This window comes from Stegodyphus dumicola, chromosome 8 (genome assembly GCF_044657685.1).
Source record: "Stegodyphus dumicola isolate Sdum_Otavi_A_Nest chromosome 8, ASM4465768v1".
Taxonomy (NCBI): Eukaryota; Metazoa; Arthropoda; class Arachnida; order Araneae; family Eresidae; genus Stegodyphus; species Stegodyphus dumicola.
This window is the reverse complement of record NC_140775.1, coordinates 152,151,669-152,212,616: the sequence shown is the minus strand read 5'-3', so window position 1 is coordinate 152,212,616 and position 60,948 is coordinate 152,151,669. Positions and strand designations below refer to the sequence as shown.

At 30.9% G+C, this 60,948-nt stretch overlaps 2 protein-coding genes across 7 annotated transcripts; one reads left to right on the top strand and one right to left on the bottom strand.

The window, feature by feature from the left end:
• Window positions 1-330: 330 nt before the first annotated feature.
• LOC118182034 (ras-related protein Rab-22A-like) lies at window positions 331-30,202 on the bottom strand. Of its 5 annotated transcripts, none has more exons than XM_085822590.1 (7): window positions 29,936-30,202; window positions 29,751-29,830; window positions 29,505-29,586; window positions 26,522-26,593; window positions 18,774-18,897; window positions 15,905-15,997; window positions 331-2,058 (listed from the first exon to the last, which is right to left on the bottom strand). In XM_085822590.1, exons 1-7 carry the CDS (start codon window positions 29,966-29,968, stop codon window positions 2,036-2,038), a joined length of 507 nt encoding a protein of 168 aa, XP_085678716.1. In that variant the 5' UTR covers window positions 29,969-30,202; the 3' UTR covers window positions 331-2,035. The 5 variants fall into 5 exon arrangements, with proteins under 5 accessions (XP_085678716.1, XP_035207194.2, XP_085678718.1 ...); XM_035351303.2 differs by lacking the exon at window positions 331-2,058 and adding an exon at window positions 9,667-10,025 and having other exon boundaries at window positions 29,936-30,200; XM_085822592.1 differs by lacking the exon at window positions 331-2,058 and adding an exon at window positions 9,667-10,025 and having other exon boundaries at window positions 26,522-26,588; window positions 29,936-30,200.
• Window positions 30,203-30,456: 254 nt separating this feature from the next.
• LOC146996001 (triple QxxK/R motif-containing protein-like) lies at window positions 30,457-43,200 on the top strand. 2 transcript variants are annotated; one of them, XM_085822594.1, is made up of 4 exons: window positions 30,457-30,602; window positions 30,890-30,967; window positions 36,194-36,282; window positions 41,417-43,200. In XM_085822594.1, exons 2-4 carry the CDS (start codon window positions 30,907-30,909, stop codon window positions 41,525-41,527), a joined length of 261 nt encoding a protein of 86 aa, XP_085678720.1. In that variant the 5' UTR covers window positions 30,457-30,602; window positions 30,890-30,906; the 3' UTR covers window positions 41,528-43,200. The 2 variants fall into 2 exon arrangements, with proteins under 2 accessions (XP_085678720.1, XP_085678721.1); XM_085822595.1 differs by having other exon boundaries at window positions 30,475-30,602; window positions 30,851-30,967.
• The last annotated feature ends 17,748 nt before the right edge of the window (window positions 43,201-60,948 follow it).

Below are 60,948 nucleotides of genomic sequence, written 5' to 3'. Positions count from 1 at the left end.
AAATTAAGCAAAAAGCAACCTTGGTTTAATACAGATGTTTTCAAGAATTTTTTTCTTCTCAGGAGCGGGAGAAAAAAAAAATCTGCACAAATGATTTTGCTGCTGAAGAAGAGGAAAGTATGTCTGATCACTTTCAAAATCGATAAAATTATTTAAAATCTGTGGCAAAGTTTTTTTTTTTTTTTTTTTTGTGTCTAGTTTAGAATAGTTAACTAAAATCGATAAAAAGCCGTTTGGCTACTAAATGTAATATTCCGTGACATTTCTCCGTCACTTCGCAATTTTTAAAATCTACTTTGAACTGTTTTGGCTACTTTATCACATGCTTCAATTAAAAACAATATTCTATAATACTTTGAAAATATAAGCCCAATTGTTGATTACAATGAGCGATGTGATTTCCATATCTTCGTATACAAACAGGAGGGACTTCGGCAATTGGGTAACAATATATGAATAATAACATTAACCGCGATTATATCAAGTGGCCTCACCTACACAGTTATTCCAGGTAAACACTGTATAGCTCTCAGTATTACTCATACGCATTAACAGTTATTCTATCGACTACAGCAAGGACGGCACTATTGACAGTTAGTGCACACTGCCCTCCAAAAATTAAGGAATAGCATGCTTTTTATGTCCAGTTTGAGAATTAAGCAACATAAAAACAAGAAATTTGCAGGACATGTTCACTAAACAGTTCTTTAACCTTTTACATGCCAAACTATGGTGCGAAAGTAAAATAAACGTTTTGTTGCGAAAAATCGATTTAAAACTCAAATATAAGAATTATGAAAAAAGAAAACAAGAATTAAAATTTATTTTTTAATGATTTATAACATGTTCCATAAATGGAACATTGGTGGGAAACAGTTTTTTTACATGATTTTTTTAAAACATGATTATCGACATTTAAATTCGAAGCTTCATTTTTGTCTGCATTTTTTCAGCATTAGTAAGTGAATTTGTCAACATTATTTGGAAGTAACATAGATTAAGCAGAAAAATAGGAAGACTACATCTTTATAACCACAAAACTACTCCACCAAAATTTCTTAGGAGAAGATATGAAGCTTCTACAGAAAAAAGCTTTCGTAATAAATTAAAACAAAAATTACATAGTTGATAAGCAATAAATATATAAAAGAATTTTACTTTAATTGTTAGCACTTTATACTGAAACAAGGAAAAGAGTTGTAGAAATAAGTAACAAATAATCTCCATACAAAAATTCACACTGGAGGAATGGAATCCACCGAACTATTGAAAGTTTTTTTCCAGTTCTTCATAAAAAGGAGAAACTTTTCCTACTTTATCTCCTAATGCCAACTTGGTATTATCTATAATATGAAAATATTTTTTTTTGGTTTTCGAAGTCTATTTCTTGGTATTACAGAAGAAACTGCTGGGACAGATAAATCTTCTTGAGTGCTCCAGTATAAATCTTCGCCGGGTACTCGATGATACCCGCTAAACAACAGTAATCCAAAAAAACTGTCCAATATGGTTTTCATCTGCAGCCGAAACTTCTTTCTGCATTGCGTAAAGACCTGTCATATTTGCTACATGCAGCAAATATTCTCTAGTTAGGAACTTGTGAAAAATCTCAACTGGAGATAAAGTAACTAGTTCAGGAAACACTTCGCAAATATTTTCAATGCTGCCAGTTTTTAGAATTTTGTTGAAATTTTAATTTTTCCTCCACCGATGTTCAATGTTTTTCTCTTTTGCATTTAGTTTTCGCTTCAAATTCCTCCTTCCCTTTGAAGATGAAGGTTCTTGAGGATCGAATAAAATTTCTTGAGATATTTCATTATCATCTATTTTATTAGAAATTTCAATTTTTCCTCATACATCCGTTGGCAGAACAGGCTCAAAAATATCTTCATTTACATCTTCCTCATCTGTCAAACATCCAGTTTCTTCTGGAGGCAGTTGACAAATATCAATACACTCTTCATCATCTGATAATGTATATAAATATTCCAATGCTTCTTCAATAGTCTGAAACGGTTTTGAATGAGCCATCTTATCAGCGTACCATATCTTCACTAACTGAAAAAAAAAGATGCAAACAATGGGTAAATAATGAAATCCACACTCCAAAATATACACCATTTTCACTGAGTCGTAAACAATCTCTAGCGTCTAGCCTATCAATAAACGCCCCGTGCTTTTCTCTGGCACCTATGAATAACTCACTTCAAACCCTTATGGGAATGTGTGAAGGGAGAGGAGGGGGATATATGGGAGTTGAAAACAGATTAACAGTCATAAACATCTGTTTTCCACACTTACTGGAACTTTTCACATTTGGAAAATCTTTCTCCGTGCCTCTATTCATGGCAATCAAAGTAATTTCATCATGTTAAAAAATATACCTTTACATGCCAATGTTCCCTTTCTGAAACATCCTCATTTCTTACCTCATAGTAAAAAATAATCATCATCTTTCTACGATATCTTACTGTCTATGCATAAAATTATCCTTTTTTAATATTCTCATTGAGTTTTAAAAACATTTGTTGAATTTTTAATTTTATATGAATTTCTGAATTTTGCTCTTAGAAAAGAAGGAAAAAAGGTGAAATAATGAATTTTTTTATCAAGATAATTTTTCTTTTAGAAGAATTATATTGCTACTAAAACATCAATCCATATTTACTCTCCATGTAATAATTTATACAAAGCAATATTAATAAAATTGTGTTTTTTATGAAATTTTATGATTCGATGTTTCATTTATAGAACATTGGCGTGTAAAAGGTTAATGAATGCGACATAGGTTTCTAAAGTTCAACACAAACATGAATTACAACAAAAATTGCACTCTTGGCAGAGAAAATCGAGTCTTGAAGAAGCAGTGTATCACAGCTTTTTGAGAAAAAATGGGATGGTAACATTACAAAAATGGGTTCTAATAAGGAATGTGTCCACCCCTAGCTGCAATACATTGGCGACAGCGACATTCCATGCTGTCAGTCAGTGAAATGGGAAGCTACGACCAGAAATGGAGTAATCCTCGTTCACGCTCATCTAATGACCTTCGAGAAGGACTTAAAGCAGCAATCCGTCTCCCAAGGTAGTCCCAAAGATGCTCTATCGGATTTAAGTCTGGGGATTGAGCTGGCCATTCCACCCGCTCCATACTGTGACCCTCAATATATTCTTCAGCAACCCGAGCTCGGTACAGTTACGCATTGTCGTCAATCAGAAGAAATCCAGGACCGATAGCAGCGGCATATAGGGAGACATATTGATCAAGGATCTCGTCTTGATATCTCACACCGGTCAAAGTTCCTTCATGGAACACATGCAGGTCAGCGTGGCCACCGAGAGAAGTCCCAGCCCAAACTATTATTCCACCACCTTTGTAATTGTGTCTTTCTACAACATGGGATTTGTTGTATTTGGTGAGTTGTTCTCACCAGATCAGCTGACGACCTGAATCAATCTGCAATGTGAAACTGGACTCGTCTGTGAAGAGAACAGATGCCCATTATTGACAGGTCCAGGAGATGTGTTCTCTTGCCCTACATAAACGGGCATCTCTGTGTCCTCGGTCAAGACAGAAACAACTGGTCATCTTGCATACAGATGACAGGCGCCTGCGCACTATAGTAGCTGAGATTCTTGTTCCTATTGCTACTAAACGATCTGCCATGAGTTGAGGCACAGTAATGTTACTCCTCCTTTGGGCCGAAAGAGTTAAATAACGGTCTCCCGCAGATGTATTAACTCTAGGTCTGCCTGAAACATGTCTTCCCGACACAGAATTCTTGGATTCAAACTGTCCATAGTCGGTGGACCACACTACGAGAGATATTGAGACGTCTAGCAATATCAACTTGTAACATCCCCATTTCCATCCATCCGATTGCCCGCCACCTCAATGAACGAGGCAAACGACTTCTCCTGGATATTGCCCAGGAAACTGTAACAACTGAAGATCAACACTCGCAAACAAAAATTACAATTTTTGCATTTTTTCTCCAATTCCTATATAAGTAGTCATTTCTATAAAATAAAAGTGATAGGTATTGTTTTCGGATATATATTCTTAAACTTTGTTATTGTCATGCATATGTGAACTTAGAAGTTACTGACATTTTTGTAATGGGGAGCTCTGAAAAACATGCTGTCCCTTAACTTTTGGAGGGCAGAGTATGTGGAATTGTGAAATTGAATTTTAATTGTGAAAATTAGTGTCAGTCATTAAAAATTATTGTCAAAGCATCTAAAAAGAAATTACGAATCCTCCTGAGAAGAAAAAACTGCAACTTTGAACTACTGAAGCAAATGGTTACGCTGAAATTGGATTGGATTATTTAATTACACAAAAGCCTAAGCTCTATCCAAGTCTTTTCACGTTAGACTTCAAAGATCTCATACCTCTTTCTCCTCCTTCTAAGATCTTGTATTTTGACCAACTTTAGTCTCAACAACTTTGTTACAAAGGTCCATATTTCATTCGGCATTTGAATCTAAACTAAGATATGGCTAGTCTTTCCTAACCATCATTTTGCTCAGGGCAGCAGAATGACTCAATTACTGATTACAAGGCACAGCTAATCTTAATAGATATGCTTTCTTGAAAGATTTTTCTAAAAGCTGTGTTTGTGGTTGCATTAGACAGTGATGGTGGGGTGGAATTTTTATGCAATGATCTGGTTCTTTGAAATTTCGACTAATTCTCATATTTTAATAGTAATTGGAAATTCTGTAATATACAGGGTGATCTGTTTTAAAGCGACAGTGTTTGGAACGCCCTGTAGTGCGATCTAATAGCCAAAATGGCACCAAACTTGGTATTTAGACTAATCAAAACATGGGAAAAAGGGTTCCGTGGAAAAAAATTTAGTTCTAAAAATTGCTGCTAGGGAATTTTGTGGCTTTGCTGTAGCTTACAACAACGAGAATCACGTTACCGAAACATGCGTTACTGGTGAAGCTGAATTACATGAATCAATGTAACGCATCCGCAGTTCTTCGGGAATTTCAAACCAGAAAAAAAATTTATTGAAACTTAAGTTTTAACTACTAGAATATATGCCCATAGAGTAAAATACTTTTTATACAGATAAACTGCAATTAGCAACTTTTGATTTTCCACATTAACAATACCCAGTATTAAAAAAAAATTTTTTTTTCAAAATATTTAACTCTTGAAAAACTAAATTCTTCAGTTTGAGTAAATTACCACAACTGCCAATATGTTTTTCTTACAATGCTATTTTAGTACCTGGATAATTAAGCATATTCTGAAGCAAAATAAAGTCAAAACATTATGACAGACTTTTTAAACAAATTTAATATTTCTTGCATTTATTGCAATAACTACACTCAACGACTTTTATTCGACTATCTTAAAATTTCTGTTCAAGAGGAATCATATACAGAGGGTGTTCACACATTTTTGTAATGATTTTGAAAAGATTCATATATAAACAAACCTTAGAATTTTATTTTCTAATACATTCAGTCTGATTTCTTTGTTGAATTTCTTTCGTATTCTATCGTATTACATCTTGATTTCCAAGATAAAAGCCCTTTTTTTGAAACATCAAGGTTGATTTTATTCCACTCCTCCTTCACAATCTTCCAGAGTCCATCCAATGTTTTGGGATGCCGCTTATAAAGAGCTTGTTTTAAAACTCCAAATCCATAAGAGACACATAAGCCCCGTTCACAAGAGCAGATTCGACCGGTAGTGAAAACCGGTTCTTCCAAAGTGTTCCGTTCACATGGGACAAGCGGGCCCACCAGCGGCCGAGCGGTAAAGTCGCTGAACACTGGTAGTTCGGTCCGAGGTTCGAATCTCGAGAACGGGCTGGCTGCATGGCCGTTTTCGTGGTTTTCCCCATGTGTAACGTGTATATGAGCCAGTTTCCCTTAGAAAGTCCTCCACGAAGGCATCCCTCCTCTTAGGCAGATAGCCCTCGAGGCTTTGCCATAATCACACACACACACATGGGACAAGCATTAACTGCCTCGCCGAATTGGAGATAGAACTTGGTTGAATGTTCCTTACCTCTCGGGAGCAGGGCAAATGAGGTGATTTCCCGTACTATACTGCGAGGTTCACTTAATTTTAGTTACTGCTCGCTGGACTGTCAGCGAAACAATTGCATCTGGGGATGTGATAGCATCCCCCCAAAAATTAGATAGAACTGTACAAGATACGGAAATTATAGATAAATACAGACAAGGTTATCTGATGCTAGGTATTCCATAAATATCGTTCAAATTAAAACTAAAGTTAAGACAAGTGCATATCGGCTTCAAGGTGAAAAGGGTCTCGGTACCTTTTGAATGATTAAAAAAAAAGAAAAAAAATTAAGCATTTTCATCTAATTTTTATGAATATTATTAAATGGTTTTGTGAGACAAAATAATTTTAAGCTGAAAAAAAGTTTTTGCTAGCATTTTTTTAAATTAAAATTTTTGAATAAAAATTTTACAATTAAAATGCCTTTCCTCTCCTACAATTTTCAATGTCTTCCCCCAGTTTTTTTATTGTATTTATTAGAGTGTTCTTAATAACTTAAAGGAATGATTTTGCAACTAATGAATTAGTTTCTGAGGAAAAAAAAATACACTTTTATCTAAAATCTTTAAAACAAATATGATCTCAGTTACATTTTCATTTCAAATAATTTTTTCCTTTCAGTATTTTACAAAATTCATTCTTGTTTCTATAAAGTATATAATTTTATATAAGCAGTAAAAATAATAAAAAATTTAGTCCATACCTGTATATGTTTTAGGACTTTAAGTAAAAGGATTTATTGAAAAAAGTGCAAAAGGTTTCTCAATTTGCACTTGCAGTTTAAAGAATACAAACTGTCTAAATAGACATTTAATCATTTCAAATCTTTAAAATTTTATTACTGAATTTCAGTATACACATATGTAGATAAATCAAACCTAGTGCTACTTATTTAATTGGTAAATATAAACATAAATTACAAACCATTTTTTAAAACCTTATGTGGCCAGAAAAATTGCAAAAACTCAGAAAACGCATGCAGAATTTTTCTTTACCTGTTTTTGTTTTGTAAAACACATTCAAAACAATTTTAATACATTAATTAATTATAATATTGCTGCGTGCGTACGGGTTTGTAATAGATTGATAATAGTTCGTAAATGATTGTCATTGCACTCAAATCCAATGATAGCTTAATTAAATTTATTTTATCAACATAAACACTTCAAAGTTCTGGAATTTTCCACAGAAATACTCGTACAAGTGTTTAGCATATCACTAAGTATAATCAGTAGTTATGCTTCAATCTAATAAGAACGTTAAACACAACAGAATGCAAAACGCATCTTAAGAGAAAGTTAACCCACAAATATCTCCAATCTCACGCTGAACTAACAACTGGTAACAATAACAACTTATATAGCATAAATAATGTCATAAAAATAGTGTGGTATAATGACATTATTACTTTGAAACCGATGTTTCGAATTGATGCCCAAGAAGAACCAATATTTCCCATTCTGCTTCATTGCATATCTTTCAAAAAAGTAAAAAAAATCATCCATTTAATTTCCTTTATCATTTTTTTTTAAATGCGAAAAGTTTGTTTTATAAGCTGTGAAAATGTCGGAAGTTTGTAACCGATATATTTTTAGATATGAAATTTTAAAATTAATAGGCGTCAAAAAGTCTAAAAATATGAACGATTTTCAAATATTCTCACAAAATATTTTTCAAAAAAATTATGCTAAAAATTTCATTTAATTTGTTTTCTTTCACAGTGTGTTATCGTGTAAACTTTTTTAATTTTGAGATTCTCGGTTTAGTTGTTAATATTTGCAAAAAGCCGTTTCAACTTTAAATTTGAAAAAAATCTAATCCTCTAAAAATCAAAAGCGTGACACCACATCCACACGCAGTGTATGTACAAAGTTTGAGTTCTATATCTTATCGGGAAGCTGTTTAAAAATCCATTACCATCTTTTAACCATAGCGACAAGCACCAAGAATGAACTAAATAACAGCTTATAAAATAATAATAATAATTAAAAAGCATATATTTTTCAGGAACCATTACGAAAATTCAGGTACCAGTTGCGAAAGTACAGATAACAAAATTAACAACAGTAAACCGTGTTAAAAATGTGTAAACAGTATTAGAAATCTGCCAATTCGGAGACGTGATTGTTCACAGAGGCTTTAAGTGTAAAGGGGAAGGAAGACGGTGGTCTTCTAAATGGGTCCTAAAGACGAAACTCTTTCATGTCTCCTTTTTCTCCCCTTGCTAACAGCAGCTGTGTGAAGGAGCGCTGCATGTGAACTGGCCTATAAGGGAACTTATGTGGGATGCATTTAAGGAGAATACCTTCAATTCCGGTTTCATTTCTCATTTTTTTTCAAAAAAATAGAGCAGTAGATTTAGAGTTATGACTAGGAGCTTTATCCTTAAATGTAACTTAACACAATGAAGACTGTTTGGATACAGAGATGGAATTTCTTCTTTAAAAATAGGTGTTAAAACATATTTCTGATAGTAATCCAAATTAATTTTGAGACATTTTTCCACTTTCCTTACTTTATAAGAAAATCCAGTAATAACCACAAAACCTTCAGAAAAGCTTTCCGTGTTTTCTCTGAACCAACATATTAAGACTTTTTCTCTTCTTTCTCGGTAGTAAATCGATCTTTTTCTACTGCAGTCAGATAAGTATATCCAAGCCTCATCAATTGTAACTATATTAATTTCTATTTTTCACCTGCCAATAATTTTCATACACCAATCTGCACACAATCTTAAGCTGAGAAACATGTTTCGGCATCAGGTGATGACCACCATGTTTTTTTTTTTTTTTTTTTTTTGTTTTGATAGCTTTAAATCAGATTTTATAATTTTGTTAAAAGTTCCTACAGAGATATTTAAAGAATTTTTAATAGCTCTCTGGGGGCTGGATTTTCCTTTAAAACATGAGATGAGACTTTAGATTTAATAACAGTTGTAGGTACCTTTGTTTGAGTATGCATTTTTTTGCCTTATTCCCAGTCAGATGTAACTTCAATGTTTCCTTCCTTTCATACTAATTATGTGACTTATTTTACGCATAGAAATATCAAAACCATGCTTTTCACATCTTTTTTTTTAAATAACTGAATAAAAGTATTTCTCTTCAGACAGCGCAAAAATATAGCCTTCGATCGATTGTTTATTTTTCAGTGATATTTTAAAGAAAATAAAGTTTTTAATGCTGTAGATGATAATTAAACCTTATTCCAATTTGATGCCAGTCACATTTGTATTTTATAATTAATATTTAACTTCATGGAGAAAATCAAAATCGTTACAAAAAGGTGTGAACACATTGTGTACTTTATATACAAGCGTTTATCCTTTTGTAATTAAATAAAATAATTCTTGCACCTTTTGCTAATACTGAATTTTCTAAATTATATTTTGAATTTTACATGAGACAAAAATTGAAATATTCTTGAACACTTTCCTATACTCAAAGTTCTAACAAATGTAAGAATAATTAATAGATTACTTCTAATAACTTTAGTCATTGACAACAATTTAAAATTTATCTAGGAAGTATTTAATGTAAAAGATTTATAAAGCATCACTTTTTTTCCGAAAAATAAAAAATGTCTGTAGAAAGTATAAAATAATAAAAACAAAGAACAAGAAAATAAAATATATTGCATTAATAAATTACAGTAAAATTATAACAAAATTGTAAAATTTCCAGTATAAATTACAAAGAGTATTTTAAATATAACAAACTACTCTACAGTAAATTACAAACATCAACATTTCACATTGTAATATAAATTACATTCAATAAATTAATCATGGAAATAAAAGCATAAAATGCCTTCATACAAAAATCAGAAATGAGTTTAGAATACTGTTCAAATGAGTTGAGAAATGAACAAAAAAATTATATCGATGAACAACATTTTTTCTTTTTCCCAGAATCAGTAAGACGAATTTCATGGTTTGGTTGTTCTGCTGGCAATTTTCTTGGCAGTCTAAGAGCTAGAGAGAACACACTCAAAACATTTACTTCTCATATCAGACCATGAGAAAGAACATGAAAAATTTAATTAAAAAATTACAGGCAATTGCAAATGCTATTTATTAAGAATAAATTTCATAGCAATGAAAAAAAAAATCAAATCTTTCGAAACTAACAAAAGATAATTTTAATGCTTGGCTATTTGGAAAAATCGTATGCAATGAAGTACCAAATTCTAATAAAAGAAGCTTATACTCTGAAAATTCAAAAAGTTTTATTAAAAACTGAACAAATAAAAGGTTATTTATTTTCTCTATAATTTTTTTTTAAGTTTGTAAATTACAATTTCTTAGAACCTCTTTTTTAAACATAGCTCGTTACAGAAACTGACAAAAAGTGTTATATTAATCAGACATTATAATACCTCATTTATCAAATTATTATTCTCATTTTCAACTATATTTAGTATGGATCCATATTTTTTTTTAATACCAGTAACCACATATATACTAGCATCCTAAGAACATTGTTCTGCATGTTGCATGACTCAAGTTTGCCCATTTAATAACTTTATGAAACACAATTGTGTTTAACACCATATTTAAAGAACATGCCTAAGCTGATTATACAAGTTTATTCAATAAAATTCTACTTTTAATTAGAAAAAAGAGGAGACCTCTAGAGAATAAAAAAAGGGTAAATTTAGGATATATATGATGAATTAATTAATATTTAGGCTGTAATTATTTTCTTACAAATAAAGTACAATGCAAAATTACTTCTTTTCATTGTTTTCAGTACATTTTCAAATATAAGAAATAGGAATTCATGATTGACAATTTGGCCAGTGAGCTATTTCAAACTGGCCACAGTCTGTGCTTCTACATACATTTAATGAAATCATTGTATAATTCTGCACAAATCTTGTCTGTAAAAAACTAGTATAGAGAAAATTAATCGTTCAAAAGCCATGAAAAAATGCTAAAAAGAAAACAAAGTCCATCGGAATTCGCCACATCAAAGCAGAGGACAATAAATCTAATTCTCCCCCCCAGGAGAAACAGTAACTTAACACACCAAAGAAAACAAATGCTGTTATCTGTTTATATGCAAAAACAGTATAATGGATAATTCTGCAGAAAGCTTTAAAACTGTGCCTTTTTACAATTTCTTGAAAAAAGTAAATGCTGATGAAATAGCAACAAGCTAATTTGGGTAGACATCCGATGAATTAAATATGATAATCTTTTTTTTCTTTTCTTTTCATCTTTAAATATAGTTGCAGTAAATGAAATGATAACTTCCTTAGCTACAAAACTACCATTTATTCAATTTAGAAACAGGCAATTTTCTAAAGATATAACATAACCTTTTAAATGAGTATAAAAATCAGATGTAACAACTCATTCAATTTAAAAGCAGATTGTCCACTGATGTTTAGTTTTTTAAACAGACTATTAAAATATTTAATAAAAAAAACTTATGAAAAGATGTGCAAAATGTTAAAATAACGAAAATAGGAAAGACGTGATATGTTTAAAAATATACAGTCGAATCTGATTAATTGGACCAGCCGCCTTTTTCAGACCAAATCCTAAAGAACCGAAACAAATCCTATGTACATAAGACTAATATTATTCGCTTATTTGGACCAAAATTACGTTTAATCAGACCAAAAAACGTGAGAGCAAATAAGAAACAGAAGCCACAAGTCGGCCGCAAACAGCAGATGTACAGGTGGTCTGCAACATATGGGAGGATCTCTAGTTGCAGCTCCCCAGGAAAATGCTTTATCAATTCCAGGAATTCCTTAAAATGCATGACAAAAGCAAAACCGGTGGGAGGTGAACATGCGCACCATTTTCTTTGACCAGCGCCTCCGAGTTTCGAGGAAATGAACAATAGAGTGTCCGGCTGCACCTGAAAGGAATTCCCACCTGTTAATCATGATTAAAGTTTACACAAGAAAGCTATCATTTCATCACCTTTTTGGGATGATTTTAGCGCCAAAGCTTTGAATGGTGAGCATTTTATCTCTCTCTTGACCTCAACATCTTGAACCCAAAACACCAAGGTTTCTTCAGACTATTTTAGTCAGTGAACTGTGTGCATGTCTTGTCTTTCCTGCCAAAATTCCATGATGGGATTTGACGTGAGCCGAAAATTTGGTTTTCTGGATAAGATCAAGGAACAACCACGAAACACTAGGCTTAAATCCTTAATGAATAGTTTGCCATCGTTGCTGGACGATCTGTGCAAGTAAGAGGCCCAATGTTAAAATGCAAGGCAGAAGAACTTGCTAAAAGGCTGGCCAACAATGACTTTAAAGCTACAGATGGTTGGTTGTCTCGATGAAAATCTAGACATGACATAAAATTGAAGAAAGCACATGGCGAGAAAGAAAATGCTGATAGTGCAAATGCTGAAGAATGGAAGTCAACAAAACTGCCCAAGCTTCTTGAAAATTTTTCAGCAGATGACCTCTACAATGCTGATGAGACTGGGCTGTATTATCGTGCTACACCGGATGGCTCATTAAGTTACAAACATGTTGTTATTTCTGGCTCCAAAAATGCGATGGATCGCGTAACTGTTTTGTGCTCCTCAAACATGTCAAGAATGGACAAGAGGAAGCTGTTGGTTATAGGAAAAAGCACTAAGCCTCACTGCTTTAAAGGACTTAGGATGGAGAGTTTACCAGTTGTGTATCGTGCGAACAGAAATGCCTGGATGACCTCTGAACTTTTTAAAGAATGACTGAAGGATTGGGGCAGAGAGCTACAATGCCAGTTGAGAAAAGTGCTGCTTCTTCTTGACAATTATGCAGCACATCCTCATTTAAATTGCTTGATGAACGTCCAACTGGAATTTCTACTTCCCAGGACCACAGCTTTGGTCCAGCCAATGGACATGGGCATCATAAAAAATTCGAAGACCCTTTATCCTGCAAGGTTGGTTAATTACATCCTTGAAGCAATTGAAGAAAGTTTGCTGACCTCATCGTCAAAAGCCAGCAAAGGTCAACATCTTACATCAGTTACATTTGTGACCGACAGCTGCCAAAAAGTGAGCAGTGAGACAATTCAGAACTGTTTTTCTCACTGTGGCTTTAAGCACTTGGTTTTGGAGATAGATGTGGACATGCTCATTGAAAGTGAAAATGATGATTTACATGTGGAACTTCAACAGGTACAAAATTGCGAAGAATTTTTATCCATTGACAACGAGCTTCAGTGCTATCATGAAAATGAAGATTACAATGCTGCAATCGTTGCTCGAGTTGCAGCAAAACACACGACAGCATCGGAAGACCAAGAAAGTGTTGATGATGATGATGATGCCACTAATAAGTTGGTGCGAGTGACAGCACAGGATGCGAGGAAATGCACTGAAACTTTGTGTCAGTATTTCATGCAGGAGGGAAATGAAGGCAGTCCCATTGCTGCGTTAGATGTTTGTAGCGATTTCATTCCCATGCAATCCATCAAGAGAACGTGTCAGATCACATTGAATAAGTTCTTCAAATGTTGACTGGAACTTCATAAGAAATCGTTTTTATTGTGTTTCACATGTTGAGTATCATAGAGATTGTTTCATAGAATTTGTTTCTAAATTAATTTTCTCAATGAAAAAAACTTCAACTGTATATTTTGTTCGTACATGTATGTTCGCCATACGTGTGTACCGCACCATAAAGTTCAAAATTACATTTTATTACATTATTTACATGTACATTTACTGTTTGCTACATACAGCATGTCAAATCTCACAACATAGGACATGTTCGTGTAATCAGACCAGCCGGTTATTAGGACCAAAACGATCACTTCCCGATGTGGTCCGATTAACCGGAATCGACTGTATTTCCTGCATCTGACTTCTGTATATACACAATAAGCGAAGTAAATATTCATTACAATAAATTAATGTAAGCTATTTAAAAATACATAAATTTGTAATTTTAATTTATGGATAATTTATAAATATTTAACGTTTTTGGATATGAGATACTTTCACGGGTTAGTAAAATTTTAGTTTATAAAAGTGGACATAATCTTTAACCTTTACATTTAATCAGACATAATCTTTAACCTTTTCAGGATGGGATGGCCATTACATTGGACTTAGTATTCTTTGTTTGAAAGGATGAATAAAGGATGGAATGAAGTGTCGAGTTTGAAGTCCTTACAGTCTTAACCACTTATCGCTTTCCAGGGTCTTTGTGTTAGGATCTGGTTTTCCCTATCATTCTCTTTTCATTCTTGCAGCTTCAGAGTTTGATGATAGCCTCGTTTGTAGATCATAGACGGAGCCTTGCACTTCTCTGAAATATTCCCTATCCAAAGGAGATTTCTTGAAGTTATTTTGCTTAATTTTGTAGCGATATGTCAAAACAGAAAAGAGGGTTAACCGAATATGAAATACGTAAGCTTCCTACAAGAGTTTGTGAAATGTTAAATTATTTAACATCATAAAATACAGAATCATAATATTAGGAACTGAAGATAGCAACTAACTATTTTGTAACTTTTTCCCATTCATTCAAAAACTATATATACCACTCAGTTTTCCGCTTCTTATTTAAAAGCTTTTTTGCTACAAAAAATTTACGACACGAAATATATGAACAATAAATTAATGTAAGCTATTTAAAAATACATAAATAGTATAGTGCAAGTCATACTTGAACTAAACACTGCTTATTTATATTCTTGTCAGTTTTCATTTTTAAGCATTATGTTTTTATGCAAATTTTTAACATTTATTTAGACTTAAAATTTTAACTTTTCAGTGATTTAAATTTTAGCATTTCCATATAGTTTATATTTTTAATCATTTATGTAACATCAATTTCTTTTTTATTTTTTAGACATTTCTTAAACTGAAAAAAATAAAAGATACAGCAAAACCACTTTAACATTATCAGAAAATATGACTAAAATTTTTTTCTGTTTACTGCAACATTTGCATGATTTTTTTTGTTTACGATGTCATGAATGTTTCTAAATTTAAGAAAATTAGTTCATGAAATCTATAAAAAATTTCAGATGCATTAAAAAATGAGATAGAGACCAGATAAATAAATAAAAAAAACTAAAAATGAAGTAACAAATCTGGGGGAATTTTTTAACATTGCTTTAAAAAAATATATAATTAATTTTTGCTACTATTTTATAAAGGCACTTAATTTGGTAAGATAAATTAAAATAATTTTAAAATCTCAGATTCTTTCTTTTTAAAAAAGAAACGTATATTCTACAATATGGAGAAATAGAATACCATTTTCTATGATGGAAATAAACACCATCTTCTACGTACCACTGAATAACCTGATTCGAAATCAACTGCACCTTTAAATTTTCCCTCCATAAGAAAAACAGTCTAGCAGTTCATACAATAATCCCTATATTTCTCTTCCTTTTTGTAAAGGAAACAAACCTCTTTCAAGATGAATCTAACTACCTAAAAGGGCCATTGTTGCAAACAGCAAGAGATTCATTGAAAGCATAAGGTATGGAAACTCCCATCTTTTTACAGATCTTACAGGAATCAAATGATCTCAAAAGGTTAATGAGTCTGAAACTCAAGTATTATTTATAAAATACTGGATGGCTGAATTTAAACATGAAAAATGGACATGAGAGAATATTTTTTTTACAGGAATTTTTTTAAGAAAAGAATAGTGTATAAAAGATCAAAAAGTGAAATTCTTTTCCTCCTCCTTTTAAGAGAAAAATAGTTATCTGCTCATATTATTATATTCATTGATTAAAAAAATTAGATTTGTCATAACTTTAAAACATAAAACTGGTGAGATAAAGTAGCACTACGTAAAAATAAACAAGTCTAACTTCAGTTTAAAAACTTATTAATGCTGAACTGTAAAAAGTCAACATACCAATTTCTCTGAAAAGTTCATGGATATTCACAGCAGTCAAAGCACTTGTTTCAACAAATGCAGCATTCACAGAATTTGCATATTCTTTGGCTTCTAGAATACAGAACAGAATAAAAATATTTTAAATTTAAAAGCATGTTTTAGGGTTTGAATAACAGTAAATAGAACAAATTTGGTGTTAAAGGTAAACAAAAAAAAAAAAAAAAGGCAAAATCCAAAAGTATGCTTTAATAAATAAAAATTTATGCCTAATATGTAAAGGGACAAAAACATTAAAATTAATATTGTGATGCAACTCAAAATGCGAAATTCATATTTGTATGTGAAATGATTGAGGGCCATAAGATGCCTTCTTACATGATATGACATATTTGTACAACTTAAAAAGAATATACAAATAATGCTAGGTCACAGTCAGACAGTATGAAACTGATTATTCTGTACTGATATGGATAATATATGATGTTAGAAACATCTTTTTTTAATTACAATAATGATGCAAATGTTTATATGAATTAAAAGTTGTGCATATGACAAAATCACATGAATTAGATGCATTATAAATTACACCAGTTACAGATAGTAATAAAAATTATATCAGAAGAATCTAATTAAGAAATACATATTTTTTTTAAAAACATGCTATTAGTAATGCAACACAATGTTTGGGTTTATTTTAATTATGGCAAAGCATTTGAAGACTAACTGTCAATGGGGAGGGATGTCTTTGCAAAGAATTTTTTAAGGTAAAAAGGCTCGTATACACGTTACAAGGTAAAACTGCAAAAACACCCGTGGAAATGCAATGTTTTAATTTGGAAGCTAAAGATCATATATCAATTCCAACACCACTGAAAAGGGGCAATTCACCAGGTTGTTTGCATGACAAATTAAAGACCTTATGCCTCAAGGAATAGAAACACTTGCTAGGACTAATATATGATAGCGTATCTGATAGTATAACTTGATTTATTGGTGATTAAAGTGAGAAAACCAAGCTACAAGCATTTATATTATAAAAATATTTTAAAATTGTATTATACTAATTATAAGATTATTATAATATACAACAGTCAGTTACTCTCACTGCATCTATTTAACTTGCTGAAATACTCAGTATTGCTGGGCTTTACACAAAATAAAGATGCTTCATTTCAGGGAAGGTAATTTTTTTTTTAAATCTCTGGTAGACAGTAATTTTCTTCTTATTTAGGTTTAAGGCAAACTGTGCAAATATTTACCAAGCTCTAATAAATCTGTAGAATAGCGTAGATCTAACACAACACCATGTAATGGCTCTAGTTAAAAAGCTGGTACTTGCTTTGTTATTGGTTATGTATTTTTTCAGAAAATTGGGATCCACTTTGGCTGATTTCTTCACTATTTTCGAATTATTCACAAAAACCTGATAGCAAGAGCAAGCACACTTTAATTCTGTTTTAAAGATTCTACACTAGAAGTTCCCATTTTTCTGGCCAACCACCCTTTTCAAAAGAAAACAAAATTTCAATGCCCCCTTCTATAGCAGTTAATTTTACCAAATATTAATTTTTTTTTGCATATTATCTATATTTATTTTATTTGGTTATCTGTCTGTTAAGAATCAAAATGTAGAAGTTAATTAGTACAAACATCAAATGCAGTAAAAAAAGTTTTAATAAACACAAAATAAAAATAAAAGTAAATTAATGAGATGGTTTAGGGGAGTGGAATTTTAACAATTCTACTTTACAATTAATCCTATTGATCACTCAAAATCTTTTACATTAATTTAACTTAAATTTACTAGCAATGAGTAAGAGGGAAGCTTTGTGGAAGGCTACTTACTATGATTGCTTGAAGTGGTCATAAAATAGTGCAGTCAAAAATGAGTTCTATCCTGTTTAAAAGGCAAAACAATCTCAGGGACTGATAGTAGGCATTCACAACCTCTTAAAATCAGGCAAAAGATTTTATCACACCTTTACTAACTTACTTTATACTTATCTCAAATAACATAATACAAGAATACCATTTGCTCACTTCTGAAATTTTTAATTCCAGTTTTTCTTCAAGCCATTATTATGAAAAGAAACTTAAAGATAATGCTGATAAAATAAATTAAGACTTGTGCAGAAAGAAGATGTATATGGTGTCTTGGGGTAAAAGTCACTAAATATTTGAAATACATTATAGAGCTGAAGTTAAACAAAAAAATTCTTATGCAAACAGGAAATGTGCCATTTATCAGTTAGGGAACATTGAAGATCAATATTAAGATAATGCAGACAAGCATTGAGTATCTTGCAATGAATATTAAGATCTGTTTATGAATTCCAGCAGCATATTGAAGGTACAGTCCAATGTATTGCCAACAGTCCACATTAGGTAAGCAGCTAATCTTCGTGTATATTTATCATTGATGTTTTATGCATTATAATCCATTTTCCAGTCTATGTTCACGGAACAGATTTTGTTTATTTTCAGCCACACTTATACACAGCCCACATTAGATACTTTTATTTTAAAACATGTTATATATTAAGTTACCCTACACATTTATTTGTCATTGATGGTCATTGGCATCTCGTAACTCATAAAATATGAAAGTATGCATTTCTCACTATATATTCACAGAAAAATTTTCTTATCTTCAACCACAGAATACATAACCACTAATGCATGTTTTTAAAGTTACATTTTCCTCCCCCAGCTGGTTGGCAACAGCTTGAAAGACTGCTGCATATGAAAACAGTTTAAGACATTAAAATTTAAAAAAAAAATCTATTTTATGATATTTTGTGTTTATTGATTTTTAAATTAATTTGATCGTCATTTTAGCAACTGTTTTTCAGACACTTTTAAAATGCATGCACATTATTATAGTTACCTTTGTATGTTACTTCTCGTCTGCCTTCTAGATCAGATTTATTCCCAGCTATAGCCATTATAACATTTGAAGAACCATGCAACTGCAGCTCCCTAATCCAGCCTTTTACTGATGTAAATGTATTCTGAAAAACAAATTTTAATTAATAAAATGAAAAAATCTGACATTTACGTATAGATATAAAAAATGATACACTTTCATCTACAGCATAAATATTTCAATAGCCAAAGTTTAATTTTACAGATAGACTAATTATCCAAATACTAATAAACCAGACTAAATTAACCAGAATGTAGCTAAAAACAAATTTTTTATGAGTACCCTCATTATAAGTAGTCAGTTTCAGTATGACACACAAAATTATTAGTAGTGAATTTGTTTTAACCAATTACTAAATAAAAAGTACAATATAATTTTAATCAATGTATTAAATAGAAATAAAGTAATTTTGAAATTTTAATCTTGTTATAGAAAGGGTGTTATCATCACAATATTAAATGTTAGAAGAAAGATGTTAAACTGCATGTTCCTAATAAACAAATATTGTTGTTGTCTCATATATGGAAAAGATGCTAAATGGAGCCAAAAGTCTGTAGGACAAGCCCTGCCAGATCTAGAGCACGAGGATTACAAAGGATATCTTGTGGTGGTGAGCCAAGTTGGTAAAGTGCAGCAATGATAAGCCTGGCAGTTGAAGATATGCTTTGGGAATAAACTATTTTTAGATAGAAATATATATACTGCATTGAGTTGATGCAATTACCTAAAATTAAAAATGATGAGAATCTTTCTTAACTGATAGCTAGAAAAGATAATAACTATATTTACTCTTTATACCATATAGTGCTAATTAGAAAAATAACTACATTTCACATTTTCATTTCTTTATTTTCTAGTAGCTACTTATAATGATTCTACTTATAATAATGCTAATTGCGGCTTTGCATCTATGAATAGGAACTCAGGGCTCAGAGCACAATGAAAAACATGTAAAGTAAAAGAATTTTGGTACAGTAGGTGGTTGAACCTCCTTAAAAGATGTAGAATTTCAATCTCCACCAAGCATTAGCCTGCCTTTTGCCATGTTAGTCACACTTTGATCTTTCTCCAACTTCTCAATGATTCAATCTTGAGTACAATAATACAGATGTTTTTAACAAGATTGTTGGATAATACACTATTCAATAGCAATTGTGGTGATGGCGATAAGGAGCGCGCCTTGCGCCCTCCGATAAGTGTGGCAACCCTAGAGGAGAAGTTTCTTACGAGTAGCGAGCAGAGCGAGACAGGCAGGCTGTCGGGCAGTGTGCGCGAAGTTCCTAAATAAAGCTTAATTTTTATTGTGCACTATGTCTCGTTAATATTTATATCAATGCAGTAGGAACATAATCTGTGATATGGAATTCGAGGATCGGTGGTAAAAACATAACAGGAAATTTCCATAATGGTAACCTGGACTGTGTTAAATCGTATGAACAGTTCTCAAGCACTTTCGGTTTTGACTACAAGCCATCACTCAAGATCTCCAAACCAGAAGTAATGGATTACATTGGTTTTCATCCTCCGAATCACAGATGAGTAGTAATTATAGATCATTTTATAATTCTGTTTTCTACTTATCATTTAATTTCATTTCTTTAGTTAAATTTTTGCTTTTATTTTGGCTTAAAAACCTTGCACAATGTCTGATGTTCATGCCGTCCAAATTCCGGTTTATAACCGATCAGACCTATCTTTATGGTTTATTATGTGTGAAAGTACTTTTGCTCTTGCCAACCCCAAACCTATCACAGAATCCATTACTAAATATAATTATGTAGTTTCTCATCTTCCTCCAGATATCGCATCACTAGTACGGGATTTACTTATGAAACCAGACCCTATTGATCCATATGCAAAGCTTAAAACTGAGCTAATAAATCGTTCAGGAGAATCTTCTCAGCAAGAAATTCGCCAATTATTATCTGGAGAAGAATTAGGTTCTCGAAAACCTTCCGATTTGCTTAGAAATATGAAACGTCGAGCAGAATCTTTAAATGTTCCTGATAACTTAATGTTAGAATTATTCCTTCAACGTTTGCCTTCGACTGTTCAGTCTATTTTGGCAGCGGTTTCCAATTTAACTGTAGATAAAGCTGCAGAAATTGCCGACAGAATTTTAGAAGTAAATCCAACCCCAGGGACTTGTGCCGTTTCTCGCACAGTCGATCAGTCTCTTGAGGATAAATTATTTAAACAAATAGAAAAATTAAACAAACGTATTGATCGCATTTCTCTTTCTCGTGGTCGCTCACCAAATCGCGGAGATAGCAATAAGGAAAGAAGCAATTCCAAAAGGAGAGATTATTCTGTTTGCTGGTATCATAGACGTTTTGGGAAAAAGTGTAGAGATGACAAATGTACAAAACCTTGTTCATGGCAGGGAAACGAAACCAGCAAAGAATAGAGGCGACTTATTCTTTGCCTCAAGTTTCACGTCGCGTGTTCGTTCGTGACCGTAGAACAAACCTTTCATTCTTGGTCGATACCGGCTCTGACGTGTCCTTACTTCCAGCAAATAATTCTCAAAAACGGAATTTGTCCCAACAAACACTTTTCGCTGCCAATTCTTCTACTATTCATGTTTATGGTCAAAAAACACTTTCTTTGGATTTCAAATTAAGACGACAGTTTACATGGACTTTTCTTATAGCAAATGTTAGTACACCCATTCTTGGAGCAGATTTTCTCCATTTCTTTGAATTGGTGCCTGATCTCAGAAACAAATGTCTCAAAGATTTAAAAACGCATTTTAAAACCGTCAGTTGCGTGAAAAATGCAAGCATTTATTCAGTAAAAACTGTATTTAGTGATACACCATATCACAAAATTTTAAAAGAATTTCCTTCAGTTACTAGATTACCAGATCCTAACCAACCTGTTAAACACAACACCGTTCATTATATCATAACTAAAGGTCCACCTGTGGTTGCAAAACCTCGTCGGTTAGCTCCAGATCGCTTAAAAATAGCAAAACAAGAATTTCAAACTATGATGCAATTGGGGCATTTGAGACCTTCGAGCAGCAATTATGCATCCCCACTTCACATGGTTCCAAAAAAGGGAAGTCTGGAATGGAGACCTGTAGGAGATTATCGAGCATTGAACGCTCAAACAATAAAAGACAAATACCCTATTCCATGTTTAGCCGATTTTACTGCTGCATTGCACGGTACTAAAATTTTTAGTCATGTCGACCTGATTAAGGCATACCATCAAATACCAATTAACCCAGCCGACATCCACAAAACCGCCATATGCACACCATTCGGTTTATTCGAAAGTATCCGTATGCAATTCGGCTTATGCAATGCATCTGCGACTTTTCAACGTTTTATAGATGAAGTCACACGGGATTTAGAAGGCATTTACGTTTTTGTCGATGACTTGCTCATAGCCTCTAAAGATTCTGAGGAACATTGCAGGCATTTGAAAGCTTTATTTTCCAAACTTCAGCAATATGGACTTTGCATAAATGTTTCAAAATGCACCTTTGGTCAAACATCTATTGATTTCTTAGGTTTTCACCTTAGTGAAAACGGAATTGAACCTCTTCCTGACAAAGTCAAATGTATTTTAGATTTTCCTCAACCTACCACTCTCACTCAGCTTCACCGATTTTTAGGCATGTTTAACTTTTACAGATGTTTCATACCTAAAGCAGCACATATTCTTTCTCCTTTAATAAAATTGTTAGAAAGCTATATTAATAAAAAGAAATCTCGTTCTCGTGTTCAGGATTCATCCCCACAATTAAATTGGAACGAGAATGCTGAACAAGCCTTTGTTGCTGCCAAAAATGCCATTGCTCAGGCTACCCTTTTGAGACACCCTATTCCCGGAGCCCAGCTAAGCATCTGGGTAGATGCCTCAGACGTCGCAATCGGCGGCACACTTATGCAGTTGTCTCAACAAACATGGGAACCTATAGCATTTTTCTCTATGAAACTCAGTAAAAGTCAACAGAAATGGTCCGCGTACGATAGGGAATTATTTTCTATTTATTCTGCAATTAAGAAATTCCGACACATGTTAGAGGGCAGAAATTTTATAATTTATACGGATCAAAAACCGTTAATATACGCTTTTAAACAGAACCCTCATAAATGTTCACCTCGACAATTGCGACATTTAGATTTTATTTCTCAGTACTCTACTGATATTAGGCATGTGCAAGGTTCAAAAAACGTCGTTGCTGACGCTCTTTCAAGAATCGAAATTGATTCCATAACAAAATCTCCATTTTTGGATTTTAAAAAATTTTCGGAAGCTCAACGGCATGATCCGGAGGTACAAGACCTTCTCAAAAACAACACATCATCTTTGAAACTGGAATTTAAACCGTGCCAATATTCTGATGGTAATATTCTTTGTGACATATCAACGGACATTCCTCGTCCATTTGTTCCGAATTCCTTTCGCAGACTCATCTTTAATCATCTGCATAATCTGTCACATCCAGGAATTGCAGCTACTACGAAGCTTATTTGTTCTCGTTATGTATGGCCCGATATGAAACGTCATATCAAAAATTGGGTGAAATCCTGTGAATCTTGCCAAAAATCGAAAATTACTAGGCATACTAAAGCACCACTGGGCACATTCTCTCTTCCTGATGCACGTTTTTCAGAAATCCATATGGATATCGTCGGACCGTTACCTCCATCAGAAGGCAATGTGTACCTTTTGACTCTAATAGATAGATTCTCCAGATGGCCTGAAGCCATTCCCATCCCGGATATGAAAACGGAAACCATTTGCAGAGCCATCTTCAACTGTTGGATATCTCGTTTTGGCTGCCCATCGATCATAACAACAGACCAAGGTTCTCAAATGAGATCCGCACTTTTTGCAGAATTCACGCGCATTTTGGGTACGAACAGAATCACAACAACAGCCTATCATCCAATGTCCAACGGCATTGTTGAACGATTTCATCGACATTTAAAATCTTCTCTCAAGGCTCACGAGACCAATAACTGGACTGAAACACTACCAGTTGTTATGCTTGGTATTCGGACAGCCGTAAAGGAAGATCTACAGTCATCTTGTGCTGAACTGGTGTACGGCACAACTCTCAAGCTGCCTAGTGATATGATAACGTCATCTAAGATATCTCCGTATGACACACAATTTATCACGAATCTTAGGCATAGAATGCAACAGTTGAATCCAATAGCAACATCTGCACATAGCCAAGAAAAATGTTACGTAAGTGCTACCTTAAAGTCGTGTACGCATGTATACTTACGTGTCGATCGAGTCAAGCCACCTCTGTGCCAACCATATACAGGTCCGCATAAAGTTCTTTCTAGAACGGACAAAACTTTCACAATTGATATTAACGGTCTGAAATCTACTGTGTCTATAGACCATGTGAAACCAGCCTATTTGCTTTCGGACTCTAATTTGCCTGAACTGAAAACAAATAAAGACTTAAAGACAGTTCAGCAGAATAAATCTGCAAACGAACTCTCTAAGACACAAACTGTCACCAGATCGGGAAGACATGTTCACTTCCCTAAGAAACTTGCTTCTTACATAACAATTTAAAACATTTTTTTTTAAATTCATATCTTAACATATTTCTTGTTATTTCATGTTTATTATATGTGTCAATACCTTGTTATATATTGAATTTCATTTTGATCTATTCTAATTTTGTAATCATGTAAAAATACCCGACAGTACGGATACTCTGAGATAATTTCATAACCTATGTCGTTCCTTTGAATAGCCATTAAAGGAACTGGGGGGAAACTCTGTGGTGATGGCGATAAGGAGCGCGCCTTGCACCCTCCGATAAGTGTGGCAACCCTAGAGGAGAAGTTTCTTACGAGTAGCGAGCAGAGCGAGACAGGCAGGCTGTCGGGCAGTGTGCGCGAAGTTCCTAAATAAAGCTTAATTTTTATTGTGCACTATGTCTCGTTAATATTTATATCAATGCAGTAGGAACATAATCTGTGATATGGAATTCGAGGATCGGTGGTAAAAACATAACAGGAAATTTCCATACAATAAGGCATAATTCATGAAATGTACTATGCAATATCTTCCACTGAAATGCTAACTATACCCTCTCTGCTTTTATAGTCTACCCATATGCAGCATACACTAGGCATGCATGAGCATGTTCTATCACACTGAATCCTCGATGCTCTCTTGATTGGATTTTTGGCCATTCTGTTTACACACTACTGTGCATATCTTTTTTGAAGAATCAGATTATACATCCAATTCCTCTTGAAAATCATAAAATTTGAATGGTGAATTGATTTATAAAGTAAAAATAATGTTTCAGAATAAATTATTCACGAATTACAGTATGTTTAAGATTTATTAACTTATTATTATCAAGAACAAAATAACGAATAAATTTTGCATGTTCAGTATTTTGTTCTTTGAATATTCTTTAACCCATACATTTTTATCAGCTTGAATATCCAACATTTAATTTTGCATACATTCCTTTTTAGCTGCAACAGCTTGAATTTTGAGAAACTTATATATACTTATATATACACTTAAAACAAAACTACCTAAAAACTATGTAAACAAACTAAAAAACTATATAAACTTAAAATACTTCAAACTAAACAATTATATAAATTAAAAACATTTCAAACTACATAATTCAAACTGTATAAAGACCTGAATTTGTTGTATTACAGTACATAGTTTTCACTAAATTAATTTTTTAAAACTTTAATAACTTTTAATAATTTTAAGTATTTTTTTACAACAAAGTTACGTGGAACACTTCAGTGTTTTTATAATATATAAAACAGAGAAAAAAGAAACACTATAATAATTTAGGTAATGAAAAGAGAATTTAAAGCTGATTACCTTTCAAATATTGTTATTCCTTAGTATGCATGGAAGGAAAAATACATTACACCATGATTTCATAAATATTATGAGCTATTATAAATAGTTAGGTTATTAACGTGATTAATCTAAAGTTCAATGTTTCCTTACATACATACTGTTCTCATGAAATATACAATATAAAAAACAATTTGAATACATATTTTTAATTTTTCAAGTATACACATTATGCAGTCGAAGTTTTACCAAGCAATAGAGCTAGAGAAGATACAACATATAATCTAAAAAAATGAAAAACATGCAGAATAATGTTATAAAGCAGTTAAAAATAATAAAAGTTATTCTTAAATAACTAAGGCATTTTTGACTATATGAAAGCATTTTAATTGCCGGGGGGAGAAAAAAAAAGTTTCTGATATCAAAATTATGATTATCTTTTTACAGTTTTGACAATTTTGAAACACTTTACTTGAACTAAATGTATTTGAAATGAAATAAAAAAAATTAAAGATTTTGAAATATGTGATAAGTGTAAACAAAATTTAAATTGTATGTTTCTTGCATTTTTTATTTTGTCATTTCATTACTATTTATATAATTCTTAATGCACCACGGTTTTGATTATGGCTTTTGTCATGTTTTAGATTGGCAAAAATTAGTCACCAAAGAAATATTACTTTATGCAGAGGAAAATGCAGGCGATCAGAAAGTACAAAATTTCTAAACATACATTTAAAATTTGAATTTGTCATTTAAAACCAACTGAAAATATTACACAGAAATATACATTTTAGATTGATAATTATTTTGGAAAGATAATTATGAATAGAAAACAATATTTGTGGCAGAAAGATTTCATAAAATGATAAATGAATTCTTACATGACTTGTAACATCATAAACAATCACTGCTGCTCCAGCATTTCTGTAATACATTGGAGCTAGGGATCTATACTAAAAGAAAACTAAATTTAGAAAAAAAAAAAGAAAAGAAATTCTGTTTTAGCATATGACGTTGACTAAGTAAAATTATGAAACATTTAAAATTATAATAAAGAAAGAAAGATTTTTTTCGCACCTAAAAACACAGATGATAATTAAATGAAAAGGCATTTAAAAACATAGTGTTTCTTAAAAAACATGCTAAAAAATTTAAGGCTAATCTTTGGAATATGATAACAGGTTGTTTGGCGACATTTTGGTAAGGCGATAAAGGTTACTAGCTAGGACTTTAGCAGTGTACGTAGATAAAGTCAAGAGTGTGCGCAATGCCATTTTTGTGCAATTCTGGGATGTTTTTTTTTAAGTGAAAATAGGTCGACGTGTACATGGATACCGTGTATGTGCAATTCTTAAAAACGCGGCAAGCAGTTTGCGATTCTGCACTTTCTCTCAATTTCGCACCTAATCTTCGTCATGATTAAGCACTTTTGTTCCATAAAAGTTCTAGCATAAGCGTAATTCGGCTAGCAGATTGTTGAAAAAAAATGTGAAGTAAAAAAAAACCAAAAAAAAAAAAAAAAAAAAAAAAAAAACATGCCTTTACTTTGTGAAAACAAAATGACGTCCAAACAAAAATGCACAGGTTGCTGTAGCAGGGTTGGTCACCAAATTTTCGCCAAATCGCCAAGTTACCATAATCCAAAGATTAACCAAATTTAAAAATAAGCACTGTATCTTTCAGTTTACTTTATTTTAGCCAATGACAGCATTTGGCAGTTCTACCATTTGGTGATGGGCTTCCCAGCATTGGCTGGATGCGACTATGCTGAGAGGTCAGTGTATTTGAAAGCCTGAAAATCAGCTCTCCCATTTCTTTACCCCACATTTTTTTTTTTTGCTTTTAACCGAGGCATCAGAGATGTGTTTGGTCGATGTTAGGGAGGTTAGTATGTCCAGTTAAGGCAGGGTTGCTCTTCTTAACTAACTCAATAGTCAATTCATTCTTATGGATACCAACATGATTTGGAATCTATAGGTGGATGATTCAACCATCAGTGATAAGTCTGGCTAGAATTTCACATCTGTTGTGTGTCTTAATGCAGTGGGTGCATGTGTCACTTGCAAAAGCAGTAATGGCTGTTTGCAAATCAGTAAGGAACACTACATGCCAAACACTAATTTGGTCGTGCTATTTTCTTATTTTACTATGAACTTGTACACAAAGCACTGTTGTAAAGTTTAAGTGAGCAAGCGCCTGTGACTCAGGAATGAATTAATTAAATTTACATTAATTCCTTTGAGGAAATTATTTTGGTTTACGAACATTTCGGTAGACTAATGGTCTTCAAGAATGAATTAACTTCATGAACTGAGGTTTCACTGTATATCAAATAAAAATTTCCGTTTGAGTTTTTTTTTATCATTTATATGAAGTTTAAAAAATTCAAACATAAAAGAAGTTACTTTCCTCTTCCCACAATTATTGGAAAAAGACTTAGAGTAACTGAATGAGTGAATAAAGTTTACAAGTTTACATGATAATCACAGAAGTTTTATAATTAAAAAAGTTATTAAAGTAGCAATTGCAATTAGTTTTCTACAACTCCGATAGATGCCCTAATTTCACCAAATGTGGCGATATGTGTTCTGCGATGGTTTTTGGCGCAATTGCATGTTGTGCGGCAACCCTGCTGATGTTGAAAAATCTTACGCTGGAGTTCGTTGGTTTGGGTCTTGCTCTGTGTCTGAGAAGATAGGGGAAAAGATAAAATGGTGGAAGTTGTTGAATTGAAGTTCGGCAAAAGGAAATATCATCGTGGCCATCCTGTTGAGAGGCAGTGGGTATTTGGAAGTGTGGATAGAGTGTCTGGGAAATTATTTTTAGTGGCTGAGCATGATAAAAGTAGGGATTTGTGATTATTTGTGAACCATAGTATGAATTTTCTGGATAGTGTGTCTGGCTGTCATATAAATACGATAGTGATTATGTGGCAGCATGTTAAAGGCAGTATGAAATTGGTATTTCTGCTGTTTGAAAAAGCATTAATTCATGGTAAGTGCATTTTATTTTATTCTTGTTCTGATTTTGTAGAATATTATGTTCATTGTTTTTTTAGTATGAATTTCTGTTGTTGTTATTGTTTTTTTGAATTGTTTGAAATTTTAGTTTATTTTGTTGATTAGTGCGTACTGTCTAGATTGTGCAATTTGCAGATGTTTCTTAAAGTTGAAACAGGATGCTGTGTACGTGGTGTTCTTTGAAATTTATTGTTGTTATGTTAATTTATTAAAGCGAGGTGTGCGTAGTTCATAGATTCGTTAGTTTGTGCCATTCATAGATTTTTTATATGTTAAAACATATCGCTGTGTACATAGATTCTTGTCAAATATTTTTGGTTAACAACTTTATGTTTTTGCTATCTAAATTTTTTGTTTTGTTTCGGATTTTTAACTTAAATTTTGTGTTTAAAACGTGGTTTTTTCATGTACGAAAACTGCATTTTTAGAGACATTTTAGACTTAAAGTTCGAAATGTAGACAAAAAATTTAGATAGTAATATGGCAGCATGGAGTTTCTCACCAAAAATTTTTGCCGAGACTTGAGGGCGCATATTAGAGTAGTTCCTTAGTTTTATTAGATATTTGACAAATTTAACTGCCAAATTCATAACATGCACCTTCTAGATATTACAAAAGTTGAAGCAATAGCTGCTTAAATAAGAAAGTATCATTAAGGTTTATTAAAATAAAAATAAATTAATAAGTAAAAGTTCTGTGCATAAATTTAGATATGATATCTATTTTTATCAAATTATGTGCATAACACAATAAACACACATTAATTATCATTATTAAAACAACCATCACTGTTACATTAAAACGAAAATGGTTATTACTTTTGGGAAAAAGGAGTTATTCTTACCCGTTCTTGACCAGCTGTATCCCATATGTTGAATTTATATGTGCAGTCATCAACAAGCATACATTTTGTCATGAAAGATGCTCTAAAAAATTAATCAGCTATGTATTTTATAGACCATACAAAAGGACAAATTTCTATTTTAAGAAATAAAAATGACGAAAGGAAAAGCAATTCTAAGGAAGTTTATGAAACTATGAAGTTTATAAGTTTATACTATTAAAACAATAGACAATAGTTCACACATACCCAATTGTACTTTCGACGGATGGGTTAAAAGTATTATGTACAAAACGTTGAACAATACTCGATTTTCCCACACCGGAATCCTAAATAAATAAATAAATCACCAACTTTAAATTACGGTCTAAAAACTTTGAAATTTTTGCTGTCGTAAAATTTAATTTATAAAAACACGTTTTTGAAGAACTAACCCCCAAAACGCATAGCTTTACTTCTTGATGCATTTCGGAAATTATGTGTACAAATACAGACGTGAAAGAATGATTACAAATAAAAAAAAGCTTTATAAAGCAGTCCAAAATATAATTATACTTAAAAAATTGGGAAAATACAACAAAAATAAAAATTTTTACAACTGCTTAATGTTTCTAATCCAATCCATGCCCTAGTTTCCTGGTCTGTTGTTTGTAACAGAGAGGAGTTAATCAACCGATCATAATTCCCACAGCTGTAAACAAATGAACGCCTCTTCAAGAGGTTGTTGCCAATTTCGCATATCTTTCTTTATTTCTTACAGATGAAAAAGTCACACGCATGTATTTCCTTTTAATATTTCTTCATTAAAAATATGAACTGCGTAAGATATTTATTATCGTATTATTTATATCTTTATAATATATGTTTCTTTAAAAAGAAAGTCCGATTTTCATAATATGCCGTTCACTTATTTCAGTTCACTCATTTGTCAATCATTCCTTATTTTGTAGCTAGATACCTCTCGACTCATACTGATATGTTCCTATGACAGCTGTGTAAACATGTTTGGGTTTGAATTGTTTATGTATGTTTCCCAGCTATATCATATCGATCAGATTCTTGCTTAATAAGCAGAAAAGTAGCGCACATATGATAATATTTGTAAGAAATTTTCCTTTGTACGAAAATAAATATCAAGCGAGTTTATATTGAAATATGACAACAAATAAAATGTGCTTATACAAGTGATTTATTACATGAAAAATGTATATTATCACAAATTTATATTTTGTTTCTCACTTTATGTTATAATTCATTTCATATCTTCCTTTATAATAACTGATTATGTATTTAAACTTTGTATACTTAGTATATATGCCAAGAGTTTCGAGAATTTAAAATTATTTCAGGATGGAAAGTTTTAAGCTATCTGATATTTTACATTCTAGTAAACTATTGCCATAGAATGGGTAGGAACAAAGATACGCAAAATGCTTTGCCTGTTGATCAGTACAGAAAACAAATTGGTAAGTTATTAAAATTTTTACTGATCATATATTGCTGTATATAAAAATATTTTTATAATGCATAAAAATATTTGGTTACAATACATAAAGACATTACAATGTATAAAAATATTAAATAATAAAATGCAATGCATAAAATCCTCATTACGATGCATAAAAAATATTTGGTTCTTTTTAAAGGCCAACTGCTTTTTAACTTGAAAGTATTTACCCAAGATTAAAATTGGAAGAAATTTATGCAAAAATTTTTTGAGGATGGCATTCTGAGCATTCTATGTTCTTTGCTGTGGGTACCACAATCAACTTATGATTTATTGCTGTGATACCAGGGATGACATCCATGGTCAGTCTAAGATCCAGGAAAAAGAAATGGTGCTCTTCTGTTACCAGGATCGGCTTCAGAAATGTATGGATGAATGTGTTCATGTGTGCATGCATATGTGTTCATATGTATCTGTGTGTATGAACCCATATATAAATATATATGCACATACATAGGCACATGCATGTATACATATATTTCTGAATTTGGTCCCGATAACAGAATAGTACCAAAGAAATAACCTATGTTATAAATAGAATAATACTATTAAGACATATAATTTCAAGAGTTTAATTAACAGAATAGGTTAAATTGTATTATAAACAAATAATAAGTTACTCTATTATACTCTAAATACTAAGTTAATCAGTATTATAAACAAATATAATTTGTGTGTAATAGTAGAACAGAAAAATAAACATCATTAGAAATGATGAAGCTAAGTTATAAATGGAATTAAAGAACCATATTTATAAGAGAAATCGACCAATATTATTGAGTTTAAAGTTTCATAAAAAAGTTTGCTAGAACTTTTAGTACAGGGATGTATAGACCCTTTTAAAAGAATAGTTTCATTCATTTGTCCCCTTACTTTTTTTTAATAATATACAGCATAAAATATAAGCATAACACAAATAATTGCACATAAGGCAACAATTAGACTGAGAATATGAATGAAAATTTTGAAATTATTGTTTTATTAAATTTGTATTTTATTATTTTTTACATTTTGTTTTTAATTATATGTTCATGTGTTTGTATAATTTGTGGTTTATTATTTTTCACATTATTATTATTATATTTAATTTTACAAATATAAACATTTTCTCAGAAATAATATCACAAATTCTACTTGCACAAAAGTTGGATTTTAATTAATATAGTGGTTGTGCTTGTAATTTTTTTATCATTTGACAGAAATTGCTTAATTTAATTCTTAAATCATCTTGTCCAAAAATATTCAACCTGTTTCATGTTTTCTGTAGTAAACTATTAAAAGTCTGCTTCCACTAGTTAAGAAGAGCGAAAATTCAATATAGTTGGTCAGGTAACTAACTAATTTTATAATGGGATATTTTTCTCGGATGATTTTTAAATTACAAAGCTTAACATACCTATGTGTTTTTGTAATCAGTGTGATCTTAATTATGCTTATCACTGGCCAGTGCATACTCAGCTTTTCAACTGCAATTGACCCTTTGTATCAATGACTTCCTCTAAAGTTTTATTGATTCCTGGGGGGAGGGGACAATACCAACCACATTGGAAATCCTTGTTTAGTACTTTCTAATTACTGCACCTCACCTTGGTTTTCAAATCTTAGTTGAATTCCTATGTTTTTAGCATATTTTTGAGAATTCACTTGACAATATTCAACACATGCATATTTGAGTGCATGTGTTTAACAAACATTATATTTAATTAGCTAAAAAAATACATTTATTTATTATAAAAATGTTAATATCTACCATACACATTTGTGTTTTTCCTCATTTTTTAAATTACTTTTTTATTATTTATGAATATAAAAAGCATTATTTATGAACTTATGAGCCATTAAGATAGCCAAACAAACATATATCACCTATTCACAAAGACATGAGTTGGTGACTTTTCAGAGGGCGGGGGCAGATAATCAAACATTTTATGTTCTTGTTTATATACAATTAAATTACATACTGTTATGAATAAAAACAGCTCCTGGTATTACCTGACTATTTGATTGCCTCTAAAAAGTTGCAAACTATTTACTGACTTTGGAAACAAATGTTTGTTTGGGTATCTTTACGTCTGTTGCGTTTTTTTCTTTTTCTTCTGACATCAGTTGCTACGTTATTTTCTTCCTTTACGTATGTACGGGGTTCGTAGATTTGGAGTGAATAACGACGACATTTGTTGAAGTATCGAAATACACTTTATTTACCAGTTTTTGTCAGGACAGCTCCAAAACACGTTTTACAGTCGTCGATGAACTACTATAAACACGCTGACACTATCAGCGACACAGCCTTCAGGTTATCAAGCTATCACGGTGGAGAGAGCTTTACCGCAAAGCATCAGAGTACAGCTTGGTCGTTCTCGGAACTCCACGTACTCTCGAGACTCTCCACGCTGCAACTTGCGATGCACTCGACGATACACAAGAGTATAGCTCTCGACTCAGCACAGTCTAAGACAAAATTCGACGATGTACTATCTCACGATACACTAAAAGACTCTCTTGATGCACTCGACGACCAACTCGGCACTAGACTTCAAGACACTCGCTCAATGACTGACTATCAGCTCGTTAGACGAGGCACACACACTCTATGAGAGACATACCCTAACTGACTGTGCACCAGCAGGGTTTATATAGCTTTTAGCTTGTGTACGAGAACATTCTGGGCTAAACCGGTAAGAATTCGTTCCAGAAGGTTCTCCATCCGTTCATGGCATATCGCCAAATGTCACCAAAAGGACGATTTCTCTCACAAATGTGGCAACCCTGCCTTCCCTTGCCATTTTATAGCAACCCTGAAACTGCTTTGCGGGGAGCCATCTCACCGCGCCTGTACATTTCGCTTACTTGTCTATTTCAATGATGTACTTAGTGCCATTTTTTTTTTTTAACCTTTCCTTTTTCAACACATGATATGCACTGCAATGTGTATTTTTCTCAAGGAATGTGGAGACAGGAAGAGAACTTTTGGGGGGGTATACCTGACTTGGCTTCACCTGTAGAGAAGGGACAGAGAACCCTATTCTTGCCTCTGCTGGAAGGGGGCAAAATTTTCTCCAGTCGTAGGTGGGAGTAAAAAGAGGAGACTGAAATGGAAAGAAAAAGAAATGGATGCACGGTTTTGCTCCCTCCATTGTAGAGAAAATGTATTTTAAAGTTTTTTTAGATGTAATCTGTACATAAATATAAAAGTAAGTTCATTTAGCCTACAACATCTCTTGATTATTTGACTATGTTACAGCATACTTCTCACTTTTTTCACTGTTGTTCTTTCCATGTGCACAGCAATCTTTTCTTCACTTAAAAATATTAGAGAATTACAAAAATTTGCCATTGCACACAACTTCAACATCAAAATCCTAAAAGGAGATGTAAAAAAGAGACATGATATGATGCCTTTAAGCAAACCACATTACACTCTATGTATGCAGGAAACTTAGTCTGAGATTTTGCTGAAGACAGTAAAAGCTGCTGCATGGAGTCCACATCTGTGGTACAGTGTGGAAATTTCCATAAAAGGGATCTAATTTGCAGTTACACTGGTGAACTGTTTGGAAAAGTGGAGAATTGTTGGGGGATATACTACATATATATTTACGTACCCACGCTTGGTGCAATTTCATTATCAGGACCATAAAAAACTGCCAAGCTATTCTTGATGCCAATGTTTATTATAGTAACTGTCATGCAAAGAAGGAAGCATAATGGTAATATTTATCAGGATATTATTTTAATTCAGATGAAAGGTTAATTTCATGTATTGCACTTTTTTATTACAATCCATAAGAATGACTAAACATAATTGAAATTAAAATGGAGGCATGTAATTTTTTTTCTTTCAACACTGCAAAGGAAATATAAGTTTTTTATTGTAAATGTCTGCACATAAATTTGGACAAATAAGAATCAGGATGCTGTCAAGCAGTGCTCAGATTATGGGCACTGCTTGACAATGGTTTATTACACCATTTAGCTCTGCCTAATAGCTTTTGTATTATTCATGTATGATACCCACTTTCAGGATCCATAAAATGACATTTGCGGTTAATGGTAAAATCTTCAAAGCTGGCATTTTGCAATTTATCCAACTTATATGCTTTCCAAGAACTACTGTATCAATATAATTTATTTCAAATTCTTACATATATCACAAAACCTTTTCATAAACACAAACTGAAATATTAATTTTGCTTATAAGAATCCTGAGGGAAAAAATTAGAATTATGATAAATAAATAAAAATTTAAATTATGCCGTTATGGTTATGGTTATGGTTATATACGTTAGGGTACGTGCCGTTACGGTTATATACGTTACGGTGAAACACCGAAATCTGGAGAATGTCGACTTTCACCGGTGAATGTCAACATTCACATAGTCGCTTGGTGCATGTCTGAAATATTTTCCAAATACTCTTATTTCTGGCTTACACTGGTAAATGTCGACATTCACCATGCGCTAATGGTGAATGGTGAACATATAAGAATATTATATTTTCTTCTCCGTAATTCAGTCTCGAAAAAACGCACTTGAGACTTAAAATGAGAACTTAAGAATATAAGAACTTAAAACACACAGTACATTCAAAATGAGAAAGGAAACTAATAGAAGTTAAAAATTTACTGCAACAACTTAAACTATTAGGACACTTTGAATTGCACAAGAGGTCCTTGCTTTTACAACGGAATTTATTTGTGGAACACTTCCTTTTGCAATGACAGCACGTACATATACTCCTCTCTTTTCGACCTACACCAGAGCATATCTGTGATTGTCAACATACACCGGTGAGGGTCCGAATGTATAAGAATGTAATGCAATATTCAATCTTTCACCAACGCATTTGGTGAATGTTGACATTCTCTGGTGAAAGTCGACATTCTCCAATTTCGGTCTTTCACGGTAACATATATATATTAATGTTTTTATACATTATAATATTAATTTTTGTAAATGATAAAGTTTACTATTTATTCTGTTACTTTTTTCATTCAATCATGTTTGATACTGTTTTTAGAAATATGTAATATGCAAGTTGATGCAGATTTTGTAGTGACACACTCTGTCATTGCCATAATTTCATCCTAATAAAATAGGTTCCACTCTTAATTCTGTTTCAAAATGTTCATTTTTATGTATAATTCATCTCTTACTTCTTGTTATTTATTCAATTTTTGATTTAGGCAAACAAGATTATAAGAAATCAAAAGCGGATTTGAAAGAGGCAAAGTCGAAAGCTCAAGCCAAGCAAAATATTAGTAACACATATAAAGTAGTTCTTATTTCTAATTTTTCTATAAATATTCTTTGAATTAAGTATTTAAGCTTATGAAAATTTATCCTCTGTAATCATAACAAACAAATAATTAAAAACTGACCATTATTATATTGGTATAAAAGTGCCTTTACCTTTTCCTCCTTTAATGGAGAAGTTCTCTAATACTTTTTAAATTATGTTATTTTGTGATGTAACTGTTCATCCTTTGCTTTAAGTTAATTTTAATTATAAAAGTGCACTCTGATATAGGTAATCTTTGTTTATATGTTGCAAAAAAAGTACCTATATTTAAATTGTTATATTCTAATTATATACTCATTCTTTGCAAAAGTAAAAAAGAGAAAATTTTTTCATACAAAACAAAAAGTTTTAGGAGAAAAATCATAGAAATACCAAGGATAAAAATTTTAAGACTGATAAGTAATTAAATATATAAAAAATTCATAACATGTTCTGCTAGGAATGAATACAGTAAAATGTAATTTTGTAGTATTATTATAGTATAATAATATAGTGTTATTATTATTAATTTTATAGTTATTATTATTAATTTGTAGCTGTATTCTTGATCATACATGACAAAAAATAAAATTGTGGGCCTGAAATTAATGATGAATTTTAAAACAAAATTCTAACAATGGAACTAAGCCAAATAATTTAGATTAATGTCTCTTGCCAAACTGCTGCTTTTTGAAATACATAGCAGCTTGTTATGCATCCTTGTGATTTAAAAAAAATGAATAAACCTCAGTATACTCAAAATTCTTGTTTATCCTGTTAATATCAGTATAAAATGAAATGAAAATTTTAATGTTATTTTACAGTGCTTGTGTAGTAATTTTTTCTGTTTTTCTGTTTTCATTACAACTTAAAATGCACACATTAAAGTGCCAAAAAATAGCATGTCAGATTTTGTAATTAATAGTTCTGAGTGTAAATTTATCCTGTTTTTAAGAATTGAATGGTACTTTCTAAGAAACTGCTACAAAAAATACAAACAATAAGAAATAAGATTCATAAAATGAATCACAAATGAACTGAAATACAATATCTAGTTTTAAAAAAAATGATATAGTAATAATAATAATGATATTAAAAAAGTCAATTTTTAGATTAAATACATAGAACAAAATACATAAATTTATAGAATGGAAAACTTATAAATAACATGATAGATTTTGTTGTAAATAATTTTAAATACTGTAATCAGTTCTTGAATTAAGTACATATACTAAATTAGAAGTAAAATTATAACTTTTAAAGAAAGGAAAAGGGAAAGATATTAATGCAAAAAAATTAACACTAAATGTATAATCTATCCTTTGTAAAAAATATTGCACGTAATAGCAAAATTAAGAAAATGGACTATTAAAATGAAATAGTAATAATAAATGAATACTGTATGAGAAATACATGCAAAAAAAAGTAACCTTTTTTTATGTTAGATATCATTCTTAGTACATACATCACTGTTACCTGACCTAGAAAACTGCAGTTAATATTGCATATCTGTATCACAACAAAAATTGTAATTAATAACAAATTATTACTAATTAAGAAATGCATATAGAAGAAAGAAAACTTTACATATAGCATGTATCATTCCTTTTATGTATGCTGTTACCACAGAATATCACTTGTAGTTTCCAAGCAGAGAATTTTTTTGCATTGACTCCTTTCAAAGGTGTGGTGTTCTTCATTTACTCTATAATATACAGTATACAATATAATCATAATACAAATAACTGCATGTAAATAATTTATGTGTGTGTGATTATGGCAAAGCCTCGAGGGCTATCTGCCTAAGGGGAGGGAAGCCTTCGTGGAGGACTTTCTAAGGGAAACTGGCTCGTATATACGTTACACATGGGGAAAACCACGAAAACGCCCATGCAGCCAGCCCGTTCGCGGGATTCGAACCTCGGACCGAACTACCAGTGTTCAGCGACTTTACCGCTTGGCCGCTGGTGGGCTGTAAATAATTTAAAATTAACAATTAGATTAAATGTATGAACAAAATTTTTGAAAAATTGTTTATTAGATTTATGTCTAAATATTTTTTGTATTATTATTATTTTAATTTTTTTTAATTCTAATTTTTTAAATTAATAACAGATATAAACATGTTTTCAGAAACAAAATCACAGATTCTAATTGCACAAAAGTTAAATTTTAATTAATGTGGTGACTGCACATGATGTATTGCTGCATTTTTTCTTTTTTAATAGTTGGCATAAAATTCCTTAATTTCAATTTGAAATCACATGCTAAAAAATACTTAACTTATTTCTAGTTTTCCATTTTTCATAATTTTTTATTGCATTTTACCTTTTTATATTGCACTTATTGCATAAAAAGTTTATAAGAAAATATTATTGATTTTTAAAATGCATTAAATAAATTTGGTATATTTTTCCTCTTGTATTTATTTTCTGTGATTTCTTTCTAATTACATGATGTAGTATAAACAGTTAGTTATAAATTTTATTAATAATTTTTTTAGTAATCAATGGAGTCTTGATATGCCAATCAATTTGCTGGTGCATATTTGGCTATCCACTCCTAGATCATCATTAACCCCCTCTAAAATTTTATCAACCCTGGGGAGAGAAATTATAATGCTGCACATTAAAAATAAAATTTCTATCATTCTTGTTTTAGAAGTCAAAGAGTTTATTTTGTGATCTGTGAAAATTCCAGGGTTATATCAAATACACGTTTTTGATTGTTGAAATTTCAAAATAACAAACATGCTATTTGAACATATAGGGGCAATACAACTTGTGTAATCTACTCCAGTTTTGAAGGAGAGTGCTCTGGGGGGGGGTGGATCTGAGAGTCTCTTACCTCTCTTCCCTTATCACCCAACCACTTGACTTTTAACTCTCCATAAAATTTTAATGGAAAAATATCAGAGAACTGCATAAACTAGGTATTGTGCACAATCTTGGCATTGTACACATTAAACATTATACCTAGTATATAATTCTTTACTGTTGTTCTAATATTTCACAATGTAGAAATATCTCTCAATCCTATTAATCCCAGCTATCCAAAAATAAATAAATTAAATTAAAATAAAAAGTTTGTCGAAACAAAATCATTTTTAAATCAATGGAAAAGTAAGATTCCTAGAACAAAATCATTATCTAACATGGAAATCATCACATCAAAATCATAAAAACAACCTTGTATTTAGCGTAAGTATATTGAAACACTCAATCGATTTCGAGGGCAGCTACTTAAGCTAAATACAAGGTTGTTTTTACGATTTTGATTGTCACATTAGTGTGTTTCTCTTCTAGTCTAAATCATCACATGTTCTTATTCTTCACTTTAGTCAAATTAAAGTTCAGTAGTTTCATAATTCGATAATAATAACTGCATAAAAAATCAATAGCTTCCATATTCAAATGATTAAATGACAACAATAAATAAATAAAAGCAGTAGATCACATATTACATGATTATCAATACATTTATATATAAACATTAATAAATGGTGATAAAATAATATACATATATCTATATATATGTTTCTGTTCTCAAGCTTTTATTTTCACGAGAAATACAAATTTAATCCATTAACAAAGATATTTCATCTAAAAGGTACAAAATATAATATGTTATAGAGTGAAATTAAATTAAGCTGTCCTTTAACAGGTAAACCATTAACCATTTAATTTCTATTACCATAAGTAAAATTGGATGTGATTATGTTTTTTGTTATTCCTTAAATTTTTGTTTGATTTCTGAATGTTTTTACAATATAAAATCTTTCATCTTTCTATTTGTTTAACGTGTGTAATTATTAAATACAAATACTTTATTCTGCTAAAATTTGGATTAAAAATTTTCATAGCCTAAATAAAATGACTTAAAAATCACAGTCTATGTGCATGGAATTTTTCAATTTGTCTGAAAAATATAGGGAGCATGTCTGTGGAAATATTGTTAAGTTGGAGTTAGGAACTTGTAATAATTATATTTAAAACTACATACAGCAGATTATCTAAAAAATGTTAAAATCTTTTTTATTGTAATCATAAATGTCTGTTGGAGTTTCAGTTTCTGCATAACATGATTTGGTATTTAAATCTTGTAATTTCTGTACATAAAGGTCTGTCATACACAGTTTTATTTGAAGAAAAAATGTGCTATTTGAACATAATATTATTTAAAATTTGATTTGGGAAGGTTAAATATTTCTTATATTTTAACCCCCTGAAATTTTATTAAGATAAGAATTATTTGCAGCAACATAGCAAAACTGCATGTTGATTATTCAATGTTATTTCATCAGCATTTTATAATAAAAATATAATCAACATCAGTATAGTTTCCACCTTTTTTGATAATTTCCAAATTATGACATTGCAGTGATATTTCAATTATCTGTTAAGCTTGTGCAACTAGATAAAATTTTAGTTGGTCATTGTTGGTATTTTGTATTATGTTTTAATGGTTTGTATATATATGCCTCTAGAAATCTGCTCTGCTTTTTTAAGCATTTTTTTTGCTATTGCTTGTAGACGAACACTGGAAAGTAGAATTTTCTTCGTTATCTAGATTTAGTGATATTCTTAAAATGTTGTTTTCTTTTCTGTTGTTTCTACTGGTAGAATTAGACTAATCAAAGACTGTAACTAAACCAGTCATATATATCAAAATATATTAATCAGTATTTAAACCTCAGTGGCTCCATGTTTTTTGTTATCATTTTTCACACATTCACTTATTATGCTACATTTTATTGCGCTAAATAGCTTCTATGTGTTAAATTATGAACCAATATTTCTTAATGAAGTTCCTAAAGTTTTGCTTAACATCCTACCAATGTTAAGAAAAAGTCAAAGCTCTAATTTTAATATTTGGTAGATAAAATGTACTAATTAGTGTATCTTGAAAGGAATGCTTCGTTTTTCTTTTATGTTTATTTAAGAATATTTTTCCTTTTAAAAATATATTTTTAGTTTGAAATTTTGATACATCAAGTAATATTTTCTTGCTGAGGTTTGGAATTGTGTATTAGTTTTGTAAATGTTAAATAAAATATTTTTTTTTTGTTATTTAATTATATACTTAAAATTATTACCTGTTAGTTTCTTATTTTTTTCTTTCTTTTCAGGATATTTCAATTATGGTTGGATCTTTGGTGGTACTAATTGCTGTGCTGTATGCTTTGTTGTACATGTTCTTGGAGACAAAGGAGGATGTTCTGATTCCTAGCAAAGTGTAAATACATATAGAAAGAAAAGAAGACCTGTTACTTTCCAGAAAAATTCTATTATAAACTAGATTATGGTTATCATTATATTGTTTTAATATCTAGCACTACTTTTATAGCTAATAACAAGTGCCTTTTCACATTAAAATAATTCCTCCTGAGAGTTTTAAAATGAAGATTGTCAGAGAAACGAAAGATGCTTTTATTTAAGTTAAATATCAAATGAATTTTTTAATAATATTTCAGTTCAATATTATCTGTGTTTTTGCTAATACAATTTTCAATGTAATGTAAAGTTCAGAGAATTTTTTATGAAGTTTTTTTTATTGTTGTTATATTTTTTAAATTTTGTTATTATTTTAAAATGTAGTAGTATAAAGTAACTTGTTACCTTTAAAATAAGGTATTCTAAAAATTTATGCAGGGAAATTTTAGGAAATCAAGAGCCTCAAAAATGGCTGAAGTCCCCCCCCCCCCCCGCATGTATACAAGATTTGCATTTGGTTATTTTATGTAAATTAGACTAACATTTCTTGAAAGTGAACTCTCAATTTTATTATTTTTTAAATGTGATTTTTTGTTTGTTTGTTTGTTAGTTGTAGCTTTAAGAATTACTGACATTTAATTCTAATTTTGAGCACAAACACAAAATATTTTTTTGAAATTCTGAGATGTACATTTATGATAATAATTTTATATTTATTATGTAGTAATATCAAAATGTTATATTATTTATCAACACTTCAAAGGGATATTATTGTTTTTAATAGCAGTTTTTACCCAATGCATATTAAGATTAGGTGTTATGGCCAATTGAAACATTTTTAGATTTTTCATTTATCTTCCTTATTATAAAAGAACATTGCTTTTCAGCATAACAAAATGAAAGCTGCTGGTGAAAAGCTATTTGTAGAGAAACAAATAGCTTTCACAATTAAAATTCTTTCTGTGAATTGAGGTTTAACTTTTTAACATTTAAGATTTAATTTTATAAGTTGATAACAGTATGTGTTATTTTTATTTACTGGATGAGAAATGCCCTCTGAAGTATTATAATGTAATCTGGAGTTTTCATATTACATTGTAAATGTTTTGCAGTTTTGAATAATGTTAATGATAAGACAGCAGTTTCCTTATCTTTTTATTTATTTATTTATTTATTTTTTTTTTTTTTTGTGTGTGTGTGTGGGGGGGGGGGTGGATTAAAATAGCTATTTTTATGCAATTAAAAGGAGGAAAATACAAGCATTTATTCTTTAAACCAGGTTTTCTTAAACTTTTTTCAGTCATGACCCCTTTTTATCACCAAGATTTTTTTTGAAACCTTAGATATTAAGTATAAAATAAAGCTATAAAAATAAATATTTTACCACAAGTAATTTATTTCTTTGGTTAACAATATGTGCGTGAAATGAAATAATTTTAACATTTGCTTCAAGTATGCAAAAATAAATAACAGAAAATCACATTTTAACAAGATGGATGCAAATTCTGCTGCTGAAACAAACAAATAAAATGAAATCTTGATAAACATAAATTAAATCTTTGTAAAGTATTTGGCAGTGCTAGAGGTAAAGTATCTACATCATGTTTGTAACATCTTCATCATTGGAGGTTCAGTGTTGATATTTGTATTTAATAAGTGTTAAATAAAATAAAAAAATTAAAAAAAAAAAAAAAAAAAAGGTCTTTTCACATAAAGTATATGGTGCTGAATAGCATTTCAGAAATTGTAGGAAATTCAGTTCTAGCTGTGATCCAGAACTTTTTTGTGGTAACTCAAATTGTAAACTTCAGTCACCAGACATCTCAACAGATTTCTAATTTCTCTTTGACTTTACATAGCAGGTGATTAAGCTCATTAATGTCAATCAAAAAGAAGGTTTGAATCCACAATATCTTTTTAAAATCAAAATTCAATATAACATATTTTCAGAACTGTGTTTTGTGTGATTTTTAAAAGAATTATTATAATGTTTTCAATTATTATTATTTTTTCAATTATAAAACTGTTGATAGTTAGAAATATTTTGAATGAATAATTTTCCAGCTTACACTTCTGGATATTGATTTATTTAATAAAACCTTCAATTTTAATATTTAAAATAATCATATGCTGATTTTTCATTGAAAAGAGAAGTTAAGATCATCTGTTTTTTCAAAAATATCTGATAACACTTTGATAGCCAAAGTCAATTTGCAAAACGGTAGCAACATCAGATTTTTGTTTGGTTAAAAATATAATAATTTTGTTTTTTAGTGATAATCATTGCCCTCGTGACATTCATCTTATTTTTGCATGTAATAATAATTTTTGTATTCAGATTTCTTATTTTTGCAGAGATTTCAAAATAAACAGTTGTTAAGGGCCTGGCTTAGCATCCTGAAGCACATTGTTCAGTTCCATTGCTAATGATTTTGCTGCAAAGGTATCTTGATTGATCATGCAGTGTGTAAATGTTACATATTCATTACCAGCAGCTTCAGCAAATGATTTAAAACCAATATCTTTGTATGCCATTGCTTTTGCACCATCTGTACATACTCCAGAAAAATTTTTCCATTCTCAATCTTTAAATTTAAAAATTGTCAGTTTTACATATGCCTTTCACTCCTATATGTTCTTCGAAAGGACAACAAAATAATTATTATTCATCGATATTTTCTTTACAAATATATTTGACATATACAAGCAACTGAGTAATTTCTGAAATATCAATAATTTGTTAATCAAATTGATCTTTGCTAATTTCAGAAATTCTATTGGTGAAGGTGCAGTTTGACAAAGGAATTTTTTAAAATTTTGTTGCCATATTTACCATATTAATAGCAACAGGTAATAATAGATCTCCTCTAATGTGTATGGATTTTTGTGTTTAGCACTCATATACTAAACTTTGTATAATGTGAATAAATATATGTTCCTGACAGTCATAAATTTCTCAAAATAATGGTTTCTTTTATTTGAAGATTTTAACAGTCATTCGGAATATTCTTTTGGTTTATTGACGTATGAACCATGGTTGAATTCAAAGTGCCTCTCTTATTTTGATGGTTTCAGACTCCCCATAGCCAAAGTGTTATTACTTATTAAAAAAAGAGGTTGTTCATTATCATTACGGTTGTTGAAAGTAAAGCCAAATTGGATATCAATATATTTTCTTTTTCATGTATTAGGTGCCTCTTTTAGGTTACTACATCCTGCTTGAAGAGGCTTTGTAGCATTTCTATCTCTATCATTCATTATCTTTGTTACTGAAGTTCAGTTATCCTTCCATGGATAAAAAATATTTTATCGAAAAATATAAATGAAATAACATCTCTCATATACAAATACCAGATTTAGTCGAGTAAAAAAGTAAAATATAATGATTTATTGTTCTTGTGATGTTTGTATTTGTTGCAATGAAAGAGAAACAGCAAACTGTACTGGAAAAGTATTTTTACCTCACTAGTCATAGTGGCATTCGGCCTTATTCTTGGCATACCCGTGCCATGCAAGATGTTACAAACTGGCTTATTTTGATTCTGAAATAATCTATGTGCCAGAATTGCCATGCATATTCATTACCTCCTCTCTAATTTCCTCGGGAATATTTTTCAAAATGTAAATATAATTTACGGATTAGTTTAGCCAGTATTACGATTTTATAGTTGCACTGCACAGAAAATGTAATATATCAAATAAATATAATGAAAGGATTCTGATTAATGTAAATTTGAATTCTTGCATCTGAATTAATTTTGTGTGACCACAACGCTTTGTTATTAAACTGGGGGTCATGACCCTATTTGGGATTGTGACATGCTACTTTAGACCATTATTTTGAGAGCTATGCATTTTGTTTGAACAAAATAGGAAAAATATATGCTTCTATAATTATCAAAATTATAGCACATTTGGAAATTTCTGTGAATTAGCAATAATTTTTAGAGTATTTGAGTCTTTTCATCTGAATATTGTTAAATAGTAATATAAATATAACATAATAAAAGGCACTGTTTCTTTTTTTGTATTAATTTTATACTGTTTTTAAATTGTTCTTATCTAATGTATTTGTTAGAAATATCATCATGTTATATTTTTTCAATGACTGTTGGCGTTTAAAGACTTTTTAATCATCAAATACCTGAACTACAAGAATTAGCTGATTTTTTTAAAAAAAATGTGTTGTCTTTATTTATTAGTATGTTACAAAAACAAATATGTTTGTGAAATTATATTAATGCTGACAAAAATAGTTTTTTTTTTTTTTTTTTTTTTCCAGTTTGTCTTTTAAACAGTGGAGATAGAAATTTCAAAAGAAATACATTTTTTGTTCAATATAAGACATAAATAAATTAATTGTATAAATTTATTTCTTCTGAGAAATCATTTTCAAGTTTTAAGCTAAATTTGTTACAAGTTAATAATGAAGTTAAAAAAAATTATTTACATTATTTTTTAAAATTTAATTTAAATGAAATGAAACTAAATAAAATGTTAGCTAAAATAGTTTTAATTACTTGTTTTATTTATTCATATAAAAACTGTTAACTGAATATTGTTTTTGTTCAGAATGGTAGACAGGATTTGTGATTATATTTTAACATAGGATGACTTTCGATATGCTTTTAGTAAATTTTTAGTATTTTGAAGCGCTTATGTATACTTAAGATTTTATTATAAACATGCATGTATGTTTTCACAATATTTTGCTCATAATTTATGAATATGTTTGAGGTATCATAAATATTTTGTAGTATTCTTTTGAATTAGAACTGTCGTTTTCTTGTATAAATAATATCACTAGTACAATTTAATGTTTTAAATGAAATTTTATTGATATAAAATGCTCAAAAAGTAACATTTTTGAATGGTTTAAAGTACTTTAAACTGCATCATTATATTGTAAACATAATTAATTAAACTGCAAACATAATTAATTAGATAGTCATATTTATCTTAAAGAAAAATTTGAAAAATTTTTCATCATTTTTTAACAATCAACAGCAATATTTTATACTTATTTTTATATTTTTGAAATAATAATAAGTAGCAGTGTAAGAGTTCTCATAATATGTGATGATTTTATTGAGTATATTTGTCTTCATATTTATATCCATTATGTGGGTATGGGCATTATTTTTTATTTTAAAGTGTTTTAACTGTAATTGTAACTATTTGAGAGTGAATCGTTTTAGAAAATAAATTAACTGCATGAGCTTGCTTTGAGCAATTAATTTATTTTCTGTTTCTGTAATTTCCTGTGATTTAATAGTGATTTATTATTATTATAATTATTATTTTTTGTGAATTGTTGTGTTAAATAGTGCCATGACTTGAATTTAACCTTTTTTGGTACAACTTTTGTACGTGTTTGTAATTTTTTAGTAATATTATGTTTTATCAACTTTATTGCGAAAGGAAGGATTTTCTTTGTATCATATAAATTTAGTAATTATTTATTTGTGTGCGAAATTGCTTCATGATATAAGAGATGTTTTTAAGAGCGCTTGAAAATTGCACAGCTAAAAAAAAAAAAAAAAAAAAAAAAAAAGCCAGTATGAAAAGACTAAAAGTTTCTAAAAGACTAGAATGAAAATATCTCATTATTGGTTGGGCATAGGTTCAGTTTAATAAATGAATTAAGGCAGATTTTGAAATTAAATGTGGAATGTCTGTGTGGAACCTTTAAGTAAGAACATTTGAAGTTAGAATCTTTGTATGAGCTTTCTGTAGAAAGTGTTTTAATTAGTATGTTGTTTTTTTTGTCCTGCTGAAAGCCTTTTAAAATGAATCTGTCTTATGTAACGTAAAATAATAAACCTATAATATGTAAAAAAATATTTTCATTCCATTCTTCCGAAAGGATGTGCAAAGTAGGGGGTCAAACAAAATTAAGCTTTCTTAAATATGAAGTTTTAAATCATGTCTTTTCTTCAAATGGTAATTTAAAATTAGTGTATTTAAATTATCTCCTTTTTTATGTAAAAGGCATAATTTAGAAATTCACGTTTGAATGCTTCACATGCATATCTGATTATAGCAGTTTTTGCGTATGGTTTTCTAAAATATCATTTAATTATTGATACTTTAATTTATTTGAACAATCTGAGATTTGTTTTTAATACATGGTGTTATGTGTTAATAAATTTTCTAAAATATAATTTAATTATTGATACTTTAATTTATTTGAAAATCTGAGATTTGTTTTTAATATATGGTGTATTATTTGGCTGTGAAACATTTTTTTGAAATGCCAGGATAATAAAATTGCTTTGCATATTTTTAATGTAACATATCGTTTGACCAAAATTGTCATAGTCTGAATATATATTTTATTTTTTATTCGTTTTTTAAAAAAATTTTATGCTGAAAAAATGAATCCTTATAACTAATGATTTGAAACATATTTAGTTGTCTAGTCCTTTTTACTTCCTTGTATGAAGTAAAAAGGAAGTATTGTAATTGCAAAAAGTTTCAGGCAGCATATTTCAACAAAAATATCCATTTTGACCGCTATCGAATGCAATTTAATGATGTTTTTGCATGATATCTGTACGTAAGGACAGAATAAAAGACTCGTTTCCTCCAAAAAAATTATAAAACTGCTTTAAAATTAATTCTGAAGAGAATTTTTCATGGCGTCTGTACGAATGTATGTACGTATCTCGCATAACTCAAAAACGAGTAGCCTCAGAACATTGAAATTTTGTATATAGGACTACTATTGCACCTCGTATTTTGGTTGCAAACGGCCGCGCCGAACGTATATAAATATATTTATAAATACATCTACTCTGTTACCCAGCTCAGTGATCTCAGTTTCTTTACTCTTATATGTTTGTAAATTGTACATTTTTTGCTTTAAAAATGATTGAATTATATTGTTCTTATCTTCCAGTTAAGGTTTTTATGCCTTTAGTAAATCTGTATGCAATATTTTTAGAATTATCAACAATTTTAAAGTTAGCCTTTTTTTTTTTTTTTTTTTTTTTTTTTTTTTTTTTATGGCGACCATTGATTGCTTACATTTGAAACAGCAGACTAGTGGATATGTTGCCAATCTAGAGAAACTTAGCTTCACAACAACAAAGATAATGCCTTCATTTATTATTGCCAATTAAATCATGCTTAATCCTTTCTGGAATTTTTTCAAGGAAATAAGTGTTTAAGATTTACTTCATAACTTTTAATATAGATATTTTGAGTTTTTATGTATTTTTGCCTTTTCGCGAAGTGAGAACTGAATTAATTGAATGAGAAATACTCAATCGTCTGTGAAAAACTGTTTCTTTTTTGTTTTGTTTGCTTAATTTATTTTATACATCATTCTAGCTTTATTATAGTATTTGAATAGAACGTGGCAATTATTAGATAATTCTGTTCTTTAAATGATATAAATTTTGTGCATTATGAGTTATAATATGAATGAAATGTAATACTGTTAAGTGAATCTAGTGCCAGAGTGTCGCTATGGTAAACAAATACTAGAGTGAATTTTAAAGAATGCATTTATTCTATTGTGGTTTATGCGCTGTTGGCGAAGTAGATTTAATTCAATCCAATAAGTTTAAATGAGATGGAGGAAAAAATGCGTATAATTTAATAATGCGTATAATTTGTGGTGTACGTCATGTGGTGTACACATCAGATTTTTTTAAAAAAATGTTTTGGGTAGATTTTATGTAAAATTTTTTTATCCTGGGTCATGTGTCAAAGCCAATAATGTAAGAATACCTTTAATGAGGTAATGAATTATAAGAAATATATAAGAAACTTGGTATGGTATGCTTTACTTCTTATAATATGAGAAACATAATATGATATGCTTTACTTTTAAAATATTATCCTGTAATTTTTTAATGTAGTTGAGAAAGATGCACTTGATATTATAGCTTTTAATGTTACTTGAAACAAATTCTAGTCAATACTGTATAGTTTCGAATGATAATGCAAAAATTATCTGTATTGATATTATTAATAAAATTCCAAGATATTTCTGGATTAAAAAATTCAGAGATCAAGAAAAACCAAAGAAAAAACAATCTAGACTGAAAATATCAAAAGTAATAGCTGTTTCTTAGAATGATCTAAAAGTATGTGCTATAGAATTTAATTCATTTGTATCACTTTATACATGATATAAATTGTTTCTACAATTCAGTATCTGCAGATGGTAGCTATCACTAATATTGCTCTATTGCAATACATTTTTAATTACACCATCTGCACATTAAGTTTGCAGATATATATCAGATATGCAACACTTATTTTATGCAAAAATCTCTGGATATTTCTTAAGTTTATTTAGCAATCTAATTTGCAAAGTGCATTTACCTTTAAGACTACTGAATTTGATTTCTTGTGATGGTAATGTTATTTGTATGTGGTTGCAATTCATATATCGATAACTATACAAAAATTTGAGATCTTTTTCTGGTGTACTGAACACTATAGTTATTTAATTATTTGTATTGCTTATTCTTGGTTTCCCCATGTACAACATAAATAGAAGCCACTTTCCTTTAGAAGGACTTCCACTTAGATATCTATCCTGTTTACCAGGTGGTCTGACAGTTTTGCTGTTATTCATTAACAGCAAAACTTGTTCATTGCATAGATATTTTTATAATATGCAGTTAAATGAAATATATTAGGTGCCCTTTAATACTTTTATTATATTGTACTTGTTAACTGCTAATTGTACTTGTTTAATTACTAATTTTGTTTAAATTGTCTTATTATGTGTATTAAAAATGACTCAGTTAAAAATTCTTGTTTTAAAATATAATTTCTAGCCTTATTTCTGTGTTGGTATTTTCAATTTAAGTATAGATATCTTTCTGAATACAAATGTCTTATTGTTTATGTTATAATAATTAAGATTTGATATAAGATTGAGGAAAGTCAATTTTTATATTTTTATATTAAAAATTATATTTGAAAATGTATCATAATTTTTACTATTTGTGTTAAATACTTGCCATTTTTATGGAGTTAAATTGTAGTCTGTCTGACTTTTAATAATTTTGTAATAGGGGCTGAGCCCTATGCGTTTTACTTGCCTTTTTAATTTGCATTCAGTATGATTGCAAAAAAATGATTTTTGTATTAATTAAATAAACTTTTAAAACAGTTTTAATAAAATTCTTTAAAACTAGTATTTGTTGTAAATTTTGTTTTCATGTTTCATTATGATTATTACTGTTTTTAAAATTTGCAAAAAATCTTTATTTATGCTGAACTGTAAGTAAGTATAAAGAGTCCATGGAAAATTCATTATAACTATCGTGCAGGTCTGCAGCAAAGAGTAAATATTAAAACAAAAATATAAAAATGAAAATATTACAGAATTATGCCAGGCTTCTTATGATCGTCAAAATATATAATGACTATAATAGATGCAAGCTTAAAATTTAGCAGATCAGGCATTTGTTATCAATTAGAGATATCAAAAACAACTGAACATTTTATTTAGATAATAGCCAAATTGTTTTGGATATATTTATGAGGATTTTAAATTTTCAGTCAATTATAATTTTAAGGTTATTCAACCCTTCTGTTTTTCAGCAGTTCCATATCATCTATCTCTAGAATAATGCGAGAATATGTAGTTTGATAATAAATGATCCCGGAAAAAGGAGCCGGCATATTTTATTTGTAAGCATATTTGGTGTTTTAATTAACGGTTCAGAAAATTATTTTGATAAGGTTTGGTGTTTTCCAAATGATATTAAACTGGTGTGCAAAACTTAAGCAACAATGTAAAAATTTAGCAGATAGCCATGCAATATAGGATGAAGATACGAGAAATAAACATAATTCAATAACTAGTAATATTTCGTGTGAATGTGAGATCTATAAAGAAGTTGCCACGTGTACTTTTATAATTTGAAGATACCACGTTAAAATCTCCCATCATGATAAAAGTTACATCTCTATGTATATCGAACTCTTCATCAATGAGCAAACCTGACTCCTAATACTTCATAAGCGCACTAAAGAGAAACGATTTTAAATCTGCTCAATTAACTAACGAATGAATGTATACAGATGCCAATATAATACGCGATTGTCCATTAATTGTTGTATCGAGCATACATATATTACGGGCCCCTATTACTTCTACCGTTTAAAGTAAACTGAATTAGATTACAATTGGCAGTGCTGTTTAGATGATAAGACGGTAAAATCTGCAACAACCTATGCGAATATAAATTTTTCGAAGTATGATCTTCCAACGTTTTCTAGCCAGTTTGAATCCTGGTTGAGTTTTAAATCCATATTTTTAAGTTCTGTTGATTCTAATGTATCTTTAACTGATACTCAAAAATTGTAATATCTTCAAAGTGCAGTTTCGTCTGATGCTGCAAGACTTATTAGGGGATTCGCAATAACATCTGAAAATTATAAAAATACTTGGGACACTTTACTCGACAGATATGATAACCAAAGGGAATTAGGATGTTCTCAGTGTAGAAAATTATTTAATTTAAAATTTGTAAAACCAACATGTGATTCCATTCGAATAATGATAGAATGAAGTTATTCGGAATTTTAAAACACTTGGTCTAGAATGCAATCAGTTACTCGAAATTCTAATAGTTGCGTTACAAGATAATCTAGAAGATTCACTTAAAACCAAGTGGGAATTAACGCTAGAGAATAAAACATTTCCCTCTTTAAAAAAAATTGTTTCGTTTTTGGATAAACAAGCTAGAAGCTTTCAGAGCGTAAAGGGAAATTATAATATTCAAGACAAATCAGTAAAATCCATTAACAAAACTTTTGCTCTTAAAACAAGTGTAAAGTTAAGGCAGGATTCTTGTACACTTTGCCAATTACCTCATCTTTTACATAAGTGCGAGAAATTTCTCAAAATGAATAGTGATGAGCGTTGAGACTTCATACGAAAAAGCAAACCTTTGTTTTAACTGTCTAAGACCAAATCATGGCGTATCCTCATGCCGATTCACTACATCATGCAGGGCATGTAAACAGAAACATCACGCAATTCTTCATATTTTTCGAACTGATAAAAAACATTTAGCTGAAAGTCAAGTGCAGTCTACCTCAAAATCAGCCTTTATATCAACCTTCGGCTAGTACCTCGGAAGAGCAGCAGTTTTGCTTCACAGAAAATGTAAAAAATTCTAATTTAATTTTACTTGCCACAGCTGTAATAAGTGTAAAAAATAATCAAGAACAGTTTCTCGAATGCCGTGCTCTAATTCATAGTGGTTCTCAAACATCTTTAATCACTGAATTGTGTTGTAATCGACTAAAACTTTCATTTCAAAAGTCTGAACACACTACCTAGGACTTAATGATACAGTTGCCGCACATGTTACGAAAGTAGCTAATTTAAATTTTACTCCTCATTTTAATAACGAAAACTTTTCTGTTAAGGCTTTAGCAGTCAAAAAGCTGAAGCCAAATTTAACAAACTTTGATCTGTCAGAATTCAATTGGCCTCACTTGAAAGGATTGAAATTAGCAGACCCTTCTTTTCACATAAGTAGACGGATTGATATCATTCTGGGTGCGGATATATTCTTAGATTTAATTCAAACTGGAAAGATAGTGGGAAATCAAAACCAACCATCCTCTCTAAATTCAAAATTGGTTTGGCTCATTTCAGGAAGGGTGCCCGTTTCAAATAGAATTCAGAATTCCTTAATTAATTGTCATACTTTAGTAGACATTGAAAATTTAATGAAAAAATTCTGGGAAATCAAAGCGGTTTCAGAATTGAGTATGCTGAAGGATGAAGAACAAGATGTCGAGGCATTTTATTTAAATCACACAAGTCGAAATTCTGATTAGTAGATTTGTTGTCAGTCTCCCATTTAAGAATAAAGCTCTATTGGGTGATTCAAGAAATCAAGCTAAGAAGCGGTTCTTTTCCTTGGAAAGAAAAATTCAACAGAATCCAGAGCTTAAAACTCAATATATACATTTCATGCCGGAATATTAAATGATGAATCATATGCAGATTGTTCCAAATGTCGATTTTTCAAAATCATCGTCAGGGTTTTTCTATTTACTTCATTTTGGAGTTACTAGAGATCAAAGTGAAACTACCAAATCACGAGTTGTATTCGACGCTTCTGCAAAGTCTGATTCAGGAGTTTTTTTAAATGATGTTCTCCGTACTGGTCCAAAATTTCAAAATGAATTGTTTGACATCCTATTGAAATTTAGAACTCATCGCACTCACTGGAGATATTGAGAAAATGTTCCGCAAATCCTAGTCAATAAAAATGACGTTGATTTCCAAAGAATCTTTTGGAGAGAAAATCCTAAAGAACCGCTTAAAGAATTCCAACTTCTGAGAGTTATGTATGGCACTTATTGTGCTCCATATTTGGCTATTCGGACATTAAAACAACTTGCCATACAGGAACAAATGGAGTTTTCCAGAAGCTTCGAGAGTCATAAGATACCTATGTAGATGATGTTCTCATATCTGGAAGATGCCTATGTAGATGATGTTCTCACAGGAATGAAGAATAATGAGGAAGCAAAATAGGTAATCTCACAAATTATCGATTTAATGAAGAAAGATGGTTTTAAAATAAGAAAATGGGTATCTAATGAACCATCAGTCATTGAATTTTTACTTAACTAAGAAATCGAGCGGACCTGTGACAGAGTGAAGAAAGTCAAATCCATACAATTCCAACATTTGGGATGCTAAAGAAGATGTATTCAGATTTAGAATAAACCCACCTATGGATGTCAACCTCAAAACGTCAACTTCTGTCAATTATCGCGAAAATTTATGATACTCTTAGGTCTTTATCACCTACAACGATTAATTAAAAATCTTAATGTAGCATTTATGGAAGAAAAATATTGAATGTGATGATTTATGATCTAATGATATTTCCCAAGCATGGAATCTCTTTAAATCTCAAATAGAACATTTAACTGAAATCAAGATTTCTCAATTCATGATGAAAAACAGTTCTGTTAAAAATATTTAGTTAATTGGCTTTTGCGATGCGTCTGAACATGTGTATGCTGCAGTGTTTCATCTAAGAACAATATTCGAAAATGGAACATTCCACGTTTATTGATTACTTCAAAAATAAAAGTTGCTCCTGTAAAGACAATGACATTGCCAAAACTCGAACTATGTGCAGCGCTTCTTCTTTCTAGACTCTATAAAGTTGTTTCAACATCCTTAAGGAAGAATATTCACATTGGTCAGACTATTTTATATTCATACTTAAAAATAGTTTAGATTGGCTTAGTTCATCTCCTCAAATTGGAAAAGTTTTGCTGCTAATAGAATATCAAACATTGAAGACTCAACTTCAGAAGCTTCATGGAATTACGTGAAAAGTCAAGAAAATCCAGCAGATTGTGCCTCCAGAGATATTTATGCATTAAAACTGGAAAACCACACGTTGGGGTGGCATGGTTCTCAATGGTTGTATCAGCATAATATGCTCCCTCTGCCTAGAGATCCACAGGAAGCATGTGTAGATGATATCAGATGCGAAGAAAAGAAATCGTTTCTGTCAGTTAATATCACCATTTCAGATACACCTGAAGTTACTGCTGTGTTACAAATTATTTCAAAACACTCATCGTTTTCAAAATGCATTAGAATAATTTCGTGGTGTTTAAGATTCATTCGAAATTGCAAATACGAGCTCAAAGAATCAAAGGTATATTATCACCTGGAGAGCTTGAAGAAGCAACTAAATCTATACTAAATCTATATAATTAAGCTCATTCAAAAATTAGAATTCAGGCTTGAGTACAACTACTTACAAAAGAGACTTTCCTTAGCTCAAAACAGTAAACTGATTCCAATGAATGTTTTCCTTGATAAAAGGGAATTATTAGAGTAGGAGGACGGTTAACACACTCAAACTTATATCAAAATCAAAAACATAAAATTCTTATGCCAAAGAATCATCATTTCACTACGCTATTGATACAGTATTATCACAAAATGTATTTACATAGTGGTCCTCTACCTTACTTTGTGTTGTATCCGTCAAAAGTATTGAATACCCTCTGGAAGAGATGCAATTCGACGAATTATATCTAAATGTTTGATTTGCTTAAAACTGATGACACCCTGCAGAGTAAGAATTAAATCGCACATTGCTCTTTTTATTTGCTTTGCCACTAAAGCAATTCATCTCCAGGTTGTTTCAGATTTATCAACAGATGCCTTTCTAGCGGCTTTAAGACGGTTTACCTCTAAACGTGGAAGGCCGGTAAATCTGTATTCTGATTCGAGGAGCAGCAACCTACATAAAAGACCGATCAGTGCTTTTCAATTCTGTTAAAATTCAAAACTTTGCAGCTCAAGAATCTATTGTATGGCATTTTATCCCACCTTCAGTTCCACATTTTGGAGGACTGTGGGAGGCTGGAATCAAATCCGCGAAGCAACATTTATTGAAAGTTTGCAAGTCAGCTACCTTAACTTTTGAGGAAATAACCACTCTAGTAATACAGATTGAAGCATGTCTAAATTCTAGGCCACTGACTCCTCTTTCTTCAGATCCTCAGGATTTCGAACCGCTTACTCCAGGACACTTTTTAATAGGTGTTCCTGTAACTTCCTTTCCTGAGAAAGCTCCAACAAAGTCTCTTTGCTTAAAGTCAAGATGGTATCTGATTCAACAGCTTCGTAATCAGTTTTGGTCAAGATGGCAGAAGGAATATTTGAATCAACTACAACTACAGAGAAAAGTTGACTTTGCGTGCAAGTAATATTCAAGTGAATGACTTGGTTTATCTCAAAGAGGTTTCTCTTCCTTCTTTCAAGTGGAATCTTGGAAGAATCACAGAAGTTTTTCCCGGAAAAGACGGAGTCTTTCGAGTTGTTGAAGTAAAAACGTCAACTGGACTTATCGACGTCCAATTTCCAAATGCTGTCCTCTTCCTAAATAGTCATTCCTGAACTTAAGTGTTCAGGGGGTTGGGAGATATGTCCAGTTTTAAAAATGTTTATTCCTTATTTTTCCTTCTCTATAGATGGCGCTGCTTTCGCGGCAGATGTTTAATTTGTAATGTATTTTTAATTTTGCCTTGTGTAGATTAAATAATACTAAACGACTAGTATTCGATGCTAAGAAAGAATGAACTCGTGTAAACAGTTCTAATAGCTGATAAAGTCAAAATCTTATTCAAGTCTAGGAGTCTGTTTACTGTGTCAAATTCAGGTATTTCCAGGTAACTATAAGGCGATGAAAATTCAAGGTAAGCTATTTAATAATTTTTAATTATTGAACTTACGAACAAACAGTTTCGGTTAATGTTTTATGCCTTTAGTTAATCAACATGCAATAGTTGTAAAATTATCAACAGTTTAAAAGTTGGTTAAGAGCGACTAAGCCTAACAGAGTAGCCATATTTGATTACATTTGAAACTTATCAGAATAGTGAACTCAGTTTATGTCCCTTCAGTGTCTTATTGCAGAGTGGGATCAAAAGGAAACTTTTAGTTTCGTGCACCGAAAAATCTGCCTGCTTGCCTGCTAGCCGAATTGCTTGTTTTTGCGCAAAAATTCTAAATTTTAATTGAAAAATCCTTTTTATATTGTTTTACTGTATTTTTATGTTTTCTGTTTTACTATATCTTTCAATTATTAATGAAGATATTTTGAAATTTTTGTACTTTTGAATTGCCGCGAAGTGAGAACTGAATTAGTTTGAATGAGAAATATATCTCTGATGAAATTCGAGGAAATAGTGTTTCGTATTAGCAGCAAATATTGTCTCGGACAGAGGAGAATGTTTACGAGTAGCGCATGCGCATCAGGTAAGCGGCGCTAAATAGTCTGTGAAAAATGTTTCTTTTATATTTGTTTAATTTTTTTATGTATCATTTTAGTTTTATTATATTATTTGAATAGAATATGTGGCAAAGGTTAGATAATTCTTCAGATGATATATTTTTTGTGCATTCTGAGTTATAAAATGAATGAGATGCAACGAAGTTAAGTGAACCTAGCGCAAGATTGACGCTATGGTAAATAAATATAGTGAAATTTAAAACGGACATTTACTCTATTACGATTTATGTGCTATCGACGAAGTAGATTTAATTCAAATTCAGTTCAATAAGTTTAAATTAAATGCAGGAAAAGATGCGTATAATTTAATATTACATACGAGGAAGTTATGTGATGTACACATCAGATTTTTTGCTTTAAAAATTGTAGAGACGTTAGGATTATTTTTTGGAAGCAGATGAGGTGAAAAATTAGCAAACGCCTTCGCCGGGAATCGAAACACGGACTTCTGGAATACCAGCCCAGCGTGCAGAACCACTACACCACGAAGGCACATTAGGAAGGCGGAAGAAATACCTTATATATTCCCCCTTTTAAAGGGCGACTGGGGTTTCTAGGGGACCCAATCGCCAAATCCTGGGTGAGGAGAATCCAACACACTTTTAGTTCGGGCGCCACTGTAGAGACATTAGGTTAACTGGAAAAGTCAGAGAGATAAAAAAAATATGCAATCGCCTTCGCCGGAATCGAACCACGGACTTCTGGAATACCAGCCCAGCGTGCAGAACCACTACACCACGAAGGCACACTAGGAAGGCGGAAGAAATACCTTATATATTCCCCCTTTTAAAGGGCGACTGGGGTTTTTAGGGGACCCAATCGCCAAATCCTGGGTGAGGAGAATCCAATACACTTTTAGTTCGGGCGCCACTGTAGAGACATTAGGTTAACTGGAAAAGTCAGAGAGATAAAAAAAATATGCAATCGCCTTCGCCGGAATCGAACCACGGACTTCTGGAATACCAGCCCAGCGTGCAGAACCACTACACCACGAAGGCACACTAGGAAGGCGGAAGAAATACCTTATATATTCCCCCTTTTAAAGGGCGACTGGGGTTTTTAGGGGACCCAATCGCCAAATCCTGGGTGAGGAGAATCCAACACACTTTTAGTTCGGGCGCCACTGTAGAGACATTAGGTTAACTGGAAAAGTCAGAGAGATAAAAAAAATATGCAATCGCCTTCGCCGGGAATCGAACCACGGACCTCTGGAATACCGGCCCCCAGCGTGCAGAACCACTACACGACGCTAGGAAGGCGGGAGAAATACCTTATAAAGTGAATGAATTATGTTTTTATGTTTGGGTAAGGTTTTTATGCCTTTAGTTAATTTGCAACAGTTGTAGAATTATCAATAATTTAAAAGTTGTTTAATTGCAACTAAGCCTAACAGAGCAGCCATTTGTTTACATTTGAAACTTAGCAAAATAGTGAATTACGTCAGTTTCTGTACCTTCAGTGTCTTTTTGCCGAATGGAACCAAAAGTAAACTTTCAGTTTTGTGCACCGAAAAATTTGCCTTCTTGCCCGCTTGGCAGAATTCCTTGTTTTTACGTAAAAACTATAATTTTAATTGTAAACATATTTTTTAACTGTCTCAGTTGTATTTGGTGTTTTATGTTTTTCTATATTTTTCAATTTTTGATGAAGATCTTTTGAGTGTTTGTATATTTTTGTTTTGCCGCGAATTGAGAACTGAATTAATTGAATGAGAAGTATATATCTAACGAAATTCCAGGAAATGAGTTTAAATGAAATGCGCCAAAAATATGTATAAGTTAAGAGGCCATACAAGGAAGTCATGTGGTCTCCGCATCAGATTTTTTTTTATGCTGCATGATATAAGTTTTACTTTTTCTTATGCTGCGAGATGCAGACACTTACGTTTTTTTATGTCAATCGTCTTTTGTGAGATCAGCCAGCGTCTTCTGAACTCCTATTAAGGATCTAGAATATGTTGCCTGGGATCACCTTACTTCCGTTTAATGTTCCCTGGTTTATAACATATGAGGTGGAGTCAACATTATGCCTGTATTACATGCAAAATTTTGTTATACTGAATATAAAAGAGTTCTTGAGTAGAAAATTCTGTATGTAAATAAAATAACAATATTTTTTCCTATATAAGCAGTTATATTTTTATATTATGTAAATGCATAAAAAAAAAGCTTTTTGAAGCTTCTCTATGAAACTGATTATAAAATATAGTAAGTTTCGGAAACAATTTCTAGATATTTTTCTCAAAATATTATATAATAAAGATAAGTACAAAATTGAATCCATAACGTACAAAAATACGATCATATATTGGGCACAGTCTCGGGCGCTGGAGATAAAAATGTTTTTTTTTTTTTTTTTTCGTACAGTGTTGCCATTGCTGGCATTAAAATCGTTGAGTTTGTTATTCAAAAATTCGTTAAATGTTACAAAATATGAAATTGATAATAAAACAAATTCCAAATTAGGGTTTCCAGATACTCATATTCGGTGGATGATTACGATATTGAAAATTATATGGCTGTAGGTACCGTTGGTTTTTCACAGCGCAAGAAACATACATACATTTATGCAGATTCTTCATTATTTAATTTCTTCAAATATAATAAAGGGCTCTAATATTTGGTGGCAATAATTTAGAAAGCGATTCACCGTTTATAGTGAATCAACGCAAAATGCCAAAATGAAATGAATAGCCCTTTTGGGTAAATTGCCCGTTTGAGCTTAAAAAAAAATAAATAAATAAATAAATAAAATAAAAATTTTAAAAAAATTTTAAAAAGCGCCGGAAAGAGGAAAAACCTATATTATAATTAACACACGAAGTACTGCTAAAATTTTCTAGCAATTTGTTTTGGAGAATAAATTAAATCAGCATTCAAAATAAAAAGAATACATTTTAAAACAGTTTTTTGTTCATGTTATTCTCGTATTTCGACAGGAGTAAACAGGAAACAAAATTAATAACTGTGCACTTAGTTTGTTTTGCAATTTAGCAGTTTTTGATAAGTTCTAACAGTATGTATATATTCTAAATTATGTACAACTGAATTATATACTGTGATATACTGCATATGGTTATGAATTATATACTGGATAAAAACATTTCCTATCATACTTTAACATGATCTGCTGTCACTACAGCAATTTCAAATTTTTTGCGCTTCTTTTTTGCGTTTGGCGTTGAAATTTTGCTTTATTCTTATGGTTTGAGATAGTAATTTTTTCATCATTCCTAAAAAAAAAAAAAAAAAAAAAAAAAAAAAAAAAAAAAGAGTTTTATTTTTTAAAGACAAGATTAAGTTGACTGTTGAAGTTTTGTGTACGATTATGTAGTACACGAAAAAGTCTCTTCCGGATTCCGGAATTTACATAAAGTTTTTCTCCGTTTGCATACTGTTCGTGTGTACTGGTTTGTAATAGACTGAATGGACACAGGTCCGATGATAGGTTGATGAAATTTATTTTATCAAAGGACATACTTCACAGTTCTTATATTTTCCACAAAAATAGACGTACAACTTTTCACAGTATCAAAGAGTATAATCAGTAGTTACACTTCCACTTCAAATTACTAAGAATGTTAAACACAGAGCAATGCAAAGCTCAAGTTAATCAGGAGA

What these genes read in the sequence shown, in the direction of transcription:
- LOC118182034 (XM_035351303.2), bottom strand. Translation starts at nt 29,968, where the DNA reads ATGCATCAAGAAGTAAAGCTATGCGTTTTGGGG. An exon ending in TAAAGCTATGCGTTTTGGGG is followed by an intron (nt 29,831 to 29,935) that starts GTTAGTTCTTCA and finishes TTATTTATTTAG; the next exon opens with GATTCCGGTGTGGGAAAATC. An exon ending in TGAACTTTTCAGAGAAATTG is followed by an intron (nt 10,026 to 15,904) that starts GTATGTTGACTT and finishes TGTTCTCTCTAG; the next exon opens with CTCTTAGACTGCCAAGAAAA.
- LOC146996001 (XM_085822594.1), top strand. Translation starts at nt 30,907, where the DNA reads ATGGGTAGGAACAAAGATACGCAAAATGCTTTGCCTGTTGATCAGTAC. An exon ending in TCAGTACAGAAAACAAATTG is followed by an intron (nt 30,968 to 36,193) that starts GTAAGTTATTAA and finishes TTTTTGATTTAG; the next exon opens with GCAAACAAGATTATAAGAAA. An exon ending in ATATTAGTAACACATATAAA is followed by an intron (nt 36,283 to 41,416) that starts GTAGTTCTTATT and finishes CTTTCTTTTCAG; the next exon opens with GATATTTCAATTATGGTTGG.